Below are 72,089 nucleotides of genomic sequence, written 5' to 3'. Positions count from 1 at the left end.
CAACATAAAGACGTCGCGCTTCGGTGGCGTTCCCATTAGCACGACCATACATGAAATGCATGTCTGTTAATTCTGCGTTAGAGTAACCAGCCATAGCGAAAGAAAACTTGTGCACTGAGAACAACTGTCAAATACGTACTGTTTATTTCACTAAACATCAACCAACTATTATAAGAAAATACACAACGTTTTTGCAAAATAAAAAAAGGGGCTAAAAAACATAAAACATTCCATATCTCCGCAACCGTTACTTTGCGGACCCATGTTTATTGAGACTTTTCTGCTTATTTTGGTTCATACTATTACCTCCTTAAATATTTTACATTCTTTTTTTAACACCCTGTATTCTGGAACCATACATTGTCAAGTAAATATTTTATAATCAATAACAACATATTTTGAAATTGTTGCGAGCTTAGGCCCAGACCTATACCATCAATTTATTGTTCAAATCGCTCTGGATTAACTATGAGCCTGTAGTTGACACAAAAGTGCTCTTTAGCCCAATCTAAGTGATTTTTAGCCAAATCCAAAAATAGTGAAAAGACACAAAAAGTGTTAAAACACAAAAGTGCACAAAACATTGAAAAAAAGCTCAGTTGAAAACCGTAATACAAAGTGTCACTGAGATTGAGCTAGAGGAATTGAGCAACCAGCATCAAGTTCGCGATGATTCTGGTGAACTACTGAGAGAAGAGTAGGGTTACGATATTATCTTAAATAGGTACAGCATATTTTCTAACAAAAAATTAAATTATTTTCTACTTTTTACGAATATCTTTCTGTGGTATCTTATTTAAAAGTTTATTCAATTATTATCCAGTTGCTAGTTATCCACTAGAGTTTTATTTTTTATGTAAATGTATAATAATTACTAAGGATAGAATCGATAATTTTTCAAAGTTACTCAATTTTTGCTTGTTTAGGGTCATATGGCACTATGCTAAAGTTAGAACTAATTTCAGTAATTAATTGAAAACTTTTTAATCCTACATAGAATCATACAGAAACTGCAACAATGCAAGATTAAAAAGTTCTTAATTAATTACTGAAATTAGTTCTAATTTTAGCATAGTGTAATACGACCCTTAGACTGTTCTCTTATTAACCCGAAGTGTGTGTTGCAACAAATCACTCTTGCTTGCTTTTTAGAAACTTCTAAAATCTTCGAAAGTGCTGTTGTAATTCTAGAGAATTCACTTCACCCTATACAACGTGGTTATTCCAGGAATTAATCATGCGAATTTATTTTTGTCACAAAAAGGTGAATTCAAAGTAACGCTCGAAAGGGGGACTAGCGCATGGAGAGCCACAATTTTTTTGTCAGCGAGCGCTCGCGTGTTCATTTCAAGTTGCTTTGAATAAAGGGAACTAATAATAAATGAAGCTTTTGTGCGATTAATAAAACATACGAATATTATTCCCTTGCGGTAGCCGCAATAGGTTCAGTGTACTTAATAGAGATGTTTTATTTCTACAAAACTGCCAAGATCGATAAGTGGTTTAGTAAACTATTATTCTAAAGCCATATTTGTCTAACTATTTTCGATGCAGCTACAGCTGTGAAAAAAGCTTTCCGATCTAACCGTTTAAAATGTCGTATAATGTTTGTGGGTTATTTCAATTTTGAGATGTATTTAAATTGGAAAAAATAATTTTCGCAGATATTTTAAACATTATTTTGAAGTATAAGAAACATTACTAAAAAAGCTTAACAAAAAGTAACGTACAACGTGTGCGTAAATTTTAGAACATAATTTCGACCGTCCTTGAATTATAAAAAATATTTGATTCAATTTTAAATGTACAAAGGTACATTTGAATGAGTTGCTTTCATCCCCCAAATTTCAAGTTAATCAAAGTAACCCTTTAGAAATTTTTCAACTTCTTACTTTGAGTGACAATAACTCCTCAACCATGGCACCTAGGTAAAAAGTTTATATGAAGTACTAGCACTCGTTTGACCTGCTCTATATAACGCTTTATTTTTTCCCCCGTAGTTACCGGACACCCTGTATAATATGGACCATTGTAGGGTTTGACAGTTAAAATCCATTCCCACATCTTAAACCCTTTAAAAAGATCTTATAAGGTACAATACTAAGTAAAATTAAAGTAAAATTTAATTTTTCACTTATCATTAATTTCACAGCCCCACAAAAAAAAGTATCGGATACTTTTTTGTGGGGCTGTGTTTTCAATTAAAAAACAAAAAAGGGGTTTAAACTCATTATAAAAAAATCGGCGTGAACTTTGTATTTATTGATAATACATAAGTAGATAAATGAGTACGTAATTGTTATAATATATTGTTATAATATAATAAAGTAAGTTAAAAAACTTACTTTATTATTAATGTACCAAAATGCCCTTTACCAATGATGACATCCAATTTTTGTATGGATATTGCAATGGAAATGCTAAAGGAGCAATGAGAGATTATAAAAGATATAGATGGTTTCTCGATAGACAGCAGCCTCACTCCTTGGTGTTTTTTAATATTCATCGCAACATAAGAGAATTTGGTGTTCTTAGGGAGCAGTTTAGAAAGTATGTTCATGTATACTTTTTCATATTTTAATAGGTAGAACCGTTCCTCCAAATATTATAATGAAATTTTATTCGTAATTCATATTATAATTATATTTTACAAGAGACAATCTTCATAAGAACATTTTCTTTTATAATACGTAAATTAGGTAGCTATAGTAGATACAAAAGTTATGGGGTTGTCAAGAGTGTGAGTATCCTCAAAAGATAATATACAATATTTTAAAATATCAAAAAACGTTGATTCGATCTACCACGTTGAGAGGACTATATCTCGGCGGGCAGGCGTTAACTTCTGTAATTGGGTAAGTTGGCCTGTATCGTCACATTTTGATCCCGAGAATCTAGAGAGTGGCTTGCTAGTACATGCTTTTCAGGGGCACCTTGTATATTAGAAACATAACTATATTTTGAATCATCAGATACTTATGTTAAAGAAGCACATTAATTTCACTACCATAAAAATGTCATAAATGTCGATTAGTCGATTATATTATTTGATTACCTAGATAAACTGCTTAAAATGACAACAAAGTTGTTTCTACAGATGTCAATAGTAATTTGTTTTATATATAATTTTGGGATTAAGAAATCATATTAGAATTGGAAGCTTTAACAACAGTTTTTTGTAAATGATCCATACTGTTTTGCAGTTATGAAGGTGTGTTTCTTCGTAAGTGTATCGTCCTGCACATTTTCGGTGTAATTAATTAAGTAGCAGAGATACAAAAAAGCTTAAATGAGGAAAGTTGTGCAGTTTTATGATCCTTATTAAATGTTACATTTATTTTTTGAAGAAACGTCATGGCTGACTAAATATTTGGAAAAATCTGGATTCGGCCAAGTCCTACAGATACGTATAGCTCTGTTGCTATTTACTTTACAAAAATTAAATTACAAAGTTTCAGGTTTTTGCAGTTTTGTGATCAAATTGTTCGTGTACACTTTAATTTTCAATGTAAACCATAGTTAGTTATGAGCCAGAAAAAATGTCTTCTTTTTTGCTTTCCAACGATAGAATATTTGGTATTGTTATTTTGAAAAATGACAGCCGTTTTTAAGTTTTCAATTGCTCGCTGACGTAGATGGCTTTGAAAATAATCGAAATGTTTAATGAAACGCTTTTAGTTATTGTAGCATTATTTGACAGTTACTTTTCTTTCTTAAAAGTCGTTTCAATTGCCAAAGACAATTAATTATTCAAACGAGCAAAGGCGTGATATTGAGTGAAAAACTCCGTTTGAGCTGCATGGCGATACTTCGAATAATATTTCGATCGTCTACAACCTAATCTACCTATATTCAGAAGACTGTATGATAATTTGGGATAACATGGTCCTTTGTGTTAATTGAAAAACAGAGAAAACAACATAAATGAAGTTGTAGAAGTAAATGTACTAGCTTGTTAATTTCAACTTTGTACGTATTACGTATCCTATCAAACCGGTTTGTTTACGTTTAGCTGTTTATTTGTATTTTTAATTAAAAATAAAAATGAGGTGATGATCCGTAATACTTTTTAACACATTATTTTCGTAAACATAAAAAAAAATATTCAAATGGATGCAATGCTCAAGCCAAAATAAGAATGGATCCGTATCACTGACGTTCCATGCGGAATCAAATTTCACGTATGCATATCCCGGACATGGATGCATGAGGATTCAGGCTAACTCATCACTTTACGCGTCAATAGTGTGTTCCAAGCTTTAATGAACGTGAATTCCCTATTGGTGAAATTAACCATTCGATATCAATAATTAATTTAATTGCATTACCTATTTTTGTTAAAAGCGTTTGTCTAAATAATTATGTCGTTAAATTTAATTAGAATTTCATACCAATCACGATATGTATTCGATCACATTTTGCCATTTTTCTCGAAAATATTGCGTTTTACGAAAAAAAAGTTTCTAAATTCAGTGGCTTTCTAGCGGACGGAATAATTTTTAAGTAATTCAAATATGCGACCAAATCTTTTTGGCTCCAAAGACAAGGGAGAGCCACGAAAAAGGGTCTTAAGGGGGTGCCCCACCACTATCAGATTCCACATGTCATAAAACCCTTGTGTACCAAATTTACTGATTCTCGCACAACAGGGTTCTAAGATATAAAAAAATACTATTCTTAAGGGCGGTTATCAGGGGGCTGTAACTCCGAAAGAGGGGGCCACTTGGGAAAAATAATCTTAATCTAATAATCTTAATAATCTTAAGAATCTGTGACCAAATTTTGTTGCATTAATTTCGGGACACCCTGTATATAGTTTTCTGTTTTTTCGTCGACATAGCTGATCTCAAATTCCTCAATATTCTGGTCACGTGTCGCTGACACATAGAAAATCACACAAGGCAGGCACCCCCTCTGCTAATTTATATTTCGTAGTGCTGCGGCCTATTAATAAATATACTTATCCAGATTATGTAGACCGGCGATCGCGATTACCGCCTCGTCCTCGTAACTTTCGGCGGTGCGGGTCGGAAACTCCGATGCCTCACGCGCAATTTGACGGGAGCTGCTGCGAAAACCCCATGCTCAGGCCCGGATTGGGCCGGCGAGTTACCGAGTAAAACTCGGTGGGCCGGTCACTCCGGGGGCCGGTTAGCTCCAGTGTATACCACTCTTTAAGTTTTTAATATAATCAAATAGTATAATAATAATCAAGGTCAAAATTCAAAAATTGAATGCACGAGAACTTGCCAAAACTGCGTTATTTGCTGTTTTTCGGTGCTGATAAAGTATAGGCTACATACGTTGGCATACTCCAACTTATATTGGTTATATAAGTATCTGTTGACACTTTCATGTACCCAAGTCAGATGCGAGACAACGTTCTCCAAATTAAAATATATTTTAAATAGATTAAGAAATTGCTTGTCGCAAGAGCACTTAGAGGCGTTTCTATTTATGTCTGTAGAAAAGGATATTCTTATAGATTTAGAAAATAATGAAATTATTGATGAGGTTGCTCAGAGAAGTTCCAGCCTTAAAAATTTTTGTATTGAATCAATTTTATTTAGTATTTAGGTTGTTTCTTTTAGTTTAATCTTTGTTTGTTTCTTGAAATTTTTATGGCATAACTGCTTATTAACACGTTAATAATTTCTTTAAGTGTTTTTTTTTTCGTTTTTATTTGCTATTAGTGGGCAGGGTTTACTTAAAAATCCGCTTTTATCCGATAAATGATCTCTCTCTAATGCTTTTTCCAAAAATTATCCTTGTGTAAGTCTATATATTTGTACAAATGGACTATTTATTGAAATTTTAAGGTGCCAGGATAAAGCGTGACCTTGAAAATTTTGAAAATTTTCGCCTGCGGCGCCATTACAAAGCCACTAATGGTCCGATATAAAAAATCAAACTCGGGCCGAAAAAAATTCCCAATCCGGCCCTGCCCATGCTGTCACGTCCGTTAAAAATAACCACCGACGTTCGAATGCCCATGGAATCTCGCTCTTATATTTATGATGTGATACTTTTATTACGTGCGCAGTAAATACAAGTTACCGTTGTTTCAATCTACTTGCTGTAGTTTATACATAGTGATTCAAAATCCATTCTTGTAGAAGCAGAACAACAATTTTGCTACGATTTCTAAGAATGTACAAAGTAACCCATTTCAAATCTGAACACCCTGATAAAAATATATTTGTTAATCGATTTTGATCATTTTTTTTATTAAGATACAACCCAAAAAACAAAACTTTCGGGTAAAATCTCGTCATTTTGCTAATCAAAATCAACCGCAATTTTTTTTAGCGCCAAAATTAAAAAAAATTATACCTATTAGCACTTTTTTAAATGGGTATGTGACAAATTTTATATAAAAAATACGAATTTTTAAAATTTTATTAATAAATGCCCATATTGTTACAGACAAAGTATGCCCATATTAATATAGACAAAGTAAGCTGTGAAATAAACATCAAAAACAGATAACAAAACCAGTTCTAATATGTTATTGATTAGGTAATATAAGAAATTGGTACTTCTTGAAACTTAATTCTTTATAAATAAAACAATAACTATTTTTTTAAGATGTTTCGCTCTTGATCAACAATTATATAAATATTTTATCTATATTTAAGAAAATATTTCAATATCAGTCTAAATAACCAAAAAAAGATACTTACGTACCTCCGTTCCCGATAAATAGGCAAGACATCAGTAGAGCTCGGGGTTTTCGTCGGCTAGTCATAGTCTTGTTCGTCGTAAACAAATAAATAAACAGGTACCAGGTATAAATAAAAATAAATAAATTTGTGTACTTTTTCAGGCCGTTTTTATCTCTTGGCGCGTTTGACATTAATAGAATATTAAAACACGTATACTAGTCAAGGAAATGAAGCACTGAACCTCCGAAATCTGTCTAGTAAGATGGATCGTGATGCGGTTTTTTTGCATTCGATTCGTTAGAGCGTCCAGAAAGTTTGTGACCCTATGTGTTCAATGAGAAATGAAAATTGCGTCGGTGCATAAAAATGGCGCATTTTTAAAATTGCATCTCGAAGAGTTAAAATATGAAAAATGTATAACTCGGAAAATATTGACGGAAATGAGTTCAAATTTGCTACTCGGGAGGTTTTTGGGGTCGCTGAACACGAATATCACGACGGCAACGGTCTCAGAGATATCTAGTGCCCAGGGTGGCCGGTTTCCACTTTGTTTCCAGGAGTTTTGTGGAAATTCGTTATAAACTTAGCCGAAACTCGTTACCTCGGGGTTTTTGAGGTCGCTGAACACGAATCTCACGACGGTAACGGTCTCCGAGGTACCTAGTGCCCAGGGTAGCCGGTCCATGTCATCTCCTGGAGTTTTGTGGAAATTCGTTATAAACTTAGCCGAAACTCGTTAGCTCGGGGTTTTTAGGACTGCTCAACACGAATATCACAACGGTAATGGTCTCCGAGGTAGCGATGTCATCTTCATAAGCTTTATCGAATATCTAAATAAATTATCCGAAACATTTTTTTTTAATTTGGCGCTTTTAATACAGTTGGGAGCATTGATGAAGTTTTAGAACTGCGATCGCTGGCCGCTGCTTCCACGTTTTACTCTTACATATATACTCATATATATTTTCTTACGCATACTAGTATACACGGATACGCTCCAAGTTATAGCGCACACGTGAAATAAGAAAAATTAAAATTGTAAAGATATAAGGTATAATATTTTTTTGAAAACATGTATTTTTTGTAATGAATAAATGTATTTTTATAATAAAAAATAATTAAGAATAAAATAGTTGTCACAGAAACCAGCCATCCTGGGTACTAGGTACCTCGAGGACCGTTACCGTAGTGATATTCGTGTTGAGCGACCTCAAAAACCCCGAGGTAACGAGTTTCAGCTATGTTTATAACGAAATTCCAAAAAATCCAGGAGGCAACGTGGAAACCGGTCACCATGGGCACTAGGTACCTCGGAGACCGTTGCCGTCGTAATATTCGTGTTCAGCGACCCCAAAAACCCCCGTGTAGCAAAATTGAACTCATTTCCGTCAATATTTTCCAAGTTATAAATTTTTCATTTTTTAACTCTTCGAGATGCAATTTTAAAAATGCATTTTTCTTATGCACCGATGCAATTTTCATTTCTCATTGATCACATAGGGTAACAAACTTTCTGGACGCTCTAACGAATCGAATGCAAAAAATCGCATCACAATTCAATCTTACTGCACAGACTTCAGAGGTAAGGTCGTTTTTAGTGCTTTATTTCCTCGACTATACACGAAGCAAACGCGAAGCCAATAACTGCCGTTATTACCGGTTTCGTACGATGCGCTGTAGCGAAAGGCCGATGCAACGTCTATGGTCACCCGACCGAGTCGCGAGCTCTAGATATTAGCTGTCGCCTGTTAATCCAGAGGGCAGCGAATTGTTATTTATAATTGGAATTTCCATTGTAGGTGTACTGCTATATTTATTTACTTTTGTGTAACTTAAAAGGATAGTTATTTGATGGATGTTTAAAATATGTGTTTGTATCATCCTCTGGCGTCAAAGATATCAAAATCTATAGAAACCTAGCGAAAGGTTTAAAATGAATTAGAATTATATTCTATTTTCCTTCTATTTTCAGCAGTCAAAAATATCAAGTGAAAATGATTTATAGTTAAGTATAACATTTTCAAATTGGACATGTAGGAGGTCTTTTAATATCCTATATTTGAAAACAGTACTTTGAATGAAAAAAAAAAAAAAACATTTCATATTAGCATGTTTCAAAATATTCAATCCTAAACAGTAATTTAATTTTTAATATCTAGTACTATTAGACCAGGAGATATTAGACTGAAGTTCGCCGACGTCTTTCTCGTTTATGCCTCTGAGAGTACTGAAAGGTAACCGAGAGATAAGTACAATAAACTAAATTTAAAAGATGGGCTGCGGGACACCTTTGTGAAAATTCAATTTTCCTTTTCAAAAAAATAATGTGTACAGCGACGTATTTCTCACTTATGCCATGTTCGTAAGTTGAAGAGAAGTATCGATTTTATCACAAAATTTTTTTGGCATAAGTGTCGCAAGGGACCTAAAAATGGAAAACTTTGTAAGAAAATGTGGAAAAACATCTTTATTTGTCTACCAATTTCTCATTAATGCCAATTAGAAATATGACATTATTATATTCGAAAAGCTCATAAAAAACATTGGCATAAGTCCTACTAAGGACTAAAGAAAATAGAGCTTTGGAAAAGCTGCGGAAAATTTTTATTTTCATTCTATAACTTTCTCATTTATGCCGTTGAAAATTTATGATACTTACTATAAATAATGTACTGTGTCAAGTAGGCATCACTCCTCTATGGGTTCAATATGAAGGCATAAGTCTCAAAGTTGTAGGAAAATTCATGAAAATTTTTACGTCTTTCTCGCTTATGCCATTTTGCATGCACGTAGGAAACTACATTATAAAGTCATATAAATGTAGGCATAAGTCCACATTGGATTTTCATGTTGTAAATTAATTTGAATTTTAATATGAGTCAGGTCGACAAAGTAGAAAAATTATAGAAAATTGCCACAATTTTCTCGTTTATGCCGTTTTGTACACGAGTAGAAAATATTATTAAAAGCCACTTTCAAGAGTGGCATGAATGCCACAAGGTACCGTCGTATGTAAAATTTTTTAAAAAGTTGTCAAAAATTACAAATTGCGGTTATTTCCTCGCCTGCGCAATTTTCGATATACTTAAATTAATTTAAAAAATGTATGATAAATAATGCAAGTGTCGGAGAAGATATCTATATAAAAAATGAATATTTCTAACTATAAAAGGGAATAAAAAATTTAAAATAAAAAAAATTTCATGAAAAAGAGAAAGCTTTATATTGGGTTTAGTTTGATTTTTCGACATGTTATTTTTTATTACGATAATTCTTAATAACTTATAATAAAGCTGGTAGTAAGGCCTTTATTTTGATCCGTTTTCATCAAGAGCTGCAGATAAAACTGTTTGAAATTTGAAAATGTAAAAAATCATAAAACCGAAAAAACTTTTTATTTTTGATATGCTTTAATTTTAAGTTAATAAAAATTTGTATTATTTTAAGTGTTATTGTTTGTGTTAGTTATAATTAAAAATTAGTAATTCAAAGTCTTTGAGGAAGCATTCTGACAATTGAGTTGGCAGCGGTTTTTCAATTCAATTACTATTACTTAAATAAATCTTTTAATATAAAAATAAAATGTATAAAAGTACAAATTAAGTAATTAAGGTACAAAGTACCAGAAACAAAAAACAAAATTCAATATACATGATATTAAATCAGTTATAAATCAGTTTCTTCCCTATGTATTCTAGCTTAATTATTTCTTCTTCTTCTTCTTCTTCTTCTACCTTAGTCGGCTCAATTCAAGTAGATCATCCTTGCACTGAAGCGGTTAATTCAAATTATATAATATTTTTAATTTTTAAAATTTAAATATATTGTTCATAAATACGTATGGTCTATTGTGATAAAATACTCTACTCATTTACGAACAAACGAGAAATTTGTGGCAATATTATATAATTTTTCTTTTTCTGATCATGACTCAAAGAATAATTAAAAATCATTTCTAATATGTGGGGACTTAAGCCGAAATAGTTTATTATTAACTTTCATTAAATACATGAATTACTTATATTTATAAAAATTAAAAATACGCTAAATGCAAGTAAGTATAAGTATTTCGAAAATTGCGTAGGCGATGAAATAAACTTTTTAAAAATTTTTACATACGACGGTACCTTGTGGCATTCATGCCACTCTTGAAAATGGCTTTTAGTAATATTTTCTACTCGTGTACGAAACGGCATAAACGAGAAAATTGTGGCAATTTTCTATTATTTTTCTACTTTGTCGACCTGACTCGTATTAAAATTCAAATTAATTTACAACATGAAAATCCAATGTGGACTTATGCCTACATTTATATGACTTTATAATGTAGTTTCCTACGTGCATGCAAAATGGCATAAGCGAGAAAGACGTAAAAATTTTCATGAATTTTCCTACAACTTTTCAAAAAATTTTTAGCATATAGTCCTCACCAGGGACTTATGCCCTTTAAAAAAAATGAATACTTTCATTTTTTTCTTTGCAATAAGCTTTAATTTATTCACGAGAAAAACGTTGACCAAAACGAAAAATTTTCCGCAGCTTTTCCAAAGCCCTATTTTCTTTAGTCCTTAGTAGGACTTATGCCAATGTTTTTTATGAGCTTTTCGAATATAATAATGTCATATTTCTAATTGGCATTAATGAGAAATTGGTAGACAAATAAAGATGTTTTTCCACATTTTCTTACAAAGTTTTCCATTTTTAGGTCCCTTGCGACACTTATGCCAAAAAAATTTTGTGATAAAATCGATACTTCTCTTCAACTTACGAACATGGCATAAGTGAGAAATACGTCGCCGTACACATTATTTTTTTGAAATGGAAAATTGAATTTTCACAAAGGTGTCCCGCAGTCCATCTTTTAAATTTAGTTTATTGTACTTATCTCTCGGTTACCTTTCGGTACTCTCAGAGGCATGAACGAGAAAGACGTCGTCGAACTTCAGTCTAATATCTCCCGGTCTATATTATGTATGATATTTTATAGGTTTATAGTATCCATAATATACTATTGACATATTGCCATACGATTTATTTATTTGGTTTACTTAAACGACACCTAAGAAGAAATTATAAGCCTCGATTCACATAGACGCTGAAGCCGGTCGTACATCGAAAGCTGTGTTGTACATCCGTGTGATAAGTATGGTACACTCACACCGTGGCGGTGACGATTATTGATTGACAATTTTCATGTGTTTAGCATCTGCAAACTTAGACAAGCTGAACATTGCTAGACAAGCTGCAAATATGACAACTATTAAAACCTTTTTGTTTATTTTGTTACGACTCTTCAGCAGTGAAGTTAGAAGACACTTTGAAGCACAAATCACTACTTCGTTTGCGCTTCTTTGTGCCCCAAAAGTTGCAGTCATAGACACTTAAACTTGTGACTGAGGAGTTTGCTAATTCCACATGCAAAAATGAGGCATAAACGAAATCTTTTACGTCACTAATTAGTGCTTCCTTCGTACTTATTTGTGACCCAAGAACTGAACTGACATTTGACATGTGTTTGCTAATTTCACGCTCGAAAAAGAAGTACAAACAAAATTGCTAAAGTCACGGTTTTTTTGTATGCTTATTTATGACCCAAATGTCGTAAGTATCCGTTTCTGCCTCTTTCATATTTATTTTAAACTATATACCCAATGGTAGTTTTAAAATAATATCTGTAAAATGACTCGTTCTTCGAATAAATGGACGGGGCAAATATACTTAATAACATCAATTGGAAAGTTGAGCAAAAATTTGAAATCCGTTCGGAACTTAGAATACGACAATTCGGTTTTCAGAGTGCGCTAGTTACGCGGTCAGTACGTTAGACTTTCTAATATACAGGGTGATTCATTAACAATGGGAAAATCGAAAGCTGAAGATACTACACGTGAAATGGTGACCATTGGCGCAAACATGTCTTATCCGAAAGTTGATAGTTTCGGAAATACAGGGCGTTAAAAGTTAAAATTTTAAATCGTTTTTTTTGTGATTATTCTGAAAATATGTAGGATATGAATTTGAAAATTTGTGAAGCTATATTTTTTTAAGCGACGAATAAGAAGGGTGTTGCAATTTCAGCGTTGCTCATAGAGGGCGCCACTTACGACTAATTTTACCGAATATTTAGTTAATAACTTTGTGTCTAACATGAAACTTGAAAGAGCACTAATTTTTCCATTAATTATGTACTCTTGTTTCATTTCGGTATCTCGATCCGTTTTCGAGAAAAATAGATTTAACGAACACTATGTTTTGATAATACGAGAAATTAAAAGCGAAACAAACCAAGTGTTTCTTCGTGTTATTACAACAATTAACAATAAAACAAATGAAATTCGTAATAATGATTTAAAGTCAGTGTTCGAAGAATCCACCGTTGACATTTACACACTTTACACAACGTTTTCTGAGAGATCTTCGAGTTTGAAACAACATATTGGGATTGCGTTTGACTTCGTTGGCAGCGATTTGTATTCTTTGCCACAACTCTTCACACGAGCCAATAGATTCTTTGTAAACTATATCTTTCATTCGAGACCAAATAGAAAAATCAAGAGGATTGAAGTCCGGACTTCTGGATGGCCAAGCAAAAATGCTTACATGGCCAATCCAGCGATTTGGAAAAACTGCATCTAAATATGCACGCACTGGCCAAGAAAAATGCGGTGGAGCTCCGTCGTGCATGAACCACATGTCTCTTCTTAAATAAAGTGGAACTTCTTCAAGCCGTGGAAGCATTTTTACTTGGCCACCCAGAAGTCCGGACTTCAATCCTCTTCATTTTTCTATTTGGAAGAATCTATTGGTTCGTGTGAAGAGTTGTGGCAAAGAATACAAATCGCTGCCAACGAAGTCAAACGCAATCCCAATATGTTGTTTCAAACTCGAAGATCTCTCAGAAAACGTTGTGTAAAGTGTGTAAATGTCAACGGTGGATTCTTCGAACACTGACTTTAAATCATTATTACGAATTTCATTTGTTTTATTGTTAATTGTTGTAATAACACGAAGAAACACTTGGTTTGTTTCGCTTTTAATTTCTCGTATTATCAAAACATAGTGTTCGTTAAATCGATTTTTCTCGAAAACGGATCGAGATACCGAAATGAAACAAGAATACACAATTAATGGAAAAATGATTGCTCTTTCAGGTTTTGAATCAAGTTTCATGTTAGACATACAGGGTAAAAAGTTATTAACTAAATTTTCGGTAAAATTGGTCGTAAGTGGCGCCCTCTATGAGCAACGCTGAAATTGCAACACACATCTTGTTCGCCGCTTAAAAAAATATAGTTTCACAAATTTCCAAGTTCCTAACCTACATATTTTCAGAATAATCGCAAAAAAAACGAATTAAAATTTTAACTTTCAACACCCTGTATTTCCGAAACTATCAACTTTCGAATAAGGCATGGTTACGCCAATGGTCACCATTTTACGTGTAGTATCTTCAGCTTTCGACTTTCCCATTGCTAATGAATCACCCTGTATATAACGTTTACTTGTTTTTTTAGTAAATATAATATTTCGATATTACTTGGACTAATTTATTACAAGGTTCTGCTCGTGTGACCACCGTCTTAGGTTAAGGATGAAATATTCATCACTGTATATTTTATTCCTGAAACCACAGCCTAAACTGAAATGTGAAATGTTCCGTCGCTTCTCCGTCACTGCGATAGAACTCGCTTTAATGGCCCGCGCAAAAAATTTGAGCACACGCACCAAATGGGACGATAACGACCCAGGATGAATTGCAAATGGGACCGGGGCGGCCGCAGGAGCGCCATCAAACGCAGCCATCCCCTAATTATGTAAAACTCGCGTTATTAGAATATAATTAAGGAAACGCACTGCAATAATGGTGATGCTGCGGGCGGGCAAAAAGACTTAACGCTGCCATCGCGCGCTAACGAGTTTCCAACAAGAACCGTCGCGTCGCCGTCGGGCCGAGTTACGAGGCCAGCGGTGGAGGAGAAAATAGAACTTGACCTGGACATTTAATTTGTTTTTAGTTTAAACTACTACTTTCATACACGACAAAAAACAAATGACAACTGATAAAAATAATAGCTATATATTAAAGGCATAAAACAATCATTTAATGCCCGTGGTGTGAATATAATCACATCAATAACATTTTTCTAATTAAAAATATATACAGGGTACTCCAGTTGAAACTTCCCATCTGGCAAATATTGGAATTAAAAAAATAACAAATATCTGAGACATGTCGATTGTCTTTTCAAGGGTGACATGTAATGCCGTAAGTTTTGGTGTCTTGGAAGCTACTACTTAACACGTTGACTGTGGTACATACCTCGGGGGGTATGAGTACATACTCATAAAAAATATGCGAATCTCAATAATCACATTTTTACTGTATCTTGTGGAAGTTGCAGAATCTGTACTTTTTAGAAATAATGATTTTTCTATTATTTTCTTTTCAAAACTCTTTTCGAATGAAAACGTTAGCATCCTAGGATATATAGTTACGGATACATGCAAGTTTATAGCAATAATTGCGTTATTTTTAATTTTATAGGGTCAAATGTAAAAAAAATTACATATCCCCAGGGATATGTACCGCACACAGAAGATGTTTTGTTACATAGCCCCGAAGATATGTATCGCAGTCACGGACAAAGTACATTGAGATTATCTCGCAGTCAACGTGTTAAGCAGAGGCGTAAAATACCCTCAAAGACACGTCATTTTAAAGCTTTTTCAATTCTGATTACTACGACATACGAGTTAAATTTTGGTTTGGATATGACAATAAAATCATTACGTAAAGAATAAGACAAAATATCAATGAGTGAAAGAATGTTATTTTATTAAATTTTCAAATTGGTTTCCCTCCGCTTTCATACAATAATAAAATCTTTGCTCCACTTATAAACGAATATTTCGAAACATTTCGGGCGTTATCTGATTCATTGATTATTATTTTTTGAACAAGTTGAGCTGTGTTAATTTGATTTTTTGATAAAATTTTTTACTTGGTTCCAACTTGTGAACATTTGGTATTTGCAAATCTAGGTATATTTTATTTTAATTTGCCCTTGAAAGGAAATTTTGACATAACTTAATTCCCAACAACTTTCTGCATGAGAATTTTTTTAGAATATTTTCGTATGCACAATTTTTTGAACACCCTGCAAACTTAGTCTTTCATGGCTACCCTGTTCTATTCAGAAACAAAATTTTTGTCATTTCTTTTCCGAAAATGTGAAATATATTTTTTCTTTGGTTTCTTTAACCCTGGAAATACTGTATATCATAAGAGAAAATATTTTAACTTTTTTTTACAAAGCAACTTAGTTTAAAGTCGCTTTTTATAGGACCATTTAACAAGGGCAATTTATGTAAGTAATTTAATTCCTTTTATATTTAAAATGCTAATAAATAAAAAATCTCTCCTCTAATTCCTTTTTGGCGCACCCTAATTTATTTCCTTAATAAAGATGCCATGCATTTACCCCAACAACTGGCTTTACAATGAAAATTCTCGGAACGCGAATGAAAAAAAAAAACAGAAAAAGGGTTGAGCGGTTTTGCATACATCAAGAGAGATTACAATTTAAAAGTAAACGGCCAATAAAAGTAATAAATAGGAACTTTACATAACAAAAGGATGGCTAATGGACGTTTATAACGCGGCACATCTTTCCAGATGTTCCTATATTTATATTCAAATGGGCGATAACATACATTCACGATTTGCATGAATATATGGGTAAAAAATATCGAAAGAATATAATTTATACTTTTTAGTGTATTTTTACTGGTTGAAAATAAACGTCAAGGACAGTTGATAAACGATACCGTGCTTATGCATGATAATGGCTGCACATGTGTTACTGCAAAGATTCAAGGATTGCTTCAGGATTTTAAGTGAAAGACTATAGTTATAGCCATATGTTATAGTCCGTATTTAGCATAAAATAGGGTTGCGAAAAGTTCATGTCAGGTGGCTTTCATGTTCCTGTAACCTCAAATTGAGTTAAAGAAACACAAGGGTTATTTAAAGAATAGTAGAGTAGAAGTCAGCAGTTTCAGAACATAGGGCTGATACAAGACATTCGGTACAACAAGATAAAGAAGATCTTGGCCATGACTCAGAGAAGCAATGGAATTCCAGAGAAATCGAGATGAAGTCTTAGATTTATATGGAATTTGGAACTGACTTTAAACTATGCACGGGAATGTAATGGACCTGCGCTAATAGCAAATATGTGACTTGACAACCACCGCGGAAATTGTTCACCCGTAGACTACTGTCTTGGAACCAAATTTCTTAGCATACTCGTGCATTCCATGTGTATGAATTTTGTAATGAAAAATGAAAGATGAACAATTAAATATTCTTGTTTTGAAACAGTGGCATCATTTTTGGAGCTAGGTTTAAATAGTTCTCGTTGTATCTGAGCTCACACTTGTTCATTAATATTAATCAGTTAAAATGTAAACAGATAATAAGATAAACTTGAAGAAAATATTGCATAAGATTCCATGAAACTAATTTAAGAAAGTTAATTTTAATGCTTACAAATAGTTATGATTGTACCTGTTTAAATACATTTTGAATGCGGTGCAAAATATCCTCAAACTGAATTGAACAGCAGTTTAATAGCTAGTTGCGAATTTGAAACGTTTAAGTAAAAAATCTCGCGCGGACGAGGGCGGCATCTACACACGTGCGCGGGCCGCTCCTGCGCTCCTGCTCCTGTGGGCAGGCCGTTCATTAAAGTTAATTTTTACTGCTGCTAGGGTGTTTATTATATGAACTATTAGTGTAAAACTTTTGAGAAATAAAAGTTTAACGACAGTAGAAAAAGAGAAAAAAACTCGTAAATTTGCCATTTATTTGCAATTTGCCAACTTAGCATCACTTCTTTCGAGTTATCTTTTTGCTATTATTATTCTACATACCATTCCTCATCATAAAGTGCAATAAAATTACTAATAATTTTTTTCACGTTAAAACTAATTCGAATGGAGTATGTCGGTATAAGCCTTTTGGATGGCTGCTACAAAACGCTTTCTGCACGATGCCAAATCAAGCGAGTATGGTAGTTGACAGTTAAAATGTGATTTCTAGTCAAAAAATCTATAATTGTCGATCCATAAGATGGCTATTATCATGCAACAAGCACCAACTAACTTAAGAAATTCTGACCGAATACGACGTATACGATATAAAACGACAAGATAGAATTGTGTATTAATGATTTGGCCCAGTGGAACAAAATCTTTGTGGACAATGCCCTTAGAATCGTAAAAGCAAATCAACATTGTCTTCACTTTTGACTTTTCCAAATGAGATTTTTTGGATTTTCGTTCATTTGGCGCCTTCCACTCGGCACTGATAGCTGAATCATATTGAAAACACCACGTTTTATCACCAGTCACAATGTTGTAAAGTCAGTTTTTGTCCTTTTGATGTCTTTCAAATGTTGAACTAAGCAATTTTTGTGAGTTAACTTGTGCTGAACAAACCGTTCTCATTTTTCGGTAGACCAAATGTTCGGCCAAAATGCGATAAACTGATGTTTTTGAGATGTTCCACTCCAGTTCCATGAATTTCAATGAAGATTTTGGCTGATCTCTGATGAATTCACGCACAGTTTTGATGGAATCCGCGATGATCACAAATTTCGGTTGACCAACACGTTGCCCATCATTTATGTCCTTACGGCCGTTTTTAAACCGTGTAAACCACTTATGAACCTCTGCCACTGGATAAACATTCATCACCATAGACTTCGTTAATTAATTGAAACGTTTCGGTAAAAGTTTTACGAAGTTTAAAACAAAACCTAATATTAGCTCCTTGATTCGATGCTCGTTTTTGTATCGATGACACAAACATACTGTTACTCAAACGCAATAACTCCGCTTCTATTCGTCTAAATATCATGAAAATTTGACAACACATCAGTGGAGGATCTACATTTCCGACGCATGTAATTGCCAACAAAAGTCTCACTAGAAATACCTATTTTTGAAAAGTTCTATTTACTTATGAATGCACCTTATAAATCTATAACCTATAAGTATATGTCATATTTTAAATATTAGTACTACTTAATGGCTACTGGCTCAAACCATAGCTGTTTACTTACTTAAACAGTGCGTCTTATTAATTAGATACTATCAAAGCGCGACTATGTCACGAAACAAAGCGAAACAAACTTTTTTTAAGTAATGTATGAGAAGCAAGCAAGATACCATCCAGGATTTAATTAAATCCTTAATATATAGCCAATAGGTAAAATCATTCATACCAGACATATAACTTTTTTTATTAGTCTTCATTAGTAAGGTGTAGGTAGCCACAACATGTAGCACGTAGAGTACTTAGTTGTTTCCCATAAAATTATTATTTAAAACATTTATTTCGCCTAGTGTGACACTAGTCATGCCTACAGATTAGTAAGTTGTTATTGCAAGTACTGATGAGAACTAATATGTTCGGAGCCGTTCTATATGTCTGACAATTCTCCTGATGAATGATCTTAACTGTTTACTAGATGTTTATGGTGTCATTCAAAGCTGGATGGGGCATGTAGCTCGTAGAGTAGTTGTTCAAATAATGTCATTAAAAATACATGGGGAATGCGTTGATCTATTTTATGGTATTTTTTAGTTAAGTCGAATTACGGCCTGACAAGGCAAAAGGGGCCTTTGCTTCAACCCTAAGATGGTATAGTGCAAAAATCAAACAGGCATCGTCACCAAGTCCCGGAGTAAGTTTTAACGATTCCCTAGGGTCGACCTGCGACTTCCAGACTGATAATCGCCCGGAATTTGCCGGATTCTTTATTTACTTCCCAACTACCGTCATTAGCGACTATTGTAGCAGGAAGCAGCGTCGGTGAAACAGCTAGTTTCTGGCGCTCACCCGGAGCACAAAAAGTCTCCTTGGCAAACTTCTTACTTAACCGGAGCTGTGTCGGTATATGGGGTTGCAAAGCGTCGGCTTCTTGCTCGACAGTTTAATAGCTTTATGGATATTCGCAAAACTGCTATTAATCGAGCATTTATTTATTACTGCTATAGTGCTGTAATATTTGCTTATCCTTAAATAATATTTATATTGCGATTATAGAGACTTTAAACATGGAACATTTATGTATGCCGACTTTATTTGCGTACTACGACTATGGCGAATTAATTGTCTTATCCATGACCGACATATTTTAATAATAATAATTTTATTGTTTTTCAAATGTATTACAAAGCGAATAAAACGTTAATATTTTATATATTTCCAAAATAACAGTTTTTATAAATTTGATAGCGAATTCTCAATGTACCATTCCGCCACAGTAGGGTACAATCAGAAAAAAAGTAATTGTAGCAGGCATTTTTGACATTGTATTAATTCTAATACTTTATTTGCACTGTGAAGTTTCCATCTATGTATATTGTACAGGGTCTACTGTGAGGATACAAAAAATTTTAATAAAATTTGAGATACGTGGTGTTAAATGCGATGAGCTCCATTTTCAATCGAAAGTATTATCTTTGGGATTTGACAGAAACGACTAATGACGGCATCTATTATATTTTTTCCAGAATCATACACAATTATTTTTTTTTCTCTCTTTCTTCTAATAAACTGTTATTAGAGAAATTTTTCAGTATTACTTCTCGTTTGAAAGTTATAAGCAATATCGTCCTAAAGAGCCTCAAAAGAAATACCACCTAGAAATCACATTAGCGGTGGAGGGATCAAGTAGTCTTGGAAAATAATTGAATGTTCGTTGTTTAAAGTGCATAAATGTTACAAAATACTTGTCTTTACGCAATACGAACGTTAAACGCATAACTTTTATAAATGTATAGACGATCCTAAATGATAAATAAATGAGTGAAATTCTATTACTCTAATTCTACCTTAACTAGTACACTACCTTTTCAGTATACCTAATATAAAACACAAAAAATATAAGTAAATATTTATTATGTTATAATAAAGTCCGGTTTATAAAGTAAAGTAAAGTAAATTTTTTGTATCCTCACAGTAGGTCCATACTATCGAGTTTGAGACACCCTGTATCGTAGAAAAATTCTGTTATGAAAAACATTGCTTGTAAAGGTTTTACTCTCTACAGATAACGACAATATAGAAATAATGACGTTAAAAGTTCTTCGTATAATGTAACGGAGTATACAGGGTGTCCCTGAAATGCATGTACCAGCGAGCCACCATAGATTCTTAAGGTCAAACTACGACGGTTTACGCTAATTTATCTATACGCAAAAATCACCGTAAGTTTTTGGAAAAATATCATTAATCAATTTTAAAAAGAAAAGTGCTGAACTATTAAAATGAAGTTTGATATGTGAAAATATATTGGTAAAAGGCTTTTACTGAATAAACTCATAAAACTGAATTTACTGAGTAACCTCAGTTAAAAAAAAATATACATATTTTTTGTGTATTATTTCATTGTTACACTTTTCCTGATGTAAGCTAAAACTTTTTGAAATAAATTCTGTCTCAAAATTTTCATAACTCATACCGTTTAGTGGCAAAAAAATTCAACAAACGTCCGTCAGATGCAGCTTGGCATTTGTACCTTATGCATTAGAAATAGCAGTAATAATTTACTCTTATACGTCTCTACGTATCCCCGAATCTATTTTGAGTAATATTGTCAAGCCGAAAAAGTCAAGGCTAGCGTTAGATAATTAGTTCTAACGGTTTATTATTTTCGGCAAGGAAATTACGGCAGTATAAGGAATGACGTTCTATTATTTTACTTAACGACAAAACTTCCCCATTACGCAGATTTAGTTTAAAATATCCTAAACAAAAATAAATATATTGAGCCTGTTCATGTCAATCACTGTACATGAGAAAAGTTAAGTAACAAGGTACATAATTCTCATGAAATAAATGACAGAGTATGTTTAAATTTTAATTGAACAATAATCGAGAGCCTATACCATTACGAAAAATGTTATTTTTATAAACTTTTATTCTTGGATATTTTAGAAGGCGTTGAATTTATAAAATAACGACTTTTTTTATTTCTCTGAAACTAACAGAAACTATATTCGTTAAGAAATTTTCTATAACCTGTGACATAAGTGACATAATGAAAAACCTAGTAATGACCTGCATAAAATTAAATTAGATGTGAGTAGGTTGATGTTTCCATTTCTGTAATATTTAGTGCCAAATTTGATTATGTTTCAACTTATTTCACAAATCTAAAATAGCAGAAACACATATTTAGTTTATTTATGAGATATTTCTTACTAGGCATTAATAAGTTTATAAAATCATAGATTGACCAACTGTTTTGGCAGAAGAAGAGACAAATTAAATATTGCTAAAGTAACATTTTTTATTTTTTTACAAAAAAGTTTTAAAATAGAAACGCTTGTTAGCACATGTTTATACGAACTCTCTTATATTTTTTACAACAAATTCCCAATTGAACTTTTTCACAATGTTAATGAAGGGCTTGATAGATACAAAACCTTCATAAATATTTATTTATAAGCCACGTGAGCAGAGCTTAGGCAACCAACATTGCAGGGCTGGTACTGTCTAAACTATTGGTGTTAAATTACAATAAATTAAAATGGAATCGTTCATTATACGAATATGCATATCATTTATAAATGTTTACAAGTCACGTAATCGCCGAGCTTAGGCAACCAACATTGCAGGACTGGTACTGGTAACGAAAAATTAAAAACCAACATTAATAATTCGTTTACAATGAACAATGACAAACCGTTACGTCTACGCCTGTGATAATGCGATCGCTGGTTGGTTGAACAGAATCTCGTGAAAAATTACACCAATCACAGCCGATGAAACAGAATGTTGTGTTTTAATGTAATCTTGATCTTGTTTTAATAATTTTTACTAACGTGAAGAAACTAAAATTATTGTTCTAAATAAAATTACTGGTCACGAGGCTTGTAATCATTTATGAAAGTTCTGTATAACACTTAATAAATTATGATAAGAATTATCAAAATTTATTAGTTTATTCTCTGTGTCTTTTTTGGATGAAAAGGGCTTCAATATTCGATCGTTATAGAGCATAATATGTCTACGTGGATAACGGAGCTCATTATCACTCGCTCAGATAACTTCCTTACTGCGTGTTAAACCGTATAAAACGTTTTATTATGTAATATTCTATTACTTAAAAGTCTTTTAAGATATCTTATTCATATTTTAAATATGGACTTTAGTTGTGAGGGCATTAATTTACGAACTATTGCATGTCGCCTAAGAGGTAATTTTAGGGAGTAACAATTTTTCGAGTTTTTCCAAAATTCCTCGGATTATTAAAATTAATCAGGAATACTTATTTTTTTCAAATGGTTGAAAGATACATGTTTGTCAGGAAAATATGAAGAAGACAAATTCGAGATGAAAAAGCGGTAGTCCCCCTAAAAGCAACATTTACGTAACCTGTAGGATTTGAATTATTATTACGTAAATTAGCGTCCAGATACTCAAGTTTAAAATATGAATAATATCGGGTGTCGAAAGATTCTCGCAAGATTGCGCCATTTATGCGGTAAAGTATTGTCAACGAAAAAAAAAGACATCATGACAGCTGACAGTTTAGGGTTAAATGGAGCGTTACACGAATGAACAACAAGCAATATTTTAATGAAGGTTTGGCAGTTACAGTTAGGAATAGTGATCTAACTTCATCAACTGGGAAGAGATTAATCAAAAAATGCAGGGAGACTGGGTCAATCTTAAACACTCTGGTCGTCATTCAACAAGTCGTTAACACAAAACATCGAAGCAGTTCGTGAGAGTGTTGCTGAGAGTCCACGAACAACAATTCCGCACCAGACATGAATTGGACATATCGAGGAGCTCTCTACAGCCTATTCTCACGAAAGATTTGCTTATAAAATTTACCCAATAGTTCAAGAGCCAGAGGCAAAAAAAGTGTTTTAATTTACTAATCCCAGCTTTTTGATAGTTGATTACAGTAATTACTGTGCACACAAACATACTGTGGTCAGTCAAGCGAAACTGAGAATAGGTGTCTCAGGTACACTATCAAAATTGTCGTACCTACCGAGGTAACAAAATTAATTTACTAAGGTTGAAAATTGTTATATAAATTCTATATTGCATATAAATTAAACTTATGTCAGTCAGTCAGCTGAATGTGGAGACAGAGCTGGTTAGTCAGCCCGAATGTGTATGTAGTATAAAATAATACATTGTGTAACGAGTAAGGAAAAGTTGCCAATAGCGCCACGCGAAGCGAGTGCGGAAAGCGCCCAAATGGCGCTATGGCAACTTTTCCGAACGAGTTGCACATACTATTTTCTATCACAAGTGCGTATCGTTATGGGACCTATAGCGTAGGGGGTTATATGCACGGAAAGTGCCAGACAGTACAACGACGTGATGTTATTTTCATAGCGCAACGCTCCAGCGTGCACGATCTGGCACTTTCCGTGGACATAACCCCCTACGCTATAAGTCCCATAGCAAGCGGGTGTTAGAACTATACTTCAAAACTTTGAGGGTATTAATTGTTATATTAACCTTAAACAAAATGGTCAGTCAACGACTTGGTGGGACAACGCCCGACAGTCAGCGAAAAAAAATTTCGGGCATTGCAGACGGTGGCTCGCTCTTTTCCTTTTTATGTAAGTCCTAAAAATAATTAAAGATATTACCTAATATGAATTTGTATCAAAAAATGCTCAACTTTCAAAATACACTGTTCCAGTTTCTAAAAAATCTGCTATTTTTTATAATTTCCTTACTAATGAAAATTACCAAATAAACAGGTTATTTTTCTACGGTTAACACCAAAAAAATAATTCAAACAAAATATTTGTTCCACCAAATTTGTTTTATACTCCAATCTATTTCGAATTGGCCGTGAAAATGTGACATCAAAAAATATCGATAGACATTTTTCGTTTAAAAGCTTGATGAAAATATGTCATGCACATGTCTCCGCCTTTGGTTATTTAGAAGACTTGATATTATCGTGATTCACAACATTTAAAAAATATTGGGAATAGATGCGTTATAAACAATGTCAATATCATAATAACAATTTTGTAGAACCCTTTAGTTTCCGAGATAAAAAAGATTAAAGTTGTAGTATTTTCAACCCTTACATCGCTGGGCTGCTGTAGTCTCTAGCGTCATTCGCGTCGTGCACGTGCGCAATGCGTTCTCCCCACGTGGCCCATGGCGATTCTGAATACTGAAACGCAATTTTATTGTTAACGTTTTGCGATAGTGTTTACATAAGTTTTTTAATTATCAAAAACGGCTTACGTTAGCATTTGTAATGTGGTGAAGCAAGACAACATTTGTGTTAGTTCATATAAACTGGGTAAGACGTACTCAAATGTGTTTACACGTCGGTGGATAAAATTTTGAACAGTACATGAGGTATGTCAAAACATTTTATTAATTAAAACCACAAATTTATTTTATTAATTAATATTAACAATAACGGCAAAAGCAGTTGAGTTTGCTAATATAAAATAGGTGTTATAAAATGTTATTTATGTATTTCTTTCCTTAGGAAAGAAATTCTTTGTCACTTCATTTTTTATACACTTTGCCGCCGTATCGGTCGCCAATTCCATGCTTTGTCTTGCGCAAGGTCAGGTTTTACAGTGGACCAGTTTCCAGTGCCGTGCAGAAGTGTATTTTTAAATAATTTTCGAACTGCTCTTTTTGTTTTTGTTATGTACAACATACTATGGTGTTAAAAACAATATAAATTTTTTAACTTTGTCACTATGTATCTTGAAATAGTAAGTAAAAAGTTAGGAGTTAAATTTGAATGACCCTTTTTCAAAATTACTTTACACTGCAATTAAAAGGTACACATGGTAACCAAACAAAACACTCTGGCCTGAGATCTCTTCGGTCTCAGCTCGGGCCACCCTAATCACCCAAGGATTTCATCTGTGACTCGGACAAATGACTTTTGTCTCGAGTTGTTTTTAGCACTCCTTTTTCTAACTGGCTTTGTACTTGATTAAGTCAAGTCAACAAATAGGTCTTCTTTTGTTAAATTGATTTTAAAGGGCCAATCTGACGCCAACTTTTTTATACTTTCGTATTCTATTTCTTGCGATATCGTCGACGTCTTCTCGTTTCACGTGTTGCCACTGGGTACGCATTTGCTTAATTTTAAAGAATGAAAAAATATTTTCTGTGAATAAAAAGAATATTATTATAATATTTTTTTTCTTAAACAAAATTTTGAAAATAGAAGTATGAGAAAAATAATTTTCATATTTCTGAAGTTTTTATAATAATTAAGAACATAAGATCATATGAGTAGATCGGTATTGTTGTGGACAAAAAAAAGTTTGCAACCTAAAATGCTTAAAGAGGATGAAACCAAACTTAGACAAATCTAATAACTGTTTAGGTGGAAAATTTTCTATCGTCCTGGAAATGACACCAATATTTATGTAAAGGCCACGTAAAAGCGGTATATACAGGGTGTCCCTCATGTGTGTCCTCATGGGAAAATAATGGGAATAGTTCATGAGGTAAGGTTTCTTAGACGCCCTGTTTTCGAGAGACAGTGGGTTGAAGTTCTTACTTTCTAAATGGTTTTCCTTAATTATCTTTAAATCGACTAAAGATATAAATGTCAAAATCTGTACACGACAAAACATCAACTGTGCGTTAAGAATAATGTGCAAACGGTTTCTTTTTGAAAAGCAGTGTCATCGATACAGATAATTAGAGGGGTACAATCGAAAAAAAATATGTTAAAAGTCTAAATTTGTGACATTTCTAAACGGTTTTGTAAACTACAAAGCATACTACAAAAAAGGTATTACTTGTCAAAATTCGGTAGCTTGTACCATTTTCGAGAAAAATTAAGTTGCATTATTTTGCTCACATTTACATTATCAGAATATTAAATTGAAAGAGGACTTGAAATATGTAATTGTTGCAGGGGAAAAATGGATTTTGAATTTATATTTTTATTTCTATTTTTAAACAATTTTGTATGGAAGTTTGATACAATTTGTCCCTACCCATATTTTAATCCATTTTTTTCTGGAATGCATCTTAACGATATGCAAGTATATATTTTCTTAAGAATCTTAATTAACTTTAAATTTGCCACTGTTTCTGCTACACAGTGGCGTATCGTTTGTGTTTTATAAAGAACCCTGGAGGATTTTTTATAAAGGAAGAAAATGAAGTTTGCCTGCCACTAGTTATTATATTTACTTGTGTACAAGTTGCTCTTGAATGAATACGTAGTTATTTCCAAAAAATTTGGGATATGTATTGATAAATATTTTCTCTAATATCTATACAGGGTGATTCACAACTTATCCAAAAAAATTTGGGAATATATGCGGCATGAGAAATGGAGTCAATATTGTAAAAAAAAATTTTGTAAAATCCTTATTGTTTCCTAGAAAAAAATTATTGAAGTAGTAGTGCTTTCAACCATTACATAGCTGGACAACTGTAGTCTCTAGTGTCATTCGTAATACGCCTGGAGAGCCATGTGGTCTCAGCGACTCCGAATACTGAAATCCGATATTTAGAATAGTTTTTTAGTAGTTAGTGTCAAAAATGGCTTGCGTGTATAGCAACTCGGAGTTGATGGATATTGTTTTAGTTTATGGTGAAGCAAGAAAACATTTGTATTATGGTGAAGTATTTGTGTTATGGTGAAACAAGACAGAATTTGTGTTAGTTCGTAGAAACTGAGTAAAACGGACCCAAATGTGTTTACATGTGGACAAAATTTTGAACACTGCCGCCTTGACGGTCGTATTGTGCCAGGTCAGGTTTTACAGCGGACCAGTTTCCAGTGCCGTGCAGAAGTGTATTTTTAAATCATTTTCGAACTGCACTTTTTGATTTTTCCTTTACAAAATTGTATTTGTAAGGGTCCCCTGTACATCCAGAATTTTTTTTTTGGATAAGTTCTGAATCACTCTGTATAAACATACAAAAAAATTACAGACGAATATTCACAAAGGGTTGTAGTAAAATGAACGCCCTATATGAATTAACCTAATAGGAACATAACCACTGCATACTTCATGAAGAAAAACTAAGCAACAGCAAATTTTGCTCAAATGGGTTAACTGGGTTCCGAGTTAAGGAGAAAACAAGAAATAAGAACACCCTGTAAATATTTTTGCGACATATTTTGTTCAAGCAAGTTTAGTTAAATCGACACCATTTGGCTTCTAGATTACACACTTGAAGTATGTAACATTCGTTACCCTATATATGAATAAGACGTCTCTGGAGACCGTTAAAATATCAAAAACAAGATATTTGGCATTTTTTAACTCCCTCTTATTCAGTCAGTCAGTCAGTCAATCAAGAATATTTCTGAAGATAATTTATGATATTGTTTGGCAGTTTTATATAATCTAAATTAAAATTGTAAAGATTGGAAAATATAAACTAAAATCAAAGAATAAATCAAATTTTCATTTTGAGAACTTTCTATGATAAAATCCCATGCAAAAAATATACTTTAGGTACTAGTAAAATATTACATATTTCTAAATATCCAAGCTCACTGGATTTCACGAATTTGAAATCACACACATTTTATTTTGTAAATAAGCAAAGCTGAATCCGAGAAATCCATATTTCAACACTAACTTTTTCTGTCTCTTACAAAACTCGTTTCACCTATCCGAGAACACTTGCTATATAAAAATGAAATTAACTATCGGTCGATCCAGAATATTTTATCACAAAAAGATTGCTAATGTATTCCACGTCATCTTTAAATGTTTATATTTCACTTTATTTAAAATTGAAAATAACAGAAAAGTACTCAAATAGCAATCAAAAGAGAATTATGGATGGATTACCCTGTACACAAGGTCTAATAAGATCAGGATAAAATGTAATAAATTCTTTCGAAAGAGGCTGTTCAGTGTAAGGTTATAACCTGTTAAGTGAGCGTTCGAGGATCAAAAGGGAGAGGTACTGAAACAGCCATTGCCAGAGCAATAAATGTTATGGAATCGGCGTTTTAATTAGAGAATATAGCTGTTTAATTAAAGCAGTTTCCACTTAAGCGCTGATCGAGGAGGAATACGCAGAGATGGAGCAATGCTATTGTTATTAAACACTCAATAAAATAGGAAACGAAATGTAGCTGAAAGGATTCTGCGGATCCTGCAATGCGAAGGGCTTCTAGAAGGATTATTTACGTCACGAGGCAGCAAGATGTATTATTATAATTTTCTTACCTACTCAAAAGTGTTAAATTTTTTCAATAATAAGAATGTCAAAGGTTATTTTTATGAAAATAGTTTTGTCTAATCAAAAGTCTTACATCGAGAAAGCAGACAAAATAATAGAAAATATAAAATACACATTCAATGTTTTAATGTTTCTAAAATAAATCTGTCACCGCGATTATTTTTTAAGCGATGAATGATGTGTTCCTAATTATTCTGTAAACCTTGAGTCTTGTTGAATGCAAACACCTAAAAAAAGTAAAATAAACATCATGGTATGGAAGCTGAGAAAAAAAAACTAATTTATAAAGTTGACATTACAAAACAAATTAAAATTGTCTAAAATATTTTTAAAAGTAACTGAGTATTGAAAGCGAAATTAGATTTATTTTCAAAACATCAAGAGTTACTGCAGTACGCTGTTAATTTTTGTGTATTTACTATTTGTCTTGTCTTTTATTCTCCGGGAAAAAATATTTGGTTAGGCAAAACTATAAAAAATAATCCTTGACTGATCTTTTGGCGTAAAAGTTTATTTCATAAAGGTTTATTTGGCAAGTGGCAAGGTACCCAAGAAATAAAAAAATACTTTCACGAATATTAAATAAAATTCGAACGTTTATTATTTCCGCAATAAGACGTTTTTCAGAAACTGTTTTCATGCTTGAATTTTTTTATTTTGTTACAATCTTTTATTTAATTTGTCTTGTTAGTATGGGCAAATCTTGCAACTGAATTTTAAATCAGTTATCCCCAACCTATTGAGCTGAAATTTTGCGTACACGTTTAGTTTGGATGACAATGCATGGTAGCACTAAAAGCTTGTTTTCAATTTTTTTTATACATGAACTTTATACATGATCAACCCTCAAACTACTAACTGAAACTATGAAACATTAATAGTAAATATTCTGTCGTGCTTTGGGCTTCTGGCCACACTTCAGTATAATACTCGTATTATACTGATCGTATACGATGGTAATAGCAGTAGTAGTAGTAGTAGTAGTAGTAATAAACGGGCGGCTTCAGCCTGGCAATTAGGCCACAAGTGGGTCCTTTTTGCCTACCTCCGCCGTCCCATCACCTAACCACTCTCTGCCTCTGACCCTCCTCGAACCTACCCGAAGCCCTAATGAACGCCAGGATTTTGGTCCATGGAAGGTCTCTCACCTCAACCCCTTGCAGCTCTTCAGCACCAAAGACTTTATGTCTTACTAGCTTCTACCCGAGGCTTCGCTCGCATTGAAGCCATTAAATAAGTATCAGAGATCAAGGGTAAAATCACGAATTAACCACAAAAATGACACCTAACCTGAAACAATAAATATAGAAAATCTTTCGTTTCGTAAAAAATTATTTTTTTTTAATAAAAAGTATCCTATGTTACTTTTAATACCTCCAAGAATATGTGTACAAAGTTTCATGATGATCGGTTAAGTAGTTTTCGCGTGAAAGCGTAACAAACAAACTTACATTCACATTTATAATATTAGTAGGGATTCTCCCAAAGGCTGCACAATGTCCCAGAAGGTGGACAGGGGTGTCCTCCCCTTCGCCACATTGCGGGCATAGAGGGTCCTCCTCAATTCCTATTAAGCTTAAATGCGTTCTAAGTCTGCAGTGGCCTGTCAAATCCCCCAACATTTGGTTTAGGGCTTTTCGACTGAGGCTCAGCAGTCATCTCGTCTTGGATTTGCTAGGTCCATGTATAAAACTATGGGCCTGCCTATATCCTCTATTTCTCCTCCAATTCTGACGTAAAGTTTGATAGGCCCATTTATTAAGGGCCCCATTAATGCAGCCTCGTGTAATACCTAAGATTGGTTCAGGTGCCTGCCCAGATCCGAGACGAGCTAATTGATCCGCCTTCTCGTTACCAGGGATACCCATATGGCCTGGGACCCAAATCAACTCTACTTTTCTTTGTCTGGACAATGACTCTAGAGCGTCTCCACATTCCTGGACAAGGGCAGACCTAGTCCTCGGGGAGCTAACCGCTCTGAGCGTGGCCTGACTGTCGGTGCAGATAAAAATATTCTCCTCTGCACAATTCCTTACCTCCTCCTTGCTTACTACCATCAAAATAGCAAAAACCTCGGCCTGGAAGACTGTAGCATACATACCCAGTGAAAAGCTTTCCTGGATGCCGCTGCCTTCCAGATAAATTCCTGCTCCTGAAAACTCGTCTTCTACCCGAGATCCATAGCATACTAGGGATCCCGGGGAGAACATATCACCATCCTGCTTCCACTGCTCTCTTGAGGGGAAACTTCCTAACCTAAGCCGGTCCTCTGCTTCCGTAACCCTCATGGCGGATATTGGGATGTCCCTCTTAGCCCTGAGGGCCATGGCAGCATGGCCCACAGTGCGTTCTTTCGCTCTCCAACCGCCTGCGTCCCTTATCCTAAGGTATGCCGCCATCGCCTCCCTCATAATCCATGTAGGACGGGTCGGCAGCCCCAGACCTCTAACGCGGACGTTGGGGTCGTCCTCATTGCCCCTGTAATATCTAAGCAGGCAAGTCTTTGGATTCTCAGCAACTTCCTGGCTACCGTCACCCGGTCCACACACGGCCACCAGACCAAGGCCCCAACTGCAGCCTCGGCCTGACCATCGCCGTGTACACCCAGTGAAGCACCCTTGGATTGAGTCCCCAGTTTTTGCCAACTACCTTCCTTAACTGCCAGAGGGTTGCCACTGTTTTCCGGGTAATCCTCTCAACCTGTGGCTCCCACGACAGTTTGCTGTCCAGGATTACCCCCAAGTATTTGACTTCCCTGGCCTCCCATGCATGGTTGGAGACCTGAAATCACGTATCTTCCTTCTCCTTGTAAATAGGATCATCTCCGTCTTCTTTGAGTTGACTGAGAGCCCTATCTTCTCGCACCACCTCTCTATGATCCTACAGGCTCCCTGCATTCTGTCGCATACCAGAAGCTGCCTTGATGGCATCCCCCCCACTCCCAGGTCCCTACGACAGTCCCCCACTAACCTTCCTTTCCTTTAATGCCGATCTCACCCATTCGACCACGATAGGCGATGTGCCCCGGTCTTGGAGCGAGTTGCATATGGTCTCAGTTTCTGCCTTCTATATCAAAGAATATTGTCAATACGATCTCTTTGTACTGAAGGGCCTCCGATTCATCTTGAACGCGTTTTTGAGTGCATGAAATAGAAGTAAATTTATGTTTGAAAAACGAAGATGATCATTTTGAATATCTATTATAAATATTAATAATTATAATGAATTTTTGTTATCTGAGTAAAAAATCTTTGTGTTTATGTTACCTTACATTTAAATATTGAAAAAAAAATTAATTAAGCACTGAATTTTTTTTGTTTTATTAACAATATTTTCATTATCTCTGACAAAATGGATTACGAAAGAGCCTATATTTTTAGAATAACGACCTCTTTCAATCAAAAAATACTTTTTTAATATAGAATAGGATAAAAATTCCAAATATCTTAAAGAAATATGATTATTTTATAAGTAAAAATGAAAAAATAATTATTTTCTATTGAGAAAAGAAACATATTTTGCATATTGTTTGAAAAGAATTGTAAATGAACTGCACTGGATCATTTTCTATCTTTGGGGAATTATGTGTTAATCAATGACTCTATTGTAGGTTTGGTTGCCTAATAGTTGCGGTGGGACTCAGACATTTATGAAGGCACTGTACAATGTGTTTACAAATTGAATTTTTGAATAGTAGGTAGAATACATTAACAATATAGCATTTCAAATAATTAAAATCGCAAATACTGCAAAACATTGATTAAAATTAATATTAATTTAGACTTATAACTTTACGAAAAAAAAATAAATTTTGAGAAATTTTAAGCGAGCCCATTCATTGGGAAAGGAAATTGTCTTTTATAGGTACTATAAAGTAACAAATTTAAGTCCCGTTAATTGAGTTTATTCTCCAAAACATTTAATATCAGATTTATCCGAAGTACCGCGGAAAAATTCCATTTAAATAAAAAATCCCTCATCGCGCTGCATATGAGAATTCAGTTCCGGGATAGACATGGCGGTTCCAATGAAGGAACCGCACTGAAAAAGGAAAATGCCCGCGGAAATTAGCGTTCCCTGTACGTATGGACCCGCCATGCGTGAAATATATGTGGCCCGCGGAATTTTTATATACCAACGGAATTTTTATGGCGCTTCGCTGCTGCACTGTGTAATTTTCTTTCCGGAAATGGATGCACGGATTTACGATTTCACTGGGTTTGTACGATATACGCTTTATACAGAGAGTCTCAGGCAAGTTGGAATACACCACATTTATCACAGACTCCTGGATTAAAAATAGAACATTTGGAATAATTATCTACCTATAAAATCAATGCCTACGGATATACAGGGTATCCGGAAAGGTCATGTCAAAAACAGGGGAAGAACTTCTAAGTCGTTACAACGACAACAATTAAATTTGGGCAATTAAAGTCACTCATGGTAATGTACATATTCAAGTTTAAACTGATATTTAATATGCCTGAATTACACAGGAGCAATTGTAATAGACTTGAAACTAGGCTTTACTTAGTAGGTTTCGGTATTTATGACTGATAATTTCCACTACTATTACAACAATACTTATAAATGAATATCTGTAGTTATTTAATAATTCAGAAATTAGACATTCTTTGAATTTGTTTGAGTTAACTTAATGCTTCAACCACGTGTTAGCGTTTGGTGCGTATTTTGGATTATAGAGTAAAATGCGGATGGTCAGACAACAATTGATGGTACTTGCTATCGCGACATGGTAATCCAGTTTATTGTGTCCAAATTGCAAGATCTGGATGTAGACGACATGTGGTTTCAACAAGATGATGCCACATGCCATACAGTCCGAGAAACAATTCAATTACTGAGTTATTTCTTGGTCGTGTAATTTCCCGCTTTAGTGATCAGAATTGTCCGCCAGATCATGCGATTTAACGCCGTTGGACCTTTTCCTTGGGGTTACCCACGCCTTAAAGGAGGAGCGTTATATTAACGAAATTCAGCCGCATTTACGCAAAACGGTCATGGAAAATTTCGACAAAAGAGTGTGTATGTGTTAGCAAAATCGTGGAGGCCATTTACCCCAAATTGCTATTCCATATATAACCTTTCACTGTATACTTTATAAATCAATAAAAAAATTATAATTTTTAATTAAAAACTTGTGTTTTCTATCAAAATTACATCTTGCGTGAATTTTGGGACATCCTCGTATATAACATTAGTTATACAGGACAAGGGGGTTCGTCTAATTATTGAGATTGATCACAGATTTAGGGAAGTTATGCCAGGTGTCACCAATATCGAAACTCCCAACACTTCTGACCGAAAATAGGTGCTGTAGGGAAATATAATCAAACTGGTAAATATTTCAAACTTGAAACGTAAGGTTAGATTCAAAGTAGCTGGCAGAGTGAAGACGCTATAAAAATCAACTAAAGTGGATTGTAGACGAAATCCATAAACGGTTAGAATTACTTATGTCTGGTATGCTTCATTCCAATGATATTATTACTTTCTGCACAATATTACAGATTTGTAGAGACGCAGCGAAAAATATGAAAAGTGACCGGAATTGCATCTAGCTCTGAAGCGAAATATAGGAGCAGACAGCGCACTTAAAATTTTATTTACTGTAGCTGTTTTTTGGGATTTTTATTAGATTACTCTCCGGCTATAACAGTTTACCATAACAATAAAATTTTCCACTCAACATGGCGATTCGCCAATTGTCATTGTAAGGTTCACATATGTGTCCAAATATTAACTCGATAAATATCTTGTTACTTTTTTGGCAGAAGTCGGTCGGAATTTAGGAACTGCTCTCTTCAAAGCTATGTCGTTCCCAAATATTGCTTTCTCTCAATACTCATTATTATGTAATTATTATTATCATTTTTTTTTACTAGTCTTATTTATTTTTCATACTTTAATAAAATTCTTAGAGGTCAAAAGGTTAAAATAAATTTTCTTGGCACTTTTTTCAAATGTGACTGCTAAGTCTTTCCTCTTTAAAAATGAAATATTTCGATTAAGGACATAACCAAATAATTTATCCATTTTCAGGCAAGATATGTTTTAATTTATTCTCGACTTACTTGGCTATTTTACCATCTGTGTCAATTAAAAATATATACAGGGATGGCCAGAAGTACGGAATAAAATTCATATCTTTTGAATGAGTTATTATTTTTTAAAACGCCGAAACACGTTAACTGATTTTGATTTTTTCCCATCTTTCCCATATAATAATTAATTTTTCTTCAACCCCCTAACTCCCAACTACCCCTATTTTTTTTTTAAATGGAAACATAAGGCATGAGGGGGCTTGTTGAAAAGCTTATAGAAAACCGAATCCAGCCATACCAAATAAACAAGTTTTATTTTTTCAATAGCAAGGTCTTTAGGGTTGTATAAAACACCTACTTAACAAGTGAAATAAAATTTAATTATCTTCAGTGTTATCCTCCATGAATTTGCACAGAATAGAATAAAAAATTTGAAATTGTACCTATCACTGCACCTAACACAAAAAGATATATTTTTTATGTTACGTACTTTTTTCGGATGAAGCTACGTTTTATTTAAATGTAGTGGTTAACATGCGCAATTATCGCTTTTGGTCCCAGGAAAATCCACACTGGACATGCGAATCGCATACGCAGCATCCACAAAAGGTTAATGTATGGGCAAGTATCATCAACAACGGAATCTTGGGCCCATTCTTTTTTTAAGAAAATCTTACTGCCGCACGTTACCTGGATTTCCTAACATTTGACCTGATACCTGCTCTAGCTGTGATTTTCCCTCATGAAATTGATCCAGATATACCGAATGAAAGAATTTGGCTCCCCCACATTTTGGTATTGATGTTCGAAGATACTTAGATGAAATGTTTCCAAATCGCTGGATTGGTAGACGGGGTACAGTTGAATGGCCTCCAAGATCCCCCGACTTAACACCCCTGGATTATTTTCTTTGGGGATATTTGAAAGAAAGAGTGTACCAGGACAGACCGGATAATATTGAGAATTTAAAGAACAAGATTAGGGCGGAGATCCATAATTTACCAGCTGAAGTCATTCATAATGCTGTGGACAGCTTTTACTATCGTCCTGTAGAATGCCAAATAGTGAATGAAGGACATTTTCAGCATTTGCGACATTGAGTTTATTTTTGTAAATTATCTAGTTGTTTCAATTTATAAATGAAAAAAAAACTTGTTATTGAAAAAATTAAACTTGTTTATTTGGTATGGCTGAATTCGGTTTTCTATAAGCTTTTCAACGAGCCCCCTCATGCCTTATGTTTCCATTTGAAAAAAAAAATGTAGGGGTAGCTGGGGGTTAGGGGGTTGAAGAAAAATTAATTATTATATAACCGAAAGATGGGAAAAAATCAAAATCAGTTGTTTCGGTGTTTTAAAAAAAAATTAACTGATTCAAATGATATGAATTTTATTCCGTACTTCTGGCCATCCCTGTATATAATTCAATTAAAACTTGTTTCAAAAGAATTAGTCCAATGTTATTTTTATGAAATTATTTTTGTTAACATTAGCATTATCAGGGATTAACGCATCATCAACAAAGTTTTTAAAAGCTAGATAAAAAAATGCACTGCATTTGTTTACAGTGTAGTAAAAAAAAAGACACAAAATAAAGCATATTTATAAATTATGTTGCTCTATTACTTCATCATTATTCTGAACAGCATATTCTCTTATACATGCATAATTTTCCCCGGGTGTATATATTTTAAATTAAGAAATTTTACGACGGTGCTTTTACAGGTCCTATTTATTATAAATTTTATAACTTAATAACCCAACCTAAACTGACTCTTTTCCGGTGAAATCAGCCCCATAACTAAAATCATAAAAATGATCAAATCGAGGGACTAATTTATATTTTTATCTGCCCTCGTCGTAAAACTAAGCCCGTACTAAGACATGCCGCGATCTTAAATTTGTAATCTGTGCAGCAGTGGGTAATATCGCTGTAATTCATTCCCGCCTCGCAGCCACCCCTCGCGCCGCCACGCTCGTTCTGCCGAGGAGCTCATCCCGCTGCCTGCATACATCTCAACATTTGAATACACCACGCGCTATTTGTAGACCGTCTTTGAATTTAAAATTTAATTCGAAGGCCAATAAATCGAAAACCGGGAACTCTCCAATTAGATTGGATACGAAATAAGAAAATTGAAGTGGGACTGCTGCTTTCTTAGGGACCCTCTATCTATAAATCTCCCGACTTCAAAATGAAAAAAAGTTGGTACCTAGTGTTCAAATTGACGATACGGCAATGTAATTAAGGTTATCGTTGTTTTCAATTCCACAATCTATTTATTTATTATTTGGTATTTTGGATGGTAGATGCTGTTTTATGCTATTGTGAACTGTAACGCTTGTTTGTAGCTCGTTGCTGTGAAAACCCAGTGGTGGCGAAAAATGCGAATAGATTTTCACCTATACTAATACTCATGATAAGAATGAACAAAAAGTAACAGTTTATTCTGTTTTTTTTTTTTTTGATGACAAGAGCTTCAGGATAACATAAAATGTTCAATATTCAATTATAGTTGGTATCAAACGCTGTAAAGATGCGCTCGATAAGCTCAGGTACTGTTCCTATTGGTGTTGAGTACACAAGGGACTTAACCCCAGAGGAAAAAGTCAAGAGTGGTGAGGTCAGGGGAGCACGCAGGCAATTCCCCTTCCAATTACTCTCTGCTGGAAGATATCTGTTAGATATGCTCTGGCCCGATGATTATAGTGTGCTGGAACATCGTTGCATACTGAAGCCTTTTGCAGTTAGTAGTTCCAAAAATGATTAGATCCAATAAAAATTGTCCAAAATAGGAATTTTTTTAAAATTTTTTCTTTAGGAATTTCCTAAGAAATCCTTCACGAGCTTTTTTGAGAAAAAATACTCTAAATTTATAGAAATTGATTAGCATTTTAACTTTTTGTGTAAGATATTGATTGATTGATTTTTGGTTAAACATGAGTGAAATCAATATTATACACAATAAAAAATCAGAATAAAATCATAAAACATTGATTTATACGTAAAATTTATGCCGAGTTTTGAAACAAATTTAAATTCACATAGTCTAACCTAACCTAATATTACTTAAAAACAAGTTATAAAGTATTATTGATTTAACATTCAATAATACTTGTTGCTAGGTAAATAAAAGTAAATTATTTATTTATAATCGCAAAAAGTATGTGAATTTTATGTCAAGAATTCCAAATCTATCATAACCTAACCTGTAAAAATAAAAAAGTTTTGCAACCTCAAAAACGAGTAAACTATCAGCAATTAGTAAAAAACCAAAAATTAAATTATTTGATGATGAAAAAATGGAAAAATGTAAAAATTTAAAAAGTCACGCCACACTTAAATATTTTATCGTACTTTGCATAACCTATAAATGTGCAGTGTATAATAAAAAAATACATTATACAGTGCTGACTCATTCTACATTATAACGCAAGGAACAGTGAATAAGACAAAAACAGTGTTTTTTATGTTTGTTGGATAGAGAAGTAAACATCTACAATGATTCCAGTGACTCCACATTGTTTAATTTTCACCACGAGATTTATACGAGCAGGGTCCGGTTACTTAGCAACAACGCAGTATTTAACTCTCTTTGTTTGCCTCTACGGATTTGCGTTGACACATTGCCTTACCCCTTTATAATGAATTTTGTAATCAAATCAACACTGTTTATTGTAATTGTATATATTTCTAAAAGGGCAGACATTAGAAACAATTTACTGGCTTTTTAGATTTGTGTGTGATTTTGCACGAACTCTGAAATAACTCTCTCTGCTGCTTATGACTCATCGTGAAGAAATTGGTTATGTTTTAACTTTCTATCAACAAACTTGGATAGTGATTAGGGTAAATAAATTCCTTGATGTTTTGGAGCAGTTCTTTTAAGATCTGTCGTTGAATATCATACAGGAGCGAGGGCGAACGACGCCGTCAGAAGCGGGATAGATGGGAGAGCAATTCCCAAAGAGCATTCAAACGGTAACATCTCCAAGACGTTTTCGAGGCGCTCAGGGGGCCCTTTTGTTGAGCTTCTTATGCATAGACACCTGCAAAGCCCGCGCTCCTACATCAGTTAGCCAGTTTTTATGAAGATATTGCGCTGAATGGCACGTAAGCTGCTGGTATTTCGAGGACTCTGTGATAGGCGTGCAGGGCGTCAACTTTTTTTATTCACTGGTTGGGATGGGGTAAATTGGTTTTACGGTTTTTTAGATATTCTGCTGGCGCTTATCGGTGGCAGAAAACACTAGGTTAGTATTATACGGCTTCACAGAGAGCGCTGTAAGTTTTTTAAGCAATTATTTAATTAGTTTTCTTGTTACAGCAAGAAAAAATGTATCCAAATTTTAAATAAATATAACACCATGGGCAAAATCAGACAAATTGCTTTTATAAACAATATCTTACATTTATAGTAAATATACCGGGTGTCCCAAAAAGACACAAATACTCCGTTAACTTTTCAAAATTGAGACTTAACAAAAAAATTTCAGATAAAAGTAGGATATCAGGAAACCTTGGATTTGATGCGGTCAATCCAAGGTTACTATCTAATTAGTTAATCGAACTTCTATAAATTTTACTTAAAACACGTTTGTTTAAGCATCGAGTTTTTCAGAGCAAAATGAGTTTGACCTCTAAATTACCTACCAGGACACATCGAAAAAATTTTTTGAATACATGATCAGACGTAAAATCTTATGTTCTGTCGATTACTGGCGTGAATAAGGTGTTTCATTTAATATTTTCAAGTTGACCTTGAAACTTAAGGTCACAATCAAATTTAATCCAAAAGCATATTAGGTATTGGTTTCTTGATGTCCTACAACTTTTATTTGAAACTCTTTTTGATATGACTCAATCCTGGAAGAATTCGAATCTTTTTGAAACTCCCTATATAATGGTTAATGGTCTCTGAAAACACTAGTATATTTCTTTTATTTTTGAGTTTCAGTCATTCTAATTGAGTATTAACAATTTCTATGATTGGTTGAACCTCAATTTCATCCTGCTGAAAATCATTTAATTAATTTATTATTCAAATGATATCCAGCTCGAAAGCATTTTTTTAGCTTATAACATCCTGTTTGTGATATAATTAATTTTTAGTTGTGCTGTATTCTGTGTTTCTTTTGCCTTTCCCTTATATAATAATATATTAAGCTATAAGGTTGGTAAGTGCCTTATAACTGAATCATGGAAAAGTACCCCAGATTTTGATATATTAGGAACCGTTATAATAAGAATTTATATAAAAATACACGAAATAATTTTGTCTTTTACATGACTGTACACCCGTGCTGGAAGTAGTTAACTCCCTCATTAATTTTCGCGTGGGAAGTATCACATTTGCAGAAGGCATAGGCAAGTATAAATACTTAAATGTCGCAAATATGTAAATACCTTTTGTGTTACACACAGCTAGACATAATTAACTATATTCTTTTGAAATAATTGTTGAAACAAGCCCGGAGAAAATTTTTTTACGCTATTACGTTTAAAGCTATAATGAAATTTTCTACGGCTCAGCCGCCTGACTACAATCCCCTTTTTCTTTATTCTGCAGGCAACTATGTGTCAGGTTCTAAAATGTAGGCGTCGCGTCGGTACGTCTCCAGGAAAGTTATGCCCATATATAGTTTTCGGATGTGTTCATTCGGCTCGAATGCGTGAGGATTTTTGGAGCGTGAATTTTATAAAAGGAAAATTTTGCCAATTCAGCGCTGACACGTATATTTATTAATGGCGAGGATCATTAAATAAAAGACAGTAGAACAACAGGAAAAACTGTTCATGTAAACTTAATGCGAAATGAAAATTTGAAATATGTATAACCAAAATTTGATTAGCATCCGTGTCCAAGGACAAAAGACAAGAACTTCATGGTTTACAGGAAAAGTATTTATATTTTCAATATTCTGTTTTGAATTTATACAGAGAGATTCTGTACAGAGAAACAGAGAAATCTAGAATGATTGAAGTTGACGTAATACATAAAAATTATCAAAATATCAACAGGCCATCGCAGCCAATGACAACGTCGAATTAGTGTAAGCGTTGCCAACGATGACAACAACAAAATACATGAAATGAGCGACACAAAAGGTTTCCATAAAGAGCGATTTTGATTATCTGATTATACAGGGTGTGGCGTGTATAATCTATAAAAAATAAACTACAGCTTCCTAACGATATTTGTAGTAGAAAACTCTTATACGAAAAAGTTTTTTTCGTTAATTAAAATTCAATTTGAATAAAAATATTTTCTCTGGAATGGTCCTGTCCGTGTACTGTACGATGAGTTAACGTGCTGTAGACCAGCCGCGTAAACAAATCGNCGCCAAGATCCCCCGACTTAACACCCCTGGATTATTTTCTTTGGGGATATTTGAAAGAAAGAGTGTACCAGGACAGACCGGATAATATTGAGAATTTAAAGAACAAGATTAGGGCGGAGATCCATAATTTACCAGCTGAAGTCATTCATAATGCTGTGGACAGCTTTTACTATCGTCCTGTAGAATGCCAAATAGTGAATGAAGGACATTTTCAGCATTTGCGACATTGAGTTTATTTTTGTAAATTATCTAGTTGTTTCAATTTATAAATGAAAAAAAAACTTGTTATTGAAAAAATTAAACTTGTTTATTTGGTATGGCTGAATTCGGTTTTCTATAAGCTTTTCAACGAGCCCCCTCATGCCTTATGTTTCCATTTGAAAAAAAAAATGTAGGGGTAGCTGGGGGTTAGGGGGTTGAAGAAAAATTAATTATTATATAACCGAAAGATGGGAAAAAATCAAAATCAGTTGTTTCGGTGTTTTAAAAAAAAATTAACTGATTCAAATGATATGAATTTTATTCCGTACTTCTGGCCATCCCTGTATATAATTCAATTAAAACTTGTTTCAAAAGAATTAGTCCAATGTTATTTTTATGAAATTATTTTTGTTAACATTAGCATTATCAGGGATTAACGCATCATCAACAAAGTTTTTAAAAGCTAGATAAAAAAATGCACTGCATTTGTTTACAGTGTAGTAAAAAAAAAGACACAAAATAAAGCATATTTATAAATTATGTTGCTCTATTACTTCATCATTATTCTGAACAGCATATTCTCTTATACATGCATAATTTTCCCCGGGTGTATATATTTTAAATTAAGAAATTTTACGACGGTGCTTTTACAGGTCCTATTTATTATAAATTTTATAACTTAATAACCCAACCTAAACTGACTCTTTTCCGGTGAAATCAGCCCCATAACTAAAATCATAAAAATGATCAAATCGAGGGACTAATTTATATTTTTATCTGCCCTCGTCGTAAAACTAAGCCCGTACTAAGACATGCCGCGATCTTAAATTTGTAATCTGTGCAGCAGTGGGTAATATCGCTGTAATTCATTCCCGCCTCGCAGCCACCCCTCGCGCCGCCACGCTCGTTCTGCCGAGGAGCTCATCCCGCTGCCTGCATACATCTCAACATTTGAATACACCACGCGCTATTTGTAGACCGTCTTTGAATTTAAAATTTAATTCGAAGGCCAATAAATCGAAAACCGGGAACTCTCCAATTAGATTGGATACGAAATAAGAAAATTGAAGTGGGACTGCTGCTTTCTTAGGGACCCTCTATCTATAAATCTCCCGACTTCAAAATGAAAAAAAGTTGGTACCTAGTGTTCAAATTGACGATACGGCAATGTAATTAAGGTTATCGTTGTTTTCAATTCCACAATCTATTTATTTATTATTTGGTATTTTGGATGGTAGATGCTGTTTTATGCTATTGTGAACTGTAACGCTTGTTTGTAGCTCGTTGCTGTGAAAACCCAGTGGTGGCGAAAAATGCGAATAGATTTTCACCTATACTAATACTCATGATAAGAATGAACAAAAAGTAACAGTTTATTCTGTTTTTTTTTTTTTTGATGACAAGAGCTTCAGGATAACATAAAATGTTCAATATTCAATTATAGTTGGTATCAAACGCTGTAAAGATGCGCTCGATAAGCTCAGGTACTGTTCCTATTGGTGTTGAGTACACAAGGGACTTAACCCCAGAGGAAAAAGTCAAGAGTGGTGAGGTCAGGGGAGCACGCAGGCAATTCCCCTTCCAATTACTCTCTGCTGGAAGATATCTGTTAGATATGCTCTGGCCCGATGATTATAGTGTGCTGGAACATCGTTGCATACTGAAGCCTTTTGCAGTTAGTAGTTCCAAAAATGATTAGATCCAATAAAAATTGTCCAAAATAGGAATTTTTTTAAAATTTTTTCTTTAGGAATTTCCTAAGAAATCCTTCACGAGCTTTTTTGAGAAAAAATACTCTAAATTTATAGAAATTGATTAGCATTTTAACTTTTTGTGTAAGATATTGATTGATTGATTTTTGGTTAAACATGAGTGAAATCAATATTATACACAATAAAAAATCAGAATAAAATCATAAAACATTGATTTATACGTAAAATTTATGCCGAGTTTTGAAACAAATTTAAATTCACATAGTCTAACCTAACCTAATATTACTTAAAAACAAGTTATAAAGTATTATTGATTTAACATTCAATAATACTTGTTGCTAGGTAAATAAAAGTAAATTATTTATTTATAATCGCAAAAAGTATGTGAATTTTATGTCAAGAATTCCAAATCTATCATAACCTAACCTGTAAAAATAAAAAAGTTTTGCAACCTCAAAAACGAGTAAACTATCAGCAATTAGTAAAAAACCAAAAATTAAATTATTTGATGATGAAAAAATGGAAAAATGTAAAAATTTAAAAAGTCACGCCACACTTAAATATTTTATCGTACTTTGCATAACCTATAAATGTGCAGTGTATAATAAAAAAATACATTATACAGTGCTGACTCATTCTACATTATAACGCAAGGAACAGTGAATAAGACAAAAACAGTGTTTTTTATGTTTGTTGGATAGAGAAGTAAACATCTACAATGATTCCAGTGACTCCACATTGTTTAATTTTCACCACGAGATTTATACGAGCAGGGTCCGGTTACTTAGCAACAACGCAGTATTTAACTCTCTTTGTTTGCCTCTACGGATTTGCGTTGACACATTGCCTTACCCCTTTATAATGAATTTTGTAATCAAATCAACACTGTTTATTGTAATTGTATATATTTCTAAAAGGGCAGACATTAGAAACAATTTACTGGCTTTTTAGATTTGTGTGTGATTTTGCACGAACTCTGAAATAACTCTCTCTGCTGCTTATGACTCATCGTGAAGAAATTGGTTATGTTTTAACTTTCTATCAACAAACTTGGATAGTGATTAGGGTAAATAAATTCCTTGATGTTTTGGAGCAGTTCTTTTAAGATCTGTCGTTGAATATCATACAGGAGCGAGGGCGAACGACGCCGTCAGAAGCGGGATAGATGGGAGAGCAATTCCCAAAGAGCATTCAAACGGTAACATCTCCAAGACGTTTTCGAGGCGCTCAGGGGGCCCTTTTGTTGAGCTTCTTATGCATAGACACCTGCAAAGCCCGCGCTCCTACATCAGTTAGCCAGTTTTTATGAAGATATTGCGCTGAATGGCACGTAAGCTGCTGGTATTTCGAGGACTCTGTGATAGGCGTGCAGGGCGTCAACTTTTTTTATTCACTGGTTGGGATGGGGTAAATTGGTTTTACGGTTTTTTAGATATTCTGCTGGCGCTTATCGGTGGCAGAAAACACTAGGTTAGTATTATACGGCTTCACAGAGAGCGCTGTAAGTTTTTTAAGCAATTATTTAATTAGTTTTCTTGTTACAGCAAGAAAAAATGTATCCAAATTTTAAATAAATATAACACCATGGGCAAAATCAGACAAATTGCTTTTATAAACAATATCTTACATTTATAGTAAATATACCGGGTGTCCCAAAAAGACACAAATACTCCGTTAACTTTTCAAAATTGAGACTTAACAAAAAAATTTCAGATAAAAGTAGGATATCAGGAAACCTTGGATTTGATGCGGTCAATCCAAGGTTACTATCTAATTAGTTAATCGAACTTCTATAAATTTTACTTAAAACACGTTTGTTTAAGCATCGAGTTTTTCAGAGCAAAATGAGTTTGACCTCTAAATTACCTACCAGGACACATCGAAAAAATTTTTTGAATACATGATCAGACGTAAAATCTTATGTTCTGTCGATTACTGGCGTGAATAAGGTGTTTCATTTAATATTTTCAAGTTGACCTTGAAACTTAAGGTCACAATCAAATTTAATCCAAAAGCATATTAGGTATTGGTTTCTTGATGTCCTACAACTTTTATTTGAAACTCTTTTTGATATGACTCAATCCTGGAAGAATTCGAATCTTTTTGAAACTCCCTATATAATGGTTAATGGTCTCTGAAAACACTAGTATATTTCTTTTATTTTTGAGTTTCAGTCATTCTAATTGAGTATTAACAATTTCTATGATTGGTTGAACCTCAATTTCATCCTGCTGAAAATCATTTAATTAATTTATTATTCAAATGATATCCAGCTCGAAAGCATTTTTTTAGCTTATAACATCCTGTTTGTGATATAATTAATTTTTAGTTGTGCTGTATTCTGTGTTTCTTTTGCCTTTCCCTTATATAATAATATATTAAGCTATAAGGTTGGTAAGTGCCTTATAACTGAATCATGGAAAAGTACCCCAGATTTTGATATATTAGGAACCGTTATAATAAGAATTTATATAAAAATACACGAAATAATTTTGTCTTTTACATGACTGTACACCCGTGCTGGAAGTAGTTAACTCCCTCATTAATTTTCGCGTGGGAAGTATCACATTTGCAGAAGGCATAGGCAAGTATAAATACTTAAATGTCGCAAATATGTAAATACCTTTTGTGTTACACACAGCTAGACATAATTAACTATATTCTTTTGAAATAATTGTTGAAACAAGCCCGGAGAAAATTTTTTTACGCTATTACGTTTAAAGCTATAATGAAATTTTCTACGGCTCAGCCGCCTGACTACAATCCCCTTTTTCTTTATTCTGCAGGCAACTATGTGTCAGGTTCTAAAATGTAGGCGTCGCGTCGGTACGTCTCCAGGAAAGTTATGCCCATATATAGTTTTCGGATGTGTTCATTCGGCTCGAATGCGTGAGGATTTTTGGAGCGTGAATTTTATAAAAGGAAAATTTTGCCAATTCAGCGCTGACACGTATATTTATTAATGGCGAGGATCATTAAATAAAAGACAGTAGAACAACAGGAAAAACTGTTCATGTAAACTTAATGCGAAATGAAAATTTGAAATATGTATAACCAAAATTTGATTAGCATCCGTGTCCAAGGACAAAAGACAAGAACTTCATGGTTTACAGGAAAAGTATTTATATTTTCAATATTCTGTTTTGAATTTATACAGAGAGATTCTGAATTTTGTACAGAGAAACAGAGAAATCTAGAATGATTGAAGTTGACGTAATACATAAAAATTATCAAAATATCAACAGGCCATCGCAGCCAATGATAACGTCGAATTAGTGTCAGCGTTGCCAACGATGACAACAACAAAATACATGAAATGAGCGACACAAAAGGTTTCCATAAAGAGCGATTTTGATTATCTGATTATACAGGGTGTGGCGTGTATAATCTATAAAAATTAAACTACAGCTTCCTAACGATATTTGTAATAGAAAAGTCTTATACGAAAAAGTTTTTTTCGTTAATTAAAATTCAATTATGAATCAAAATATTTTCTCTGGAATGGTCCTGTCCGTGTGCTGTACGATAAGTTAACGTGCTGTAGACCAGCCGCGTAAACAAATCGTTGTTGAAAGATAGAAAGATACTTCTCAATTTTTGGGTAATTTTTCAATAATGCAAAAGTACAAACTAAGAAAAATAGATATTTAAAAAAAAACTAATATTTTCTTATTATAATAATTAATAGTAATTACTATCTTAAATGCATTGTAGTTACTGCAAGAGTTCGCAAACAAAATCACATCCGTAAACATCTGTAGTTGCCAACCGCGCGCACTAAACAAACTCCATTAAAATATGGAACAAAATGAAATAAAAATTGATCCCCATTAGCGCGGATACAGGCATGACACCAACGCATCCAGTCTACTTGATTGGCACATTGTCGTAAAAACTATCTGCAAAAACGCATTCGTTGATCACAATCCAGCGGTATAATCTGTTGAACCGGTTGCAGATGATAGGGGTGCAACAGCTGGCGCCTTAAGTTGCGCTGTACGGTACGAGATGACGTTCCTACTTGCAGTGCGAGTCGTCGAGTAGTAATTGTGGGGTCTCCGTCAAGATTTTCCAACACAGCATTTTCAACATTAAGGTTCACTTGCTGACCACGTTCTTCTCCTCGAGGAATAACACTGCCCGTATCTTGCAACCGCTGAATGCACTGTAAGATTGTATTTGCACATGGGGGGTGACATTGTGGCCATCGTTCCCGGTAACACCATACCGAGACGTTCGGAAATAGTAAATGTATTGTTTTCTCGGTTCATTGTAAAACTAGTTTGTGCACAAACTAAAAAATTAAGCAACGTAAGAAATAAGAATCTCGTTTTTAATTTTATCTGTACGCTATTCTTATTTTTTACTTCTTTATAAAAATTACACTGTCACTATCGTGGAATTACAAAATAAAAATTTTGTCTTGAATCTTTCACTTATTAACACTGATGGGTCGATGGACGATGCTTAATATTTAATAATTAAGTGATTAATGAATTCAATATAAATACAAAATCAGTTGATTGCACACATTTTTTGACAATGTAACCTAACCTTCTTTTAGTATTACTCTAATTAGATTATACCGACTTAAATTATAAGGTGGCATCTCGGGTCGCATAAAAACATTTCCAATGTTTTTAATAAATAACACCGGGTCGGCCTTCATTTTCGTTGAATAAATGAACTTTAATTTACAAAAAAAAAACGAGAAGATAGAGCTTTTTCGTATATAAGTTTTCTATTACAAATATCATCAGGAAGCTGCAGTTTAATTTTTATAGATTACACACGCCACACCCTGTATACAACATTGCTTAATTTGAGAACTACCAAAGAAACACGTGATTTGCAGTATAATACAAATGAGTAAAGATGTAGACTTTTTTATAAATAGATTTTCAGGGGTAAAGAATTGTTGTCTTGAACAAGTTAACCATATTGAAAAGGAGTAGATTCTGCTCCGTTCTTACAGAAATTATTTACTTGTAGATTTTCATGTAAAATAAATACAACTGCTACTTGTTTCAAGTAAAATTTCAAAACTGCTTTACTAGTACAGGCATTAAAAAACATCGCCCTTGAAAATAATGACTCAACATGTATTAAAACAATAAATTGCACACTACTTAGTACAAAAGATTATTATGCACTACACAAAATTTAGTTCAGTTCAACCTGAACAGTTAATTAACAATTTTTTTATGCATAGGAAGTTCATCAGGAAATTTTAAATAAAATTAGATTCTAAATTAAAACATTAAGAATTTGAAAAATCTAGGGACTTTTAGCAATACCATCTGTGTCCTCTTATAAATATTTACCGGATATTGGTTACAATCACTGCAGTTTAAAATTTCCATGATTACGGTTTGTGGTAAATAAGAAAGTGCTCACTATAGTTACTGCTTTGAAAATAAATATTCTGTATTAGCCGGAAATGTTATTTTGTTTAATCTACAATATTAGTACAAAATCAAAATGCATATTTCTCAATACAAATTTACCTAATATTCATTATTTCTGTACTGCAATATATTTTACTGAATTTATTCATGTGCTGTAATTAGGAGATATGTTATTCCGAAACTTTCTGAAAGCCTCAACTAGTTTTTATTCTCTCATAGAGCTGGTTTGTAGTGGAAACGGAAAAATCCATATCCCAGGTGGTTTGTGACTAGCCTTGATCAGATGCGCTGGCTGTCGAGCACTAAAACCGCGTCGGGGTTTTATGTTTCCGATAGCGGCTGCCGCACTGTTTCAGCTAGTTTGATAATTTTTATGGGTACGTATAAAATGGAGTCGTCGTCAGCAGTCGCATGGCTTTTGAGACACTGGCGTGTGTAAAGAACATCACCAGACAATTTGTAAAAATGCAAGCGAGCGTTTTGGTAGAGGCGGCGAACTTTTTGGTGGTGAGTTAGATCGAATCTTTCCGTGATAACACCAATAGATGTAGGGTGTCACGGTTACGGTTACGCTCTACATTTAGTGAGTGGCAAAAACATTCTCAAATGTTTTGGTAAACTAAAGGTGATCTTATTTTCAATCATTATTTTTTTAAACATTGCAAACTAGTCCGTAGGGCTGTTTCTTAAGTACTTTTTAGCTAGTAGTAGAAAACTTCAAAATAATGAATACTTTTAAAAGAGATTTAAAAAATACCGAAGCTAATATTAAAATGTACTACCTTTTAATTTTCGTAAGGCGGTAGAACTTTTAGCATCGATTTTACTCGAAAACGGTAATAGATGTAGGGTGTCACGGTTACGGTTACGCTCTACATTTAGTGAGTGGCAAAAGCATTCTCATATATTTTGGTAAACTAAAGGTGATCTTATTTTCAATCATTATTTTTTTAAACATTGCAAACTAGTCCATAGGGCTGTTTCTTCAGTACTTTTTAGTTAGTAGTAGAAAACTTCAAAAGAATGAATACTTTTAAAAGAGATTTAAAAAATACCGAAACTAATATTAAAAAGTACTACCTTTTAATTTTCGTAAGGCGATAGAACTTTTAGCATCGATTTTGCTCGAAAACGGTATGTCCTACAAGTCCAACAAAGGCATCTTTCTTGTGTAAAACATCCGTTTTTTAAATTTCGTGGAACAAGTACGTTCAAATAAATTGCAGTATGACGATGACAACAACGATGACAACAACGATGGCGACGATGGTGACGACGATGGTAATAACCCGAGGGGGGTTTGCCAGTTCCCTTTCGGGCGTGTTCATTGTGAATATGGGAATGCCCATACCGCTTAGGAACAATAAATTGCAACCTTCTTTGCGATCTGCGATTGTGAGGAATCATTACATTTAAGGACACCTGTAGGACTCCAGATGCCACACCTCAGGTAGTGAGTGATCTACTGCCCTCTGCCGCACTGCCAAAACCAAATTGCTACCACATATGCTCCAGAAATAGAAGTACCAATTGGAGCAATCTGTTTAACAAACAACTAGGTAAATAATATTAACCATAACTTCTTAACTTCAACACGTGAACCTGGACTACTATTTTCCAGCTTTCAGAGACCAAGCTGCTTACATAAATCACATACGATCCATCTGCACGTGATTGGGCAATATCATAACCTTGCTAAATGGTCGACTACAGAGAGTGTGACGGTCGACCTCTAAAAGGGACGCCGTATGGAAATTCTGCATCGTCATTAGAACGGTATAAAAACAGTTCCTTATTTCCTATCGAAACTAAAACTGCACTCTCACACAAACACTTGAGTTTTACGATAAGTCTACATGACTATCAACATCTAAACTCTTACACCAGATCAATGCCAACTTATGATAGTTACAGTACATTTTCTGCATTTATTATTACAAACTTCCATTGAACTATGATAAAATGTTTATTAACCTAAAAGAAACGAAGGATTTCATATGAGAAAAAAAGATTTTATTAATTAAAATATTTTTAAAGGATAGATAGACATTGTCATTAAATATGAAAAAGGACACCGGTCAAATGTCCTCCGTGACTCATTTGGCATAATCGACTTCTTTTAAAAAAAACCTGTATCACGCTTTCGCATACCTGCGGATGAATTTCGGTGATAACTCTTCGAATTCCTGCCTGTAGTTCAGAAGTGGTATTCAATTGAACATAATAAACTTTACGAATCCCACAGGAAAAAGTCACATGGCTTAAGATCGTATGATCTTGATGGCCAGGTCACTTCACTATTACGTGAGATGATGATTGTTTCATGTGCCGCACGGTAGGTGGAATCATCCTGCTGGAACCATATGACATCCAAATCCATAGCGTCCAATTCCATGTCGTCCAAATTAGACAACAAAAAATTCAATAGCATTTCTCGATATCATTCTCCATTGTCACTGCGCTTACAGCCTCATTTTCAAAAAAGAATCACCAATCACCACACCACACTGTCACTCTTTGGATATACAGTGGTTGTTCCTGAATGACCCGAGGATTGTTTCTGCAATCTGCCCCAAATTCGACAGTTTTGCTTGTTCCCATATCCACTAAGATATTTTGTTAAAATCCACTGCATTCTGTTTTTTAAAATATCTAATTGTTGAGATCGACGGCGCACTGAGGTTACAGGAATTTCCGCCACACTTTCACTCACCGTAGCAATATTTTCGGCTGTTTTTTTTATTGCCTGTAACCAAACCTGTTTGTTCAAAGGCAAGTAATCTTTTCACAGTTGTTTCATTTGGTGTGTTCCTTCTATTGAAAATTTCACGTAATTTCCGCACAGTCTCAGCTACACACTCTCCGTACTTGTAATGAATTTTTACAATCACAACGTGGTTTCTACAATATGTGAGCCGCACTCTTCGGGATGAAAATGGGGTACAATTCAAATCTTGCGTTGTTTTTGGGACGTATAAAATGCATTAAGAACAGCATCAGCTAATACGCATGTATTCGCAATTTCTAGATACATATTTAGATGTAATAAGAAAAGACAATAAATTTTTAGGCCCAATAGGCATGGGCGAAGCTAGGATTTGTGCTTAGGGTGGACCTAGGGCTGCTGCAAGCTCTATGGGAGGCTCTTAAAAAAACACGATCAATGACTTACCGATATAATATTTCAAATCCCCGGCATTCTTTCGTGGCGCAGTCAGCGACTTACCGATATGAGGAAAATTATATTATTGCATCTTTTTCTTCTGGGCTTTCTAGGTTGGGCCGTGCACACCCCGCTCCCCCCGTCCCTCTACTAGTTACGCCTATGCCAATAGGAAACCCCTTTTTTCTAATGAGTATCTAGCAAATTGGTGCATGACAAAAAATAGAAAGCTATCTCTAATTCTCTTTGAATCTTTGAAACCCCATCTACATCCAAAATTAAAACTCTTGTCATTTCAGTTCAATGTGTCAGTGGAAGCCTGAAACGTTAGACCTTTCTACGCCAACTACCCCGGCTACTTGTTCCAGATAGATTGATAATTTTTATGGACCCATATAAAACGTAGTCGTTGTCGGCATTCGAATGGCTTTCGAGACGCTATCGCAGTATAAAGGACTTCATCAGGAGCTCCGCGATTCATAAAAATGCAACCGAACGCTTTTATCAAAAGTGTTCACATGTGACGAAACCATAAAATGGACTCCCGCGCCAGCTCCCAACAAAGCAACGGGATTATTTTATTGCTCGGTTGGCTCTTTGAGGTTTGCTCTTATGGAGTGCAATATGTGCTACACAGTTGGGTACTTATTGAGTGGAGTGGAAGTATTGGTTATGCGGCGTTGAATATTATACTAGCTAGAGCCGATGCAGGGATCTTTCCAACCGCACATTTTCTAAACAGACTTCATTCAGCTTCATTCGTTATAAAATAAATTTTAAAAGATTCAACTTATAGAAAATTATTGTAGCATGAAGCTATATAGGATAATTTTTTCCAGATAAGTGACAAAAACTTTTTTAATAAATAAATGTTTCTCTAAGGCAGGAAACACATAAAAACGAAGCAAGCAATAATGAGCATGAGCAAACAATGGTTCGTGCCCTCTGACGTTTGTTTGTGCTCAAGTTTTTAAATAGAACGATACATATATTTGTATTTATTTAAACTAACAGAATTTTCTTGAACACGCTTCTTTTTCAGGTTTCTTAATTCATAATAATATTAACTGACCTTATGTACATATACAGACTGTTTCAGTTAGAGTAATCAAACTTTAACCACAAATAAAACTCAATAAATAATTCAGGATTGCCTTATAAGGCAAGGGTCTAAGTCTCACCATTTTTACTGTACAGGGCCGTATTGGTCGGTTGTTACAATCATTTTATTTACGAAATCTTTGGTGTGCTTATAACAAATTGATTTAAATTTGGTGTGGTGTTAACATTTACATATGTGAATAATTTACTGTAAAATTTACAAATTTTTGTAGGTTAGTGGCGTCGGAATGGGTTAGAAAAGTGGGATTTTTTACCCCAACTTCTACGCCAATGACCTAACAGTCATTTTTAGATTCCGTGGACAATTCTACATAAAAAAGGTATACTTGTTGAAAGTCGGTATAGTGTATAGTTTTACCGAAAATTTCAGTTGAATGGAAGACCGTACTTCTCATAAGAAATTTAATTTCTTAAGGATATGAAATAAATTTTAAATTAATATTACTACAATGTCACGCATTAACTTACAATTCAAAACAAAATTAAATAATATGCCTTTACATCTGCGGAACCACTGGTAAATTCTAAATATAATCCTTTGTGTACTATTTATTCAATTCCTAATGTGGTGAATTCCTCCTCTGACCTTATTTTTTTGTTACGCTACAGTGCGGTGGAGAGCATATTCAATGGCACCTCCTCTAAAATTTCATATGTGCCATTCTGAAGCAATTATAAGTATCCGTGTTCATTCAATGGTCCGTTTGTTTCAAACAGATATAATTTCTTCAAAAAATTACACCCACATATTAATTTGAAATCTGCGCTGTGCGTCCATTACAGTATCCGTACACAACATTTACCAAGAAAAAACAACAAAGCAATAATAAACTTAAAATATTAATTAGTGTGTATTTTTATTACCAGAAGAACGGTCTCTCAATCAACTGAGATTTTCGGTAAAACGATACATTACACCGATTTTATACCATTTTTATGTAAAATTGTCCACGGAATCTAGAAAAATGAATTCCAAATGATTATTAGTTCATTGGGGTAGAAGTTGGGGTAAAAAAATATACCAATGTATTACCCATTTCTACGCCACTGACCTGCAAAAATTTGTAAATTCAACAGTAAATTATGCACATGTAAAAATGTCAACACTACACCAAATTTGAATCAATTTGTTATAAGCACCAAAGATTTCGTAAATAATATGACCAATACGGCTCTGTATAGTGAAAACGTTGGGAATTAGGCTCTTGCTTTATAAGGCAATTCTGAATTATTTATTGAGTTCTATTTGTGGTTAAAGTTTGATTCACTCGAACTGAAACACCCTGTATACAGATGTACAAGGTGAAGTTTAGAGAATTTATATATTCTTACACTTGCTCCTAACAAAAGGAATATGAAATATAAATGCCGTTCAGTTTTAGTACCAAATACCAAATTAGTTGATTTCAAAGGATTAATTTGTGGACACAACTGCTGATATTGCAGAGAATATATTGAAGAGAATTTGAAGTAATCAAATTTGTATTTCAAATACAATAAGTATTTGAAAAGAGGAATCATCTATTTCCTTAACAGTAAGTAACATTTCGCCATACAAACAATTTCTACAGTTGCTGCTCACATGGGTTAAATTTACAGCTTAATAATCAAAACCATATGCCAACCTGTTGTAAATAAGTTCTCCGGATGAAATGAACTGACACGAACACAAACCCAATTACGCAAATCAAAATGAACCGGCGTTATCTACAAAGTTTTGTTCTGATCCTAAAGTAGACAGATCCATTCAGTCAAATTTAAATTAAAATAAAAAAAAGGATCGTTCGATAAAGTAAAGATGTCTTACAGCAATTGAGAATTTGAAGAGAAGAAAAGTGGAGTATTTATTTAAGGTCACTTAAATCCATTCCGATAAAAGAAGTACAAAATCTTACAGAATAACCAGAATTAACACAATACCACATAGTCTTCATTTTTATATATATTTTATAAACATGTTTTGTTGTAAAGAACATGAAATGCACTTGCTATTAGATGAAATATTTGTTTTCTAAAATATGTAAAACTACAGGGTGATTCACAAAAGTTGTAGTGTTTTCAACCATTACATAGCTGGACAACTGTAGTCTCTAGTGTCATTCGTAATACGCCTGGAGAGCCACGTGGCCTCAGCGACTCCGAATACTGAAATCCGATGTGTATAACAGTTTTTTAGTAGTTAGTGTCAAAAATGGCTTGCGTGTATGGCAACTCGGAGTTGATGGATATTGTTTTAGTTTATGGTGAAGCAAGAAAACATTTGTATTATGGTGAAGTATTTGTGTTATGGTGAAACAAGACAGAATTTGTGTTAGTTCGTAGAAACTGAGTAAGACGGACCCAAATGTGTTTACACGTCGGTGGACAAAATTTTGAACNTTGGTTGATATAACACCAGCGTCTTTTAAGAACCCGAATTATTGATTTTTTAAGTGGTACCTCATACTAAATGTCGTCTAACCACCGGTTAAAAATATCGAATAATTCATAGACATAAATTTAAGATTTAGTCAAATCTTTTAGATGGTCTTGAAATTTTTTCCACTGAATGACATCATTTGACCCGAACTAATTACTTGCAGTTAATAGTTTTTTAATTGCCTAATGAGATTTTAATTGGGAGGAGGCCCTGAACCGACTGAATGGCCTCATTTGACCCGAGAAATCATTAGCACTAATTACCTGTACTTAATGACTTTTTAATGGGTTTTACACCGCAAACGAGGTTACGGTAATCATACGAACCCGCCTGACGTCATCTACTGATAACGCCAAGTACTACTACTACTGATAAGCGTTTGCTGCGCTCCAACACCGAAGCGTGGGGCCCTGGGGCGAAGCTCCTCGCGGGAACCTAACTCCGACATACCTACGTTGGGGCTGCTTACGTGGGGAATCCTACATGGAGATACTTGCACGGACGGCACGGGCGGGTCTTAGGTGGGGGCAAAGCCTTGGGTGACGCGGGGCCCCAGGGGCAAAGCCCTAGGTGCGGCGAAGCCCTACGCGGGGAAGGCAACCTACGTGGGGGATACCTGCATACCTACGTAGGTATACCTGCATGTGGGGGCAGAGCCCTAGCTGGCTACATTTTGAATTTGCCGCCATTTTCCCCGCCAAAAATGCTGCGCTCTGATTGGCTGGCGGGGAAGGGGAGGGGGAAGGGAAAAGGAGGAGGAGAGGGGGTAAAATTCGTCAAAAATGACCAGGATGAACCTCCATCAGAAAATACATATGATTTTGGCTCTGAACGCCTATAGTATAACTACTAACGTTCCCTCTCGAGCATTATCATATAGGGTTTGTTGGGTCCATCTCTAACAATAAGCGAGACACTATTAAAAAATTAAAAGAAGGTTTTTTATTTAGAAAATAAGACATCTTGTAATTGTTAGATCTCTTTCGGACATTTCTGCCTTTTTTTCAATTACATAAGGATTTATAGATTTAGTTATAATATATTTTTGACATATCGGACATTGAAACGGTTGAAAATGTGTATAACCATATTGCAGTATTCCATAGGTGGGACAATTGATGAGAGTTCGTATTCCAAATATATCGTGCGTTCCAAAGTAAACAGAACTTTTCAAAAATAGGTATTTCTAGTAAGGCCATCTATTGGCTACGTCGGAGAGGTAGATCTTTCGCTGATGTAATGTCACAATTTCATGACATTTTGACCCATAGCGGAGTTATAACGTCTGAAGTTACAGTATGTTTGTGTCATCGGTACAAAGATTGAACAAAGAACTAATATTAAGTTTTATTTTAAACTTGGTAAAACTTACCGAAACGTTTCAATTGATGAACTAAGTTTATGGTGATGATTATTTATCCCTTGGCAGAGTTCATGAGTGATATATGCGACTTAAAAACGGCCATGACGACATAAAAAATGAGCAACATGTTTGCCAACCGAAATTTGTCATCACCGCAGATTCTATCAAAGCTACGCAGGAAATCATCAAAGATCAACCAAAATCATCATTGAAGTTCATGGAATTGGAATTGAGCATCTCAAAAACATCAATTTATCGCATTTTGGCCGAACATTTGGACTACCGAAAAGTGTGTGCACGGTTTGTTCTGCACAAGTTGACAGACGACCAAAAATTGTTCAGAATTCAACATTCGAAGAACATCATCAAGTCAAGTAGGCCAAAAAGAACAAAAACTCCCTTTAGACATTGTGACTGGTGATAGTTTTACAAAAAATATAAATATTAGTTCTGCTCGTGGACTTCTGCAACATTAACGCACACCGTACATGCATGTTCCAAAGAAGCTTTGTGGTTACGACAGCCTCGCGTGACGTTCCCAAAATTGTTAAATCCCTGCTTATTCCACACGCCTGACTTTACACCCACAATTAAACACGGCATACAGAAAAGTTTTTTTAAATAAACACTTCCACACAACCACTTATACTCCAAATACCATTCATTATGAAACTTCGGAACGTACACTTTGTCTTTTGACTTCCCCCTTTTTTCCATATCGAGAGAATAAGGCACAGGTCTCTCGCAATTTAAAAAATCCTTTTTGTGCTCAATTTTCAATCTGGAAAATGACGTTTTCAGTAAAATACATACTGGATCATACATAGGAAACATTTCTACGATTATTATACAAAACAAATATTAATTAAGAACCGTTATAATCGTGCAGTAAGCGACGCGTATCGTATAAACTGTTTAAGCGAAGACAATGCTGCTTCAATATCCGCGTCACTCGTTCCTCCACGCCGCGCCATAGTTTACTCCCGTCTTGGCTGTCTCGTTGCCATGACAACCGCAGTAAACACCGCTTCGAAGACTGGAATGTAGACTGATTTCGATCTGCGTCACTTGCGTATACTATATGTTGTGTGGTACGAGGTTGATGTTCACGTTCAACGAAGGCAATGTTTTTTTAGAAGGCGTTTACTGCGCACTATTCTGTTCATTTTTGCGTATTTAACAGTTAAACACAATACATTTTGAATATAGAATTATACCTAAATTATAAAATTTATATAAAATTAAAAATCATTTTAAATTGCACAACCAAATGGAAATTTTAGGTGAAGCGGTGCGTCACTTGCGTCACCTGACGAAACGCCACTGCATTTCAGTTCAGGCCGAGGTTATAGGCATTTTAATCAAACAATGTTCCCCCTCTCCTCTTGCTTTTATTTGATGAATTACATCACAATGACGCAGAATTACTTAGGATTACAGTAAAACTATGTTTATGCAATTGACCATTTCTATTATGTCATTTTGGTGGCGAACTGAGGAACGCAAAATAATTTCCGGACTTCTCTTGGATTCTTTTACAATTTTTTTTCTCTCACAATCTGTGCTATGTGATTCCTCAGTTACGTTACAACCCTCGTCCTTTCTTATATGGATATCCCGTACAGATAATAAAATCCGAACTTCCTTGATATACTAAATTTCAACATTTGTTTTCGGAGTAAACAAAAAGTTGGAATAAAAAAGTTTTCGGTGGTCATTTACAAGATTGCAGAATCTCACAAAATACGAAACCTACCGCTAAAGAGGAAATGCCGGTCCGGAAATTTTCCAATTAAACCCGTCCCCTGTGTCCCAGACCGTAAAATAAATATTTAAACAAATTTCCTCCGCTACATAATGCTGCCGTTCCATTTTTGTGTGAGCTGTATCTTTGCATTTTTATTAACGGCCAACCCGAACTAACAGATACGTAACGGGTTAAGCTCACGAAAGCGTAAAATTGTCAATTTGCGAATGTTACCGAAACATCATAACTTCCCTGCAACGGTAGTGTGCCGCACGTAAATACATTGCTAGCACGGTATGTTTTTCGGTTAACAGTTTTTTACTAAAACAGTGATTCTTCAGATAATTACTTGTTTGTTTGTTATTAAGGCATATTCTATTTAATAATTAACAATATTTCTATAGAGGATTTTAGGGTTACATTTAAAATTTTGTTGGAGATAGCATCGAACAAATGAAACATTTCCGTGGCAATATATTTTTGAATTTACTTTTTGGGTACATTGTATTTAAAGCTGAATTTTTAGAATATTTATGTTATTATACAGGTTAAGCATATTATAGGAAATTCTTAAAATTAATCACATTACTAATTATATTTACAACTTTTATAAAGTTAATATGAATTTCGATAATGTGAAATACTGTTAAAATTATTGTAGTTTGTAGCTAACTTGAATTGGTGTTCGAATAAAATGGTTGGTTCTTGGACTAATAATTTAAAAAATAAACTGCAAAAACGTGTCATTTTGAAATCAGCACATTTTTTTTATGTCAATGAGGACGAATTCAGCAATACCGGTATGTAGATACGTTACTAATTGTAAATGAAAATATTTATGTTTTAGAAAAATAATTTGTTGTTTAAAAAAACGAACAAAAAATAAATCAAAATATTAATCTAATTATTATGAAATATTATTTAGACCGGTTCAAGTTTTTACAATGTATTATGTTTTACTATTTTTTAAAGTAGTGTATGTTATGTATTTAATTTGTGAATCTCAGTGTTAATGACTTCTGACGTTGACCTAGTTTAGCTGAACTATACTACTGTCAGTACTGTCACTACATACAGTAAAAATGGACACATTTAGGACAGTTAAAACAGGTAGGTATGTCAAGAACTACGATATGTTTCCACTATAACGAAACGCATTATAATTTATTGATCAGTTTTTAGAACGGTTTGGGACTCAATAAATACTAGCATCTTCTAAGCAATAAATACTGACAGATAAGGAATTTCAAGCAGATTTTAGAGTCGCCAGATAAAGTCTTAAAAGGCTGACTGCAAAACTTTTACCACGAAAAGTAATAAATTTACAAAACATAACCGGTAATCAGAACAAGTAAACCATAAAAGAATCCGTGTTTCCAAATTCTGCCACGATCCGCGATTCCCTGAATCTCGGAAATCACATTGTCCCGTACAAAATAGTCATTGATACTCTTTATTTCAATCCGTTTTTTATTTGTTTTACTTTTATACATTCTTACTAAAAACCTTCCTTAAGAAGTTCTGTTTCTTTGTTATTTTTAAATTAAGTGACCTATTGAGTGTAACACCTTGTACGACCAACACATGAATTAAACGCTATGTGAGCAAAAGAACGGCAAGTGACTGAAATTGATTCCCCGAACGTATAACATTTTTAAGTTGCCACGTATAATAATTAAAGTGTAAATGATAATTTATGAGCTCTTTCTCAAGTTGATGTCTACGGTATTGTTCGTAACGATGGATAAAGCAATAACCCCTCAGTTTCATTACTTTCTGATTCAGCCACTTCAACAGCGAATGGTATGATATGAAGGGATGGTAAACGGGTTAAATATATTTCCATTTTAGTTTTTGACTTTATCAGTTTGTGGTTCGTAAAGTGCCTTTGTGTGGTGTAAGTTTATAATCTCATGGTTATTTATTTCAGCGTTTATAGTGACGGTGCGGTGTATTTTTGTATTTTAATTTTCAAGTTTTTGTATTATATGGTTAGATCTTACTTTTTGTCCGGAGAAAACGACGTTGTTGCAAGAAGAATTATTCCTTACCGTCAAGTAACGAATAAAAAAATATTGGTTCAACATTTATGAAATTGTGGATGTTTTGAACGCCAATACGGTAATATTGGACGGTAACAAACTCAGAGAATGATAAATTTGGAATCAGTACTCGAGGATTAGCCACAAAATGTCAAGTATATCGTAATATGCTGTAAAATCAGGTGAGTAAACAGGTTATTTTCTTATTTTTGTGTATTTCATTTATCATTACTGATTGTTTACTGCTTGAGTTTTCTGTTAGATTACTTGTTATGTACTGTTTCCTAGTTTCACGAATTATGATTATTTTTATAGTTACACCCTGTAGATATATTTACTAAATCACTAATCAAGTAAAGAGGATCTTATACATTGGAAACATAGAAACGAAGGAACGGACGGTGCCTCTCTGTCGCCGATTCATTCTTCAGTGACACCTTTCGCATTTTCCGATGATCAATTTAAATAAAATCTGGGGTGGCAGTGGCGGCACTAGATTCCTTCTGCACATGACGAATGGCCGTGTGACGTGAGCCAAACGTTTTTGCGGCCCTCAAGACGAATGCGAGCTGTTTAAAGTTGAGGGAGGGGACACCCATTCATCCCATTGTTGCGAACATCTCGATCCGCGAGCCTCCGCCGCCTGCAACAGATATGCGGCGGCGGCAAAAACGGTTCGCTGATTAATCTCAGCTTTTGTACGCCAGTGAAGGAAGATGATGAGAATACTGGGGTTAGCGCGAGTGATGAGTCTACTGGAAGGAAGTCTCCTTAGCTATGACATTTTTTAACACAATTGTGTTTTCCAAATCTCATACAAATTGGTAAGGGTGATTTATTTATTAATAACATTTCTAAAAAGTATTTGAAGCAGCATCAGGAAATCGTAATCACTACACAGGGTGCTCACTTGGAGACTTATTTTTAATGAAAGATGAGCCCTGATGGAGGAAGACGATTGCTAAAAAATACCTTAGCAATAATTGCCTAAAAATGTCCGAAAAACTATAATTTTTTAAATTTTAAAATATGTTTTATTGATAGCAAAATATTTATTTCACCCAAATTAGGTTGCACTTCGTGAAGATATATGTTGGTGAACTGTTAGCAGCATAGGTACAGTAGCTAAATATTTATAATATACTGGCGCAGAAAGTTTATCTCAACTGGATATATACTGCTCGCATTAAAATTAGTTGTTTATTGTCATCTTCGTGAAAAGAGTATCTTGAGTTTCGGTGCTGGTATAATATGGGTAGAACTCTGTTTACGCAATGATGCGTAATTATAGAAATTATGAATTTGTGGATAAGTATATTATTGATATACGGTGTGATAGAATGTGTGTGAAATAATTTAGACTTCTCCAAGTGATGCAAGGTATGTAATACGCATTTAAAAAGCGCGTTGTACCGGTTAGAACCCCATCGAGGGCGTGACCGTTATCAATTTTAATTTTGAAGGATGTTTTAACATTAAGGCCACATACAACTGCTAGACAAATCGAAATCTCTAATCGGATTGTACGAGGTCATACAATAACCGAACTAATTTTTTAGTTTTATTATTTAATTTTGCACTTTATCGGTCCTTGTCTCCTTTAAAGTACCCCCCCCCCCCNATATTTTTTCTTAGCTTGTTTGTTCATTGAAATTAAGTAAATAAATTAATATAAATGTTATCCTTTCGAATTTGCTATAATTTTAATATTTTTTACGTAAAAAATTCAAATTTAGTGCAATTTTTCTAGTAAAAAAATAAATTTCAATTATTTTCTATCAATAAATATTGAATATCGTATCGATATCGTATTTAAATCAATATCGATACGATAATATTACAAAAATAATATCAATACAAGACGATAAATTCATTCATGATTCAATACAATATCGATAATTTACAAAAATATCGGTATCGTATCGTATCGGGAAGCCCTATATGCAATTACTATTTCAAATACACTTATACATTGTGTCCATAGTTATCGTAGAAATTTCTATGTGAACACTTATTGTGATATGTCATAGAATACGATGTGTCACTCCCTCTGTGACTTCAACAGTTCTCAGTATGTGTGACAAGTAGCGGGAAATTACGTAGATTCTATTTCAAAACGAACCATACGCAGTTCTGTTGTTATTTCCACAGCCTACTAGTACCGTGCTGGGTGGTTGTTTGTTTTAAAACTCTCATTATAGTCCAGGGCATTTAGATCAAAATCCACCGGAATAGCGGAAATTTTTAGGTGAAGCAGATATTGAAATGCGGTTTTCTGCATTGTGTTTAGGAAGGTCCCAGGAAAAAAGTCTATATCGTCTGGTTAAGCCATTTTTTGAAAAATGCCTTCTGGGCCGGAAAATGCATTTTCCAATTGCACCATTACTTGCACCATTATAGGAACGACTGGAAACTCGGAAAAATCGCTCGGAGTAGTTACTCGGGGGTTTTCGGGGTTGCCGAACTCGATTCTGGCATTAGAATTACCCGGTGGCGCTCGGGGGCGGCTCTGCGGGGGTATCCGGGGGGGGGTCATTCTGGGGGGAAATTGCATAGTCCATGGGAAGCGCTCCAAACTCGTTACTCGGGGGTTTTCTAGGATGCCGAATTCAATTCTGGCATTAGAATTACCCGGGGGTATGAATAATAAAAATTTTGATTGAATATTAAATAAATATTACACGCACATATTATAAAAACAATTGCTTTGGAAGTCTTTTGTGCCTCGAAACTGGATTTGAAAAAGGCGCCAAAGCTACAGAGTAGAGTATCGTTACTACGGGGACCGGCGCGAACAGAAATATTCTGTATCGACTGAAGAGAAAAAATATGGGTCCAGTTCCCGCATGCAGTCGGCGTCTGTGTGGCATCAGTATTACATCTGTCGTTTAGGACCACGTTGCTTTTTCGTTGTATGTAAACACAGTGCTACAGTAATCAAGTTTCTTGGATTTTGGACCTTTTTTTGGTGTTTGAGTTCTGTCCGGCACTCTTATACCACGTTGGTTTTTTGTTATACGTAAATATAGTGCTAAAATAATCAAGTTTTTTGGATTTTCGACCTTTTTTGGTGTTTGAGTGGTGTCTACATGTGTGGTGGTGTTTACATGGGTTTGCAGAAATATTTAAGCAAACACACGTATCCATGGATAATTTAATAGATCATGGGCTTCGTCTAGCTTTGGCTCTTTACGGGGCACACAAAGATGTGCGCACGAGCGATAAACCTGCGATTGAGCTCGTCCAAAGCTATCGAGCAAAAATGTATGCTGAAGCCACCAATTCTAAAAAAGTCGATCTTGCACGCATAATCCCGACTGCCAATGCGTTAACCGAGCATATCAAGCGTGTCTATTTCCAAGTACAGGCTTGGTATGGTTCACAAGGTCAAGACGAGACCTTAGATCCGTTGGAATGGGGGTGGGAATTGGTGGATGGAGAGCTCAGTCCTGTCACCATGACCCAGGAAGCCGGTCCCGAGGAAATTTTAAGCAAAATTTCTTGTTCTTGTGAAACCGACTGTGGCACGAGGTGCGGGTGCCGCCGAAGTGGGTTGGAGTGCTCACTTGCATGCAAGCATTGCGATGGCAATTGCTCAAACCAAAAAGGCACTTCCAACGGGGCCGAGAATAGTGACGAGGAAGAAGATGAAGAGGAAGAAGAAGAAGAGTTTGAACAAGATGTTTAGTATTTAAGTTAAAAATTTAAGTTTATAATGAATAATTCAACATTAATAAAAACTCCTATTTGTTATTTGAATAAAGTATTATTTTCATAATTTGTGATTTTTCACTTTCTCCTTTACCATTTCCCACAGAGCCACCCCCGAGCGCCCCCGGGGAAGTCTAATGCCAGAATTGAATTCGGCATCCCCGAAAACCCCCGAGTATCGATTTTGGAGTGATTTTCATGGACGCTGCCATTTCCCCCCCCAATCACCACCAGACAACCCCACAGAGCCACCCCCGATCGCCCCCGGGGAAGTCTAATGCCAGAATTGAATTCGGCATCCCCGAAAACCCCCGAGTATCGATTTTGGAGTGATTTTCATGGACGCTGCCATTTCCCCCCCCAATCACCACCAGACAACCCCACAGAGCCACCCCCGATCGCCCCCGGGGAAGTCTAATGCCAGAATTGAATTCGGCATCCCCGAAAACCCCCGAGTAACGAGTTTGGAGCGATTTTCATGCACGCTGCCATTTCTCCCCCAATTCACCCCCCGCGCACCCCCACAGAGCCACCCCCGTGCACCCCCGGGTAATTCTAATGCCAGAATCGAGATCGGCAGCCCCGAAAACCCTCGTGTAACGATTTCCGAGCGATTTTTCCGAGTTTCCAGTCGTTCCTGTAATGGTGCAAGTAATGGTGCAATTGGAAAATGCATTTTCCGGCCCAGAAGGCATTTTTCAAAAAATGGCTTAACCAGACGATATAGACTTTTTTCCTGGGACCTTCCTGAACACAATGCAGAAAACCGCATCTCAATATCTGCTTCACCTAAAAATTTCCGCTATTTTTCCTAACTTCCCTGGACTATTAAGCAAATCGTTCTTTAAAAAACGCTGTGGGCTACACTCCGCCATTTTTGGTCTAATTTTAAGAAACAATAACTGACACTTAATATTGCAACGTGATAATTTTTGCTTTTAAGCTTCTTCTGAGACATAAATATAATCACTTCCTAATTCATTATCTATTTATAAAACGAATTTCCAACTCCTTGAAAGCAACATGTATGGTGCTGAATCTTATCAGAATGATGATACATAATGTAGTCAATAAATAGCTCCCCATCTATCCAAAATTGTATCGGCGCAAATGTACCTGTTCTAATGAATAATTATATGGGGTTCTCTTGAAATAAATTACAACCCGTAAGCCGTCCTGATCCGTTCTGCGTAGAAATCCACCCCATCCGCTATAAACTCCGTTCGCACCTCTTCCCCAATTGATCGGGCACACTCGATGAAGTTCTTCATTTCCGGAGAGCGAGCGCTTTCCTTTGAAGTGTGCTAGATTGGATGTTCCATTATGCAGGCGCGCTGTAAATCTGTTTGTGCCACTTCGACTCGCCGAAAAATCTCCTTACTTCGACGATTTAAGAGATTCAAGGGCAGGTCCATGAGAAAGACGTATGCTGCGATCATTTAACTTGAAGACACTAATCTTATAGTCGACTTGTTCGAACTCTCACTAGAACTAGAAGTTATAAAGTCCACAGTAAATCGAACGTGATGTAAGAACCTAGTCCGATTTAGGATGTACGCTGATGCACGCATATGTAGAGGGTGTTAATAAACTTATACGTAGATTAATATTTAATGTCAAGTTTTGATAAAATAAGTCGACTGCTAGAAGTTTATTATATCAACAGTTGTTAGAAGTACCAAGAAAAATGTTTTTTAATAATACACACTATTCTTCCAGTACCGCTGAGATATTTAAATCTAGAAAAGTGATACCACTTATTACAAACTATTACTATTTACCACATTATCTGAAGTAAAGTCCACTCGAACTACAATAATCGTTATTTTATTAGTTTCATTGAGTATTAGTTAGTTGTTTCTCTTTCGATCGCACTAGGTTACACCAGTTGGATTAAAGTGTATGTTAATGAACTTGTAGCAATCTCTAACAGCAGCTAAAGATTTATACACTTGCGAAATAAACGACATGTGTGTAAAGTAGATGTGTAACCTGAGGGGTTATTTCTTTAATTATCTATCTACCGTTATGACCAGTATCATAACGAGTCTGGATTTCAAAAGAGTTTACTATTTAATTCTCGAAAGGGAGTTTATAATTATCATTACATTTTAATTAATACGTGGGAACTTAGAAATGTTGTATGTTCAGAGAATGAATTTCAAGCACTTACCATCCATTGCTTACATAGAATGTAATCCAGTGACTGGCTGTACAGGGTGACACTGAGGTTGGAAGAAACAAAAAGAAACACCAAAACTTTCCAAAAAGGGTTTTAATGACAATAAAAACAAAACAAACAAATAAACAAACTACACAACGGCTCGAGAAACATTATTAATTACTTTATTGACAGGCGACAGCGTACCGAGATTCAGGGAATGCGCGATCCATAGCAAAATTTGGAAAAAAACTTTATCCATTTTAAATTTAATTAATTAGCCCGAAACTCTAAAACTAAGTCGACTGCTCAATGTGGAACCTAAGGAAGAACTGAGTTTTTCTCGTAGATCTCTCATGAATTCGACACTTCGCTTCGACACGCCCATTTCTTGGGTCCAGAAGTTTCTGTTCTTATCTTATTGGCGGGGACCCTGATTGTCGGAACGCTTGGCATAACTATGCCATGTTAATAATTACCTAATTGACTGGACTTACATTTATAAAAATAATTTTGAGACTAAACTTACAAATAACCCTAGCCTTCCTCTAGTGAATCCCTGTAGCGATAGGGGACGGATTAGTCGATCTCATTTAATATCCTTATAGCTTGGAAAATCCGCCAAAAAGCCAGCTATTTCATCTATTACTTTCTTTTCCGATTACTAACAACTTAACAATTTGATTTAATTCTACTTTGGAACCTCTACGCTCTTCACGTGGTTTCGCGTGTTATTAAAAATATCGAAATTTCTCTTTATACCTGCTCAATACATGGCCCCGACAGTTTAAGTGAACTTGTTAAAAAAATATTGCTAAATTTCCTGAAGCCTTCCCCGAAGGACGGTCTTGGCGACGTTAAGCCTACTTGAAAACCATTAACTTTCCGATAAATTAGTGTTGACTGAAATATTTTACTTTTTGGCCCATCCGTTCCAAGAACTAACAAATAAATTACTACGCGTCCCGGCTTTTGTTACAGATGAAAGAAAAAAACCTATTAATGATCAGAATGTTTTGTTTCGACAATATATAAAAGTTGCCAAATATGGAATTCCAATTTTATATTTGACTAAAAATAAAGTTTTTAACAAAAAACTCAAAAATGTAAAGGAAACACTTTGAAGCCTTATAAACATTTATAGAATGATATTATCAAAAAACTAACTCCAAAGATGTTACGCTAAGCTAGCAAATTGCAAATAAGCAGCAAAATTACGTGTTTTTAAATTTTTTTTCAACTGCCCAGGAGAATCTAGACGACCTATCGGAAAATTGATTATTTTATGTTGTAGCCCAATAAATTACCTACAATTTAAAGTACCTAAAGTTATATTCCACTAATTTGTTCACTGTAAAATAAAGCTCGAACGCGGAAAAATCAGTTTTCGAAAATTGCGCATGAATGTTGATGAGATTTATGGACAAAATGGTCAATCCAATGACCAGCGTGTATACCAAAGGCCGATTCGACCGTGAAATTGTTGCTCCAGGGAATTAATTTCGTTCGTTTTCTTGCAACTAATTGTTTGATTACTAAACGTTAATTTTAAAAGTTAATATCGTAGATATAGAGTCTAATTGATCCAATGAAACGCATCGGAAAAGAAAAATTTCAAAACTTGAAACCAAGTTGTTCTTTACGACTAAAAAGTTAATATGTTATAAATTGTCCCAGGCTCAACAAAAGTTGCTCGGGAATTCGCTCTTTTCCAGGTACTTTATTCCTTTAGGTACGGCATATTGTCATTCTGTCATTTTGACTTAATTTTTCCTTCCTGGTAGACTGTGTTTCCGACATTAATTTTCTTATACTATTGATGTTTTCAACATACAAAAGTATGTTCTTAATATGGAATATATTCCAAACCTGAATTATGAATATATTCCAAACGTTATTATTCACACATTACAAATACTTCTGTCAGACTCCAATACGTCGCCGAATAGAAGCTTGTTGTACTGAAGTTGACGGCTGCCATTTAAAAAATGTTTGTAAATATATTTATAGAATTTCTTTGAACTGATTTTTTTTTTCTAATAAGCGAGGTATTTTGGTGAAAATATGCAAGAAACAAGTGTTCGGAATATAATTTTTTGAATTGTAAATTTTCACAGTAAAAACTCCGTAAAAATGTACATTGATAAAAATCATTAAAAGTAGGTAACAATTGTCAACCCCTTTCAAGGGTCGCATACGATTAAAAAGGATGTAGGGAAGATTTTGATGAGATAAAGTAACATTCCAAAATGCATTCTTGTATCTTCAACTTCAAGAAATAAAACAAAAACTGAATTTAACCCTAACCCTTGGGGTACTTCCGATAGGTAACGTTTTTGGAAATAAGTTTAGTGTAATATAGGTATCCTACATGAAAAACAGTTATACTTACACACAAAAAATACCATCAGGAAAATTCACACAATTGTTCCTAAAATCGTGATACGATTAAATTGTATCAAACTTCCATATAATACTGTTTAAAAATTTAAGCAAATGTACAATTCGTTTGTAATAATTTCACATTTGACTGCCTTAATTTTAACAGACGATAGAATGCATTACAATAAACAAAAAACCTTACATGACATGGGTCCTAAACACAACCATTTCCGCAAAAAAAAATTATCAAAATCTTCAACTTGATGTACAAAAGTTCGATTAATTAAGGAATATTGACATAACTGCGTGCATAGAATACCATAAAATACAAGGTTTATTACTTTTTTGAACTTCTTTATGCTTAATTATAAAAATAATTAGCGTTCTAATAAATTTAAAATTCGATAAAATTCATATTGAGAAATGTGGCAACGTCGCAGCGGTTTATTAACACGAGGTACTAAGGTGTCCAGCAACCACCAATTCGCAATTCAGTTGGTACCTGGATTCGATCGTGTCGGAATGTTTTTTGCGGACCACTATTTCCTTTTCTTGAGGCGTTTTCCAGCGAGTGCGCGAAAATTGGATTCGAAGGTGTCGTGCGTACATCGAAAATGGTGGTGGACATTTTGAGCATACGTTGTAGTTTGTTTTGTACTTATGCGTTTAAAAATTACTGAATTTTGCTTTTTGGTAAGTACCTAAATTATTTTTAATACCTACGTATGATTATTTAGACGACGTGAATCTTTGGGTACTTTAATTACATATTTTTCGAATACGTAATTTGATTAAACGTTAAGTTAAAGGTTAAGCGCTGTTGTCACGTTGCGATGAAATTCCCCAATACTCGCTGTATTTTAAATACTGTTAATCTTACGCCCCTGTAATATACAACTTTGTTGTTCATTTATGATTACTCTATCTCATGTTGAAGTAATGGCGGTCAAACTTCTTATACCCTGCATAATAAACGGTATGCATAACATTGCATCATCCTAATTGTGAATGATGGAGACGTGAAAATTGTATCACACTCTATTAGACAACGGCAACGTTTTTGTAAATGATCCCCATTTTAACTTTCATTCGACGAGCTCGTTTATGTGATGGCTAAAGGGGTGGCAATATCGAGCACTTCTCGTAAGTCAAGTAAGAATACGACGGGTCATTCTTTCTCAATTCTAGCAGTTCCTAATATGTTCACACTTATTTGCTAAGCTAGATCAGGATTTATTTTTTCTTATTACTAGTACTTTTTTGCGTCATATGGTTAAATATAAAAAGATACACAGCTATCTTAAAAAATAATTTCTAATTTCAAGTTCCCGTACATATTTCGGAGGTCGGAGCAGTACATGAAAAATTCTCATTGTCGTAAAAAACCCATTTCGAATTCAAACGACAGCGATAAACCGAGGCACTGCCTGAAATATTACAAACAAATGAAATACTAACACGCCCGTGCATCATTAAGGCGGTGTACCATAACATCGTTAAAACCAGCCTAAATGAGAGATAATAAGAAATGGGGAAATAAAGACTCATAAAAGAAGGGATTCAAATTATTTTTCAGGGCATAAAATTTTACGCAAAGTGTGTGTTGCGCACACCAAGTACCTACATTTTTAGCACCCTCTTTATATTAAAACAAAAATGTGAAGTAGTGCCATTATGGTGAATTGAGTTTTTATGCGTTTTACGAGACGGCTGTTGCATTTTAAAACGGTAGTTAAAAAAGTTTCTGTTGGTGTTCATTTATCAAAAATAATACGCAATTGAAACTTCTGTAAATAAGGGCGTAACTTTTGTATGGTATTTACGGAAAATGATTTACTAATTTTGCATCATTTCCATTATTACATTCAAGCCTTTGTTTAAGGAACAAAACACTTCCAAACTACTAAAACACTTCGATTTCTCTGGAGCATTATAGAAGCGTAATCGATTTCACAAGAAACTGCAACAATTTGTAGGTTGCCTAATAATGAGCTAGAAGTTTGAGCTAGTAAGTTTTTGGCTTCTACTATTTGCTGTGTACTGAAATTAGGTAATATGTTTTTAACCTTTAAAAACGTGTTATAGTATGGAAAGGTATTATTATTATATATGCAGATAATTCTTGGAATATATTTTAATTCATTGCGGCAATAAAAAATTAAATAAATCTTTTTAATAACAATAACTTAATTAAATATATAACGGAAATTATCGTAGGCATCCATGTGAGGGAGATAAAATGTACCTACTACTTCAATTTTCGGGTATTGTTTTACATTTTTGTAGTTTTAACTTCTGTGATAAGCATTATGTATTATACTGTGAGCGGCTAAATTATTGAACAAATTAAATAAAACTGTAATATATGTATTTTTTATATAAAAACGCCGAAGTAGGTCGATTTTTTTGTTTTTGCCGTTTTTTGCGTGCATCCAATTTTCTACAGGATGATTCTAAAAAGCTACACGAAAAAAAATTAAAAGGAACACCCTCTATATGTATGTATGTACATATTTGGATAGAACTTTGTCTCACGAATAAAGTAATGCAGATATTGATGGGTCTATCTTTAATAATAATGGAGATATAACCAAGAGTATTCAATAAACAGAAGGCAAGGAAAAAAGTTTAAAACATTAAGAACAAACGAATAACAGTTGTAAATTTTAAATTAAATAGTATTCAACAAACAAAATTAAAATGTTATTCATTTAAACCAAATGTTGGAAATGTCATCCATCGCCTCTTGGCAATGAGCAAACCTATGAACGCATTCTTCTTGTACATTGTGAATGACTTCTGGACTAATTCTACTCATTTTTCCTCCCTTATTGGATTTCTTAACTCCTCTAAATTCTGCCGTCTGGTTACGTAGACTTTTGGTTTCAAATAAACCCACAAGAAAAAATTACCTTCTGCTTATATCTCCGTTATTATTAAAGATAGACCCATCAATATCTACAATACTCTATGCGTGCGACAACGTTCTATCCAAATCTGTAGAAATATACAGGGTGTTCTTTTAATTTTTTGTTTCGTGCATTGTTTTAGAATCACCCTGTAGGAAATCGGATGCACACAAGAAACAGCAAAAAATAAAATACAAATCGACAGTCTCGGCGTTTTTATATACAGCGTGTTTCAGAAAGACCTCCCGTAAATACAGGTGTAATAGTACGATAAAAAATAAGAATTATTTATCTTATGAACTATCTGTCTATCTCCTCTTGTTTTCGAGAAACAGAGCTACAAAATAAAATTTTTTAAATACAGTTTTTACGAAAATTTCCAAACGGTGCAAAATATTTTTATGAAATTTG

This window comes from Anoplophora glabripennis, unplaced genomic scaffold (genome assembly GCF_000390285.2).
Source record: "Anoplophora glabripennis isolate ALB-LARVAE unplaced genomic scaffold, Agla_2.0 scaffold311, whole genome shotgun sequence".
In the NCBI taxonomy this organism is placed as follows: domain Eukaryota; kingdom Metazoa; phylum Arthropoda; class Insecta; order Coleoptera; family Cerambycidae; genus Anoplophora; species Anoplophora glabripennis.
This window is presented reverse-complemented; position numbering follows the sequence as displayed.